At 35.9% G+C, this 52,823-nt stretch overlaps 4 protein-coding genes and 1 pseudogene across 9 annotated transcripts in view; all 5 read right to left on the bottom strand.

The window, feature by feature from the left end:
* Positions 1 to 1,196: 1,196 nt before the first annotated feature.
* On the bottom strand, positions 1,197 to 16,408 carry LOC142535696 (homeobox-DDT domain protein RLT2-like). Of its 4 annotated transcripts, none has more exons than XM_075641833.1 (18): positions 15,383 to 16,408; positions 14,734 to 15,222; positions 11,901 to 11,980; positions 10,858 to 11,274; positions 10,481 to 10,570; positions 10,178 to 10,342; positions 9,871 to 10,093; positions 9,336 to 9,436; positions 8,019 to 8,105; positions 7,766 to 7,918; positions 7,532 to 7,684; positions 6,528 to 6,737; positions 5,758 to 6,453; positions 5,125 to 5,667; positions 3,723 to 4,352; positions 3,514 to 3,618; positions 2,916 to 3,179; positions 1,197 to 2,148 (listed from the first exon to the last, which is right to left on the bottom strand). In XM_075641833.1, the coding sequence occupies exons 1-18, from the start codon at positions 15,516 to 15,518 to the stop codon at positions 1,387 to 1,389; spliced, it is 5,304 nt and encodes a 1,767-aa protein (XP_075497948.1). In that variant the 5' UTR covers positions 15,519 to 16,408; the 3' UTR covers positions 1,197 to 1,386. The 4 variants fall into 4 exon arrangements, with proteins under 4 accessions (XP_075497948.1, XP_075497951.1, XP_075497949.1 ...); XM_075641836.1 differs by having other exon boundaries at positions 10,858 to 11,262; XM_075641834.1 differs by having other exon boundaries at positions 11,901 to 11,971.
* A 1,809-nt stretch (positions 16,409 to 18,217) lies between these two features.
* LOC142535670 (prohibitin-1, mitochondrial-like) lies at positions 18,218 to 23,325 on the bottom strand. Of its 2 annotated transcripts, XM_075641831.1 has the most exons (6): positions 23,161 to 23,325; positions 22,671 to 22,857; positions 20,954 to 21,070; positions 19,619 to 19,789; positions 18,962 to 19,174; positions 18,218 to 18,655 (listed from the first exon to the last, which is right to left on the bottom strand). In XM_075641831.1, the coding sequence occupies exons 2-6, from the start codon at positions 22,845 to 22,847 to the stop codon at positions 18,479 to 18,481; spliced, it is 855 nt and encodes a 284-aa protein (XP_075497946.1). In that variant the 5' UTR covers positions 22,848 to 22,857; positions 23,161 to 23,325; the 3' UTR covers positions 18,218 to 18,478. The 2 variants fall into 2 exon arrangements, with proteins under 2 accessions (XP_075497946.1, XP_075497947.1); XM_075641832.1 differs by lacking the exon at positions 23,161 to 23,325 and having other exon boundaries at positions 22,671 to 22,876.
* A 9,931-nt stretch (positions 23,326 to 33,256) lies between these two features.
* Positions 33,257 to 34,311, bottom strand: LOC142535660 (fasciclin-like arabinogalactan protein 9). Its single transcript, XM_075641828.1, has one exon. It carries the CDS (start codon positions 34,180 to 34,182, stop codon positions 33,433 to 33,435), a length of 750 nt encoding a protein of 249 aa, XP_075497943.1. The 5' UTR covers positions 34,183 to 34,311; the 3' UTR covers positions 33,257 to 33,432.
* A 7,028-nt stretch (positions 34,312 to 41,339) lies between these two features.
* Positions 41,340 to 43,751, bottom strand: LOC142535656 (8-hydroxyquercetin 8-O-methyltransferase-like; annotated as a pseudogene).
* Positions 43,752 to 48,188: 4,437 nt separating this feature from the next.
* The window catches only part of LOC142535635 (uncharacterized), a 5,747-nt gene continuing 1,112 nt past the window's right edge, over positions 48,189 to 52,823 (bottom strand). The window contains exons 3-12 of one of the 2 annotated variants that reach the window (XM_075641826.1): positions 52,731 to 52,823; positions 52,014 to 52,424; positions 51,797 to 51,874; positions 51,274 to 51,581; positions 51,073 to 51,183; positions 50,510 to 50,991; positions 49,635 to 49,809; positions 48,875 to 49,114; positions 48,632 to 48,766; positions 48,189 to 48,403 (exon numbers count right to left, since the gene is read on the bottom strand). The exon at positions 52,731 to 52,823 is cut by the window's right edge and continues 75 nt beyond it. In XM_075641826.1, the coding sequence (XP_075497941.1) occupies positions 48,272 to 48,403; positions 48,632 to 48,766; positions 48,875 to 49,114; positions 49,635 to 49,809; positions 50,510 to 50,991; positions 51,073 to 51,183; positions 51,274 to 51,581; positions 51,797 to 51,874; positions 52,014 to 52,424; positions 52,731 to 52,823 (2,165 nt within the window). In that variant the 3' untranslated portion in view covers positions 48,189 to 48,271. The remainder of the gene's footprint in view (positions 48,404 to 48,631; positions 48,767 to 48,874; positions 49,115 to 49,634; positions 49,810 to 50,509; positions 50,992 to 51,072; positions 51,184 to 51,273; positions 51,582 to 51,796; positions 51,875 to 52,013; positions 52,425 to 52,730) is intronic. The other variant, XM_075641827.1, reaches the window with a different exon arrangement.

The following is a 52,823-nucleotide window of genomic DNA, read 5'->3' as shown; positions in this document are numbered from 1 at the left end:
ATGACAGCTTATATAAGAAGAGCTTGAAGTATGCCAGAAAGACACAACAACGAGATACATAAATCGTCAAGCCTTCAATAGTACGATTATTACAAGCCTGCATACTTAAAGAATCTGATCGCAATCAAAGATCATATACTTCATCGCTCATCAAGCACGCACTCAACAGAAAGATATCCGATCATTCAAAGATCATATTTGTGATACTAAAACAGATTGTTTTATTACATCAGTAACATTTGGTTATTAGATTAATAGTGGTGTCTGATTAACCGAGGGTTCTTAAAATCCAGAAGTGTAAAGTGATTACTAAGAGTTCCAAAACAGGCAGTGTGATAAATCCTGATTGGAGTGGGTTGTTGCAAAGAGTTTTGTAAAACCAAATCTTTTAGTGAAATCCTTTCTACAGAGGAAGAAGGGGTAACGTAGGAGTCTTATCTCCGAACATCCATAAAAATCCAGTGTCTTTACTGATTTGACTGCGAACCGGTTGAAACTATCATTAGAAATATTGAGCCGTTTTCCGCACTTTTCAAATGGTTCATATTTCTAACTATTTGAGAAAAACTTTCAACCGCCTAAAAATGGTTGAAAACAAATTTTAAAAGCAAATATTTTCAAAGAGTTTATTTACCTCATCTAAACTCTTTCTTGATCCTAACACTATGTCATGACGATCAATTTTAGCCATTCTCCTCAAAAAATTTCTCCTCAAAATTACAAGTAAATGGTTAATATAGTTCGCAAATTTGCGTGATTACATTGTTAAACATATGTACATAATTTTTTAAAATATTGTAAAATTTCAACAAAGATATTGGAAACTCAATTACATGATTTTGAGAAGAAATACCAAAATTGACGAGTGTGGCATAGATACAGAATATCAACGAAAAATATATAACTAAAATGCAACAACTTAATATATACATACTAAAATTGAAATTATATATATATATATATATATATATATATATATATACATATAAATGTGATGAAACTAAAATACGCCAAACATTGAGCACATTTTATTTATTCAACTTTTTTCAGCGTCATTTTTTATGGAAGGGAGCTTATGAGGCGTCGCGACACCACAAATATCACCGAATCAGCACATATTGCCATCTAAGACGAAAAGTATTTTGTCGGCCCAAGCAGTTAAATTTTACAGAAGCATTATTAATGAACAGACAAGGTTAAAAGCAGTAATTCATTGGATTTCCAAAGTACACTACACAATTTACCGATTCCTCCGTTGCACAATAGCAAATTCAATAAATACTGTCCCGGAGGAGTTGAATGTTCATACTATACAGAAAAATTAATAAATTCTGCATATCTCCTTCTTGCAACAGTCAAAATACAATCTGTGGAGGCTTTCATAAATTAGAAACTATAATCAGATGACGAAGATGAACCTCTACTCCTATCCACGTTCCCAACTTGCTCTGCACCCCTTGATTGGTTTTCCTCGTCATTGTATTGTTCATCGAACTCTCCATCAATGTTATAGTCTGACGGTTCAAAATCTTCAACGTCGTCGTCATCTTCATCGTCATTCATGTTGTCTCTATTGCCAATGTCAACATGTTGATCATCTTCCACATCCACTCCATAATCAACACTTCCCACGTCAGGAAGATCCACCAAAATACCGTTATACTCATCTGCAGATGCCTGAACATTTAAATAGTCAAAATCCGATTGTTCGGAACTGCTACCATTCTCACCACCCACAGCTTCAATGGGTGTTTCTTCCAAATCCCATTCCTCTTTGCGAATACATGGGGTTTCGGAAACTTGATCCAAGGAAACACTCTTCTCACCAACATTCTCTCTCACTCTTCTAGCAGGTTTTTGCCTATTTCTGACAGAGCGACGGCCTTTTTTACATCCACTTGGCCGGCCTCTCCATCCTGTAAGTTCACTAAAATTTTCACTCCTTCCTATGGTAACATGGCACTGGTCACCACGACAATAGTAGGTCTTTCTCTGTGATTTTCCACTCGTGCGACTTGGACCTCTTGGACGTCCTCGACCTCGTTTCAAGCTGGTATGTCCACTTACCAGATCAAGCCAATAATCATGTTGCAAATATCCAGCTCGTGATACATTATCTATCGAACTCCCCACTCTTGAAGGAAATTTCTAAGCAAGTAAAAATTATTCAAATACCAAAATAAAATCTTTAAAATGCATGGATCAATAATAGTAAATAAAGGGTGTTCAAAGATTTTAACTCAGTATCAATTCCCCATAAAATAGTTAGTCTAGCCCGAACGAAAAAGTGAAATATCAACTATCAATCAGATAAAGAGTGCTAGATGACTTTATCCATCCGACAACTGAATGACTGAGCTGGGCAACGTTGAACATCAAATGCCGTGATATAAATGTGCGTTCAAAATTAGATATGAATAAAATAGCCTTTCTAGCTTACATTTTTTCACAGGGGGAGGCCGGGAGCGGAGCAAACCATAAGAGTCAAGCTAAACATAGCAAACTGATTTGTGCTTTTCGTCGGACTTTAGTTCATGATTTACCATGGTCAGCCTCAGAAGTAATTTGCCACATAGTTTGGATATACAAGATTTTGTGTAACCACCACTTAATCAAGATGTTCAAACAGGTTTTCACGGTAATTGGCTTTTTCAATATAAAAACTAGAAGTCCCAGCAACGTACAAGCTCAAGGGCATAAAACATTAGATTAGAGGCCCCGAGCGAAGGAAAGCTCAAGGGCATAGAATATTATAATTAGAGGGCATAAAATATTAGAATTAGAGGCCCCGACCGAAGGAAAACTGAAAAACCTCCCCTCCAAGCGAAAAAAATGGAGCAAAATATTGCCCAACAACTATGCATGGACAACTTACAAATTGCTTTAAATTATCTCCATAAAATAAAAATGCTTACAGTATAATACCCAGCTCCATTATCCTCCAGACAAGCTTCTTTTTGTTGGGGTGTGTAATAAATGGATGAATCAAGTTCCATGAGCCTTAAAGCTACAGCAGGCGTCGTATGCGGTATCCATGAAAGTACAGAAATTGCACCAGGTCTGGAGAAACTATCAGCTGAATGTTCTATATGGTTAGAGGAACTCAATAATTCACAGGTAGCCTCGTTCGACGCTGACAAAAAGCTCCTTTCAATGCTATTTTCCAGTAAAGTCAGAGTCTGAACATATCCAGCAAAGGGCAAAAAAACAATAAGATAAGGAGAAAAGGGGAATAATAATCAAAGTTCATTTCAGTAATAAACTCAAAAAAAAATAAATCAAAAAATGGCAGATAAATGTAGAACCAATCAAGATAAGGTTAAACAACAGTTGGTGAAAAAAGTATAACTCGTTGAAATCGAGAATTTTCTCCCTTCAACATCTTAATCAAGAGATTACGAAGGATAAGAATTTTATCTCATTGCCACCAGTACCTATATACAGGTTAAGGAGGGAAATACAGTTTACAAGATCTTCCCCACATGCACACACCAAAAGGAGAGAGAGAGAGACCTCAAGAAGCTCGGCCGGTGATGATGACAAATGCAACTTCATACCCCATAATTTTCGGTTCTCATCTGACCAAACAGATTTAAAAGCCTCTGGTGGAATCGAGGCCTGCAGAGCAAGAATTTGTTACCATGATCAACAAGCAAGGATCTCCAAGGAAATTGATGGATGAAAGGATCAAAAGTAAGAATTTTCATCTGCCGTATTCTAACCTCAATTGTTGTTAATAGAGCTTTCAGCAATCTAATCTGCAGGGGAAAAGATAGTTTGTGCAGGACCCTTCCAAATCCTTCAATTGGTTTCCTTTTGCAATCAGTTATATGCTCAAGAAAATTGAAAGTTCTCTCAGAAACACTGCACGTCCCGTGACAGGAAGGACACTGGGTATCATCACAAGAAAACAACTCATGGCAGTGCTTGCAAATATCCGACAGTTGTTGACGCCTCAATCTTCCATATCTATGGGCAGCTAAAAGTTTGGAGTTAAGGCATTCGTCCATCATCCACTTCTCAAAATCATAATAACTTTCTATCATATCATTTTCCTTTTCTCTGTTTTTCCCAAACTCAATGGGAAATTGTAACTCATTCCCCGGTGAATTAGAATATGATGCAAATTCAAATCTCTTAGAGCTATCCGTACTGGGATAGCAATCAAGCTTAGGCCTCATTTGCAAAATTTCTTCATTGACCCCATCAGAAACATGCTTAACAGAAGTTGCGCGTGATAAGTTGGTTCTAGCAGTTGCTTTAAAAGATGATTCAACTTTTAGTAACATTGAATGCAAATGACACTCTCTAGTTCCCCGGACATCCAAAGATGACAATAGAGCATTGAAGTCCTGCATGTAAGGTTAAAGCACTTCAATAGCCAAATCTTTCACAAATTTTCGATGTATCATATATGTAGAATGACGTAAATGAAATCACATGCACTTGAACTGCCATACAAACAAATATACAAATCGTTACTTAAAATTCTTCAACACAATATTAATTAGAATCTACTTGGATAATTTAGCCAGAATTCTAAACAAAATAAAAGAAAACAAGAGAACTTGTCATTGAGTTCCACGAACTAAAAACAGAAGTAAAATTTATGCTGAAGATAGGACCTTAAGTTTGCAGCATTCTGAAGAAAGATACCGCATAACAAAGGTAACAAGATGGTTTTTTTCTCTAGATAAAGAAAACAAACAGAGAAAGTCAAAAACTTTAACCATTACATTGATGCCGATAACTTTGATGGGGCTAATCATTCAGAAAGTTCATTGTCAGCATAAAAATGTTTACATCAACCTGTCAAACCGGAAGTAAGATGAGGATACTATGATTTTCAAATGAGAGAACTGGGAATCTTGCAAGTTTTCACTAAATGTATGAGACAAGAAAAAGAGAGAATAATTTATGTTGGGCTTGAAAATTGCAAGAAATAAAAGAACGCAAAATAAATAAATAGATAAATATTTATACATATGTACATATATATGTATATATAGGAGTTGGAGATAGACCAATAAATTAATCAACTAAAGGAAGGATATTCACAAGGCACTTTCACAGGCCACTAGTATACCTGAAAAGCAAACAGTTCAAAGAAATAAATAGAAATACCTCTTCAGAATCAATAAGTCTCCAGACACCATTAAAGAACTCAACAAATATTCGGCCAGAGCAGGGATCATTTGGAGATGGAGATGTTCTCAACTGCCAATATCGATTAAATCTACGATCCAGTCCAAGAGGCAATGACCTATATACGTACATTTCCTCTGCACGGTGACTAATGAAAGCTTTTAATTCTTTACGTGACTTTTCAGCTGCATATACAGATTGCTGAAGCAGCAACGCATCAGAAAACATAGGATATTCTTGGGTCGAGGCATCATTACAAGAATTTTGCTCATTCTGTTGATCATTTAAGTCCACCAGCAAGAATTTACGGTTCGAAGATGACATCTCATTTCTCATATCAATATCACCCAGAGGACTTTTCCTGTCCTCAACAGCAGATTGGGAGTATATTTGATCAGCTCTGTTAACTACAAATGACGAATGTTGCAATCTCAAAACTTGTTCGTCTTTTACACGACGCTTATCAAGCTGAGCCTCCGCCCACATCTGCTTCTTTAATGCATTTGCCGATTCCAGGCGTTCCTGAAAAGTTCACTTAATTAGAAACAAGAAAACAATATGAAAAAAAATAATACATGAGTAAGAGTAAGTTCCATAAAGAATTGAGAGTACCTCCAATGCAAAGCGAATAGCATTTCCCTCATTCACTACACCAACCAAAGCAATAAGGGCATTCAATCGCTCTTCAATGCTCAGATCAGTATACTCCCCTTCAGTAAGTCCTTGAACCCACGATTCTAGAGAATCATATTCATCAATTACAGCTGTATCTTGATCAGAAATAGAATTGGGATGAGCCGTAGTAACATCATATAAAGATCCTTCATTACATTTTATATCACCAAAACAATGAGAAAGAACAGAATCGCCTTGTATAATTCCATGTGACACCGAGGGGGTAACCCTTAACACACTTAAGCTTTCCTTCCCATGGTGAGATAAATTTTTATTTCTAAGATTCAACTTTTCACTAGAATAAGAATTTTCCTTTAGTTTTAACTCGGAGTCCAAATCATCCGCATCGGGATCTTCCGCAACTTCACTGTCAGAGTCTTGATCTTGTTCAGCATCCTCCTTTTCAACATCTTCTGCATCGTCTCCCTCGGTAATTCCATTTTGATACACCCGAATTTTCTCCCTGGCTGCAGCAAGTATAGACTCTGCGTCAACAGGATCTTTCCTGTAAGGTGATCGTACACAATATGTTGATGGAGCTGTTCTCTCGAAGAGCTTTGTATCCCTTGACAAAGCAGCAGAAATAGACGCTTCGGGTGTTTTACTCGTTGTGAGATCTCGAAGACCTGATTTCTTTATCCAAATGATAAAGCTTCTTAGAAACGCAGCAGGAACTATTGATGCTTGGAATGCTCAATGAATGTTACCTGAATTTTGTTTGCGACCTCCAATATTGAAAGACCCTTACTACCCACCAATGAAAGAATGTGAAATGCAGCAAATTTGACAGTTCCAGGGGTCAAACGATGCCTAGACCTTCGAGGTTTTGAAAGCCCTCTTTCTTGCATGAGGGCAACAGCATTCTCCGCAGCTAATCCACTTCGTAAATTGGATATGATTTCAGAACCATCATCAACCTGGGCTTGCATACAATTAAGAAAAATATGAACCATATAAATTTAGAAACTCTTATGAAGGAATCAAGGAGCTAACATCTTTTTATTATTGTTCGCTACAGACATACTCAAGATTAGATGGGCATTTTATAAGTCATTATTTTGCATTTATACCATGGGAATAACACTACAACAAATTGAAATTTATTGAAACTATACAAAACCGCCAATAAAAGGATTTATGTAATTAAAACTGCACTTAGAAAATGTTCAATTGTGTAAAATTTGCAAACATCTGAATTAAGACGGAAGGAAAAAAATTTAATGCTTGGAAACTTTTATGTGTCAACACCTTTTGAAGAGACAAAGATATCACCATTAACTGATGGGCAAAACAAAAATTTAGTAAGTCAATATAGCAAATACCACGAATAAGATAATGAAAGGGAAGAAACAATATAACAGGAAAATACAATGGACTTAGATTACCACACGAAATTTCAAGTCTAGATTAAGTAATATATCACCATGAATAATAAGAAATGAAGTCTAGCAGAACATAAATACTCCAAAAATTCAATAATACTTTGAATCACAACATAATTGCTGGGTGTATCACACACAACTACTTGCATAGTATATGCAAGATTAAAGACAGACAGACACAAGCGCATACACACCTATGAATATATAAGTGCATGTACTATGTTCACAAGCATGATCGTAGGTATATGAATTAATTCAATAAGATAAAATACAAATAAAACTCACAGAAATCCACCCAATAAGCTTTAGAAAACTGAAAACATACGTGCCTCATTTGCATCATGGGCATATCCAGGTTCCACCTTCCGCTTTAATTTTGGCCCAAAACCAGCAGACAGAGCAAATTGCCTTAACACTTCAGGCCAAGTGAGAGGAGATAGGTGACGCTGCCAGCTAAGCAAATCAAACCCCCAAGCATAAGCCTGCTCAGAAGACATGAAATTAAGTAACAGTGGATTACAATTAGTTGAAAGGACAGACACAAGCATTAACATGCTACCTACCCCTTCAACAATCTGTAGGTGTCCTCCCCCAGGATTAATAGCAGAACTTTGATTCGTCGCCGATGCAGTGGCTGGTGTTCTTGCAACATCCTCAATATCTTTCACAATGGATCTCAGAAGGGCTACATGAATTTCTCCTAGCAGCCGTGAATCCTGCATCATTGGATCAAGCTTGTTAGTTCCACGAATCCGAAAAACATAAAGCTGATTGCCCCATAACAAAAATTTGCAACTAGGGACCTTGAAAACTCACAAAGTCATAAAATGCTTGGGTGAACTCATCCAAAGTGAAAGGCCATAGACCAAGAACATCAGCAAACGTAATTAAGAATCTCCAAACCTACAAATTTGCACACTCAGAACCGCCAGATACTGTAAACACGTAACATGACCGCCAAAGTCCATCGTAGGCGATTAGCTCGTGAAATTTGATCACCCCATTAGATGGGGATCGCACAACAATCTATTAAATTGCACAATAAGACATCTTGATGCAATCAACCAAAAAAGAAATGTTCTTGATCTCCACAAAAGCACATGACAAAATTGAGTTTTTTCCCTAAAAGTAATTGGTGATTCCTTGAAGTAAGAGCTATCAGAAATTAAAAAAAAATCCTTTTATCACAAGTAAAGACTACGAAAATAGTGACAGAACTAACAGAGGAGCTCAGTCACTTGTTCTGCATAGGAGAAAACAATAAACATCCAAATCATGGGTTTTAAACTCTTAGGAAGTAATATGCTAAGTAAGAATTCGACAGTTTGTATCCCAAAAAAGGAGCAAGGCAAGACATAAATCAAAAGTTTTCAATCATATGTTGGGTATTATGAACATATATCAGCCAACAGTCTGCAATCAGTAATCACAGAAAGAAATTTTCGATCATATGTTAAAGCACTATAAGCATTCATCATCCATTAGTTGTTCAATCAGACATTCATAAAGAAACCAAAGACCAAGTCACAAGTACGTGTCAATGCACATGTAGGTAAGGCAGGTTAGGACGCATGCATCATAAAATTCTGACTAATTTTAATGCTTGTGTGCATTGACACAATACATTTAAACGATATTATAAACAGCAGGATTGATGTGGGTAAAGTAAAAGAACCAACATAGTTGTTAGAAGTGGAAAGTGCAAAACATATCGTAGAGCCTGGGTGCAAGATAAGGCACACCCTTTATTTAAGCGAAGTGCATGAAATAACGATATGGTAGAATCTAAATACTTTAAGAAAATTTTATTAAGGACAACAAAACAAAATTCATTTGTATATAAACAAAAATTAATGCTTTTTATCTCGTATTTCATCGTGGATTTACTCTCTCTTTACTGTAGGCAAGTATAAAAGGGTTTTGAGCCTTTAAAACGCACAAAGACTTGGGCTTTCCGTATAAAAACCTTTTCCTCTTACTATCAGAGAGAGAAAGAAAGACTGAAGAAGGTCTGCGCCTTACCTTATATCAAGGTGCAAAGACAGAACCTCGATGAGCCTTGAGCATAAGCCCTTGTGGGCTTTTAGTAACTATGACATAGAGCAAAAGATCCATTTGGGAGAGTAAACTCACCATAATAAGATTGCCAACATTCTCATCGGAATCAGTCCAAGGCTGGACTCCAAATGGCTTCTTCAAGTGTACGGACTTAGGTGGGAATCCAGGGAGTTTATCTACAGAACGAAAATTCACCATGTATTTTAAATAATAAATTGCATCAGTAGCCGAAAAGATATTCAGGAAGAACATGGTCTTAGCTTAGAGTGAATTTACCAAATCCTAGACATGGTTAGTATGAAATCATCTTCCTAATCCAAGTAACAATCAACAAGGAAATAATGCATTTTGATGGGCTCAAACTTTGTTTGGAAAAAAAATTCGCAACAGATTTGTCATTTGTTTCAACTTTTTTTTTTTTGGGAAAGATCTCTAATTTTCTATCCATATGTTTCAATCAACAAATTAGTTCAAAAGCAACTACTTCAACACACAAATATAACACAAGTACACAACCATACTTTTTTTCTCAACTTTCTTTGATCACTATTTTTTCATATAATCATAAAGCCATACCATTCAATAACATTTGAGGTATATCACAAATTACCTTTCAACGAGTCAAGGTTCTGTAAAGTATCGTCGTCAAGAGCCAAAATCGAAGGCAAACCCTTACTTGACGCAGCAAGCTCCATGAGTTCCAGGCGTTCATCCTCAATCAAATCCATCGATTCCTTAGCAATTCTTCGAGCAGCGGCTCTATTGTTGGCAGCTTTGAACCTCACTGCTTCCTTCTCCCGGCGTAATTCCTCTTTAAGCCTCATCTTCTCCGCCTAACAAGAAAAAACCATTATGTTAAGAACCTTTCAACTCAAGTAATAAAAAATGAAAGCACATAAATAAGTATAACAACTGACTCTGATATACTCCTTTTGCAAAAATTTCTCCCTTCGTTCCATTTCGCGCCTTTGCTCCCTCTGGTGTCTCTCTTCTTCACGCTGCTTTTCACGCAACACTCTTTCCTCTTCCTTCCGTCTTTCACGATCCTTCCTTTCGATTTCTTTCCTCATTTGCTCCTCTCTCTAAAAAATATGAAAGATAACCTTAACCACAAAGAAAATTGGGGTCTAATTTTGGGACAATTGCCTCCATGAAAATTAAAAAATTGAAAAAAAAAACACATTACAAAAATGAAGGGACATGTCAATACTAAATCAGACCTTTCTCCTTAAAATGTTTTGTTTCTCTAGCTCTTTCCGTATTCTTTTATCATGTGCTTGAACTTCCTTAGCAATTCTAGCCTCTTCAGTCTGCAAAATGTTAATTAACACATAAGGAATTTCTACAAATAGAGCAACGTTCCTGCAAGTAAAAGACATCATTGATACAATTAATTTCATCAACTGGCAACTATATGACTGATTTAGCCTGCCAGAGAACAGAGGCTAATGTAGAGTATGAAAACAATGTCCTGAAATACAGAAACATAGATACGTGTGATCAAAGAACAATTATCTCTAGCACCAAATGTTAAACCACAACATGAACCCCACATGGGTTTGAAAAGCTGAAGCAAATTTAAGAAGAAAATACGCACCTTGTGTTTCCTCTCCATCTTCATTTCATCGTGAATGGTGACCCTATCTGGTGTCACAATTTGATTATCCAACCCAGTTTTTGGATGAACATAATGAGCATCAATGTGGACATCCGCGAAGGGTGCTATTCGAGGAACGATGTCCACATCTCCAGAAGCAGGAGACAGGTGGAGACTGTGCCTTCCTTGCCGTGGTAAAAGACTAAAACTTGGCATATGAGCCTGAAGTCCATATCCAGAGTGTACTTGCTCATTGTTATGCATACTAGATTTCCCAGTGGGTAATGGAACTCGAGCATTCCTTATATCAGAAGGTGAACCATAAAAATGAGGCGGCAGAGCCTTTTCATAGACATCATTTCTTGCATGTGATTTTTCAGGGAGAAACTGGTATTCATGGAGAGCCTGTGAAGAACCCTGAAAGGCTACATATTAATTTCCCAACCAATCCAGATTTGATCCTTACTGACAGTATTACACGTTAATAAAAATTATGCAACCAAAATAGACAGTGCCAGAATTGAAGTAGATGATCATAGCTGTGAAATTTTGGAACTAATCGAGCTTTTATGCATGGGTTGTCTATAAAAATCTGACGAGGAAAATAGTTTTATACTTAAGTTACAGAGCATTAGGAGTAAAAGGACAGACAAAATAAAATTTGTCCTAAAGTGGCTAGCATTGTTTTCTATTTCAATCATTTTGCAAGTTTTAATACAGAGTGCTTTGAGTTCAAATTCAGTCAACAATAAGCAATTACTAAGGGAGCCGATAATACCTTGGTGGAATAGCATCCATGATGTTAATGCGTGCTATTCACAAGTAAATGATATTAAATTCCATAGAAGACGAGAAGGAAGTATATTCAATCAAAATTCACCAGACTTTGTCCAAGCAGAATCATAATTCAAAGAACTTTTTATGCAAGCACACACTCAATTTGTTTATAACTCAAGACTCCAGCCTAGAAAAAGACAAATCCTATACTGTTAACCGACTTAGTTGTCCAATTCAAACAACTTAAATCTTGAATTCTCTCATACCTTGATTGGCATAATATCCAGCCTCTCATTTAATTGGAGATCACATGGCCACCCAGCTGGTTTATGTTGTCCTGATGGAACTGTTAGATGTCAACACTTACAAGCTAGTCGAGTGAGAGAATTTAAGGAAATAACAAGCAAAATACACAATGTTATACTATTTACACAAAAATTTAAATAAAAATAAAGCACATAAGCATGGGAAGCAAGTCATGTTTTCTTGCCATTAAGAGGAAATTCATGAGAAAAAGGATCTTTTTACGTCTTCATTCCAGATATCAACTGTACATAGTCAACCCATTTATTACTATGCACAATTCAATCCATCATCCAACATTTCCACTCCTTATTAGGACTTTCATTTTCCGTGGGATATAAGGGATGAGGAGGTGAGTTAACTATATTGCTAGGATCCCATAGATAGGGTCAGCTTGATCGAAGTAACGGAAGCCAATAGGGAGGGGGTTTGGGATCTTTCTTTGAGTCTTTCTTTTCAGATATTAGTTATCCCTTTTTTCCTCTTTATCAAACCATTTGGAAAACGCCTATTCTATCCAAGGTGCAAGTATTCTCACTGGATTCCAGTGTTTGAAAGTTTACCAATGTCAAAGATGTTGCAAAAAAGGTTTCCTACTTGTTCTCTTTGTCCAAGTTTGTGTGTTATGTCAGCAAGAAGTGGAGACCCTGGACCATTTGCCATTCGTTGTCCATTTTTGCGCTCTCTTGGTTTAAAGCATTGGTGGAGTTAGGCTTGATTTGGGTATCTCCATGATCAACTTGAGATTCATTCGCAGCATATCTTGGTCGTGATCGAGGAAGAAAGTGCATAATTTTTTTGGTTGAGATGGTTCATCGTCTAAGTTGATCCGTGTGGATGAAGAACATTATGATGATTTTTTAAGACCAAGAAGACCCATCGAGGAATGTTGATAAGATTAAATTCAGGGTTTCATGCTAGAGTTTGAAAAATATATAGTTCAGATCGTTCGGTCTCAGATTTGTATAGGAATTGGGGTCTTTTGTTATATTAATTTATTATGACTACGGATCTCACTTCTTTTTGCTTGGACTTTTGGTTTGCTTTTTGTAATTAATATCTTTAATTAATATAATATCATTTCTTATCCAAAAAAATATCAAGATTTGGGTTTATCCATAAAATCATTTAAAAAAACCAATTCGAGCTTAACTATTCCCAGTTTGCACATTAACCTTATGTCACTCTCCTTTTTAATATGTTTCTATGCACCACTTATTGACCTCTCCAATAACATAGAATTGTTAGGTAAATATTATTTCATTAAACTCATGCGCTGCAATTTACTTCACTTCAACAACATTGGAATCTCTACGAAACTGGAATGCTCTCCCCATAAAAATTCCAACCACTCTTCACCACAGAACAACATCCAAAAGTGAAAACGCTGAAACGAGTAGAGGTCCATGCTTCATGGATGAGCACAAAGAAATACTATGATGTTTTAGAAATATAAAACTAACACAATACACGATATCAAACATCCAGTTGGTTAGTAAAAATGTCAAATATTATTAAGTAAAAAATGTAGAATTCCTAGCTTTGCACAAGTTGATTTTTCAACTGGCAATTTTAATCACAACCTCAGCCAAGGCATAAACCACAATTACGTTGAAGTTCAGCAAAAAAAAAAAAGAGAAATTACCGCAATACACTGCCTTATTACTAAATAACAAGGAAACCTCAAATATTCAATTATTGAAGTAACATAGGTGTAAGTTGTAAGCTAGCTAATATCAGAGTTCTAAAAAGAGCTAAAAAACGTGAATTATGCGGGATTAATCGTGAAACATGATGAAAAAGCTTTGCTTTGGGCTAAGGTGTGAAAAATGCGGTCAACCCTTTGGACAACCATATTAAGCGTGTCAAAAATGCAAAAGGCACGAAAAAACGGACAAAAAAAGAAAAAGCAACTTTTTTTAGATAAGATTTTAAATTAATTTTTAGTTTTTTTTTACAAATTTTATTTAAATAATAAGTATTTAATAATATAAAAATTTTAACCAAAAAAAATTAAAAGGCATCAAAATAAAATTTGTCCTTAACTCTTCTTTTACTTGCAACTAAGATACGACACTTGACCCAGCAGTGACCAGCAAAAGTTTGTGCATTTAATCTTAAAATTTGTGTATTCAAGTATTATTAAATCTATTAATTAACTTAATATAATTAAAATTATAATAAAAACAAAAATATTTTTTCATGCTTAATCTCATACTAAAACAGCGTGAGTTTGTAAAGCTTGAAGCTTGATATCGACGCTTCGCGCTTTTTAGAATCTTGCCTAATAATACAACGCAAGGGCATCTTAGACAACTAACATGGCTTTTCCTCATCATTGAAATCATCTTGAATACCTTCCACAAACTTCACACAATCAAAGCCTGCTCATGTCTACTTGCAAGCAACAAATGCCCCATGTTAGGGTACTTTCTCGAACTATGACATTTGAGACAGTGCTCACAAAATAATTAAATAACTATCTCAAAGTTCCTGACCGCAACAAGATCGATTCAATTATTAATGTTAAAGAATCAATTACACAGAAAACGTCACAAACATCATGGTCTAATTTATGATGATTATAAAAAGAGAAAACTAATTTATTTGGATTGATACTCAAAACAACCCAATCATACTCCCACATTGATAAAAATACTTTTGATATAAAACTTCAGCAATATAGCACTGATGAGTTCTCAAGATGGTAAATGTACACAGCCAGCTCAGGCGGTTCATATCATCATTTGGAATATTTCCAAGACAAATAAAAAAATTCATCTCGAAGAAACTTACCAATTGGAGCACCAAATGCACCTGGAGGTAAAGGGTCAAACTCCATGCCCAAAATCGGGCCATTCTCCCTCAGCGGCTCCCCCAACTGTGCCTCCACAAATGCGATGGCTCTCTGCTCAGACACAGCAAGAGGAGCCTCATAAAACCTCCTCATGAGAGGTAATGCTGTCGAAATCCTTGGCACAGCAGTCCCAACCTTATGAACTACTCTCTGCTGCCGCTGGAAAGAATCCACATTCCCAAACAAACTTAGTCCTGATGAAAACTCCTCCTTTGTCAAATCAGCATTAATTGCTTTCAGTTCATCTGCGCATCCACCCGAGGTTGCTCGAACTACAGAAGGGGAGACTGTCTTCCTTGGACGCTTTTCTGTGGCGGGTTTACGGTCTTTTAACCTTCGATGGCAGAACCACATCTGCAGTTGTCTATCAGAGAGGCCTAATTTAACAGAAAGCTCTGTTCTCAATGCCTCGGATGGGTATGATTCCGCTACAAGCCAAAACACAGGTACTTTTATAAATTTCAGCCATAAAGTAGCTCCGACAACTATGAATTCACTGATGAAAGGCACACAATCTCTCTCTAAATAATTTGAAATTAAAACTTTTAAAATTTTAAAATGTGAGAAACATACTAAAAAGAATCTCACCAGCATAAGTTTTCTCAAGAATCTCCAACTGAGAAGGAGTCTTCATTTTACGTTTGACCTTTGGCTCCCCCTCCATGTCCTTCTTCTCCACATCATCACTCACACCAACGCCGCCTCCGGCACTAACAAACTCCATTTCACTCAAGTTACTAAAAAATTTAATCAACCCAAAAAACTAGGGCACCAACAGATCAAGATTTCACAAAGAACCCTCCAGCGTACAACAAATAAACAAGAATTTCTCAGCAACCCTCCTCCAAAAAATGCTTACACGGAAAATTTCCGGGAAAAAAGGAAATATTCACTCATTACTCTATCCAGGAAACCAAGAAAAAAAAGGAAACGAAGACTGAGGAAAGAACATCCGTTTCTCTCTCTAGAAACTCTATCGGTATTGGAACACAGCAAAACTTGAGTGAAAAAAGATATGTGGTGAGATTTAGAGAACACCAGTAAATAATAAATAATTAATACTGCAGCTGCAGATCATATCAAAAACAAAAATAATAACCATCATTATTATTCAACTACATACTACTCACTCGTATTAAAAGTTCTGATTACTTCGTTTGTGGTGCGAAGAAAAAGGAAACGAGAAAAGAAAAGGGTGCCGATAAGAACTGAAATTGAAAGCAAGAAAAACAAGTACAAATAAACGAACCCAAAAACCAAAACAATAATTCCCTTTCTTTTTCTAATAAAAATAATCCTGCCACCCATCATTTCTTTCGTTCCTCTTTCTATAATTTTATCGTCGTTGAAATTTTGGGGGTTAATGCTATCGAATGTGATGCAATCAAGTCTCTGTGTGCGTGTTTTTTTTATGGGTACAAATATAAAAACAAAAGCAATTGTGTGAACTGTGTTGGCTATGTAAGAGCACATTCAATAAAGAATGTGGAGTAAATAGTGCGTCAGAAAAAAAGGGTTGTGATTTTTTTTTGAGGGGTTTGAAAATGGAACGCTTTGATTCACAAATTATTTTGTGGGTTTGTGGTTTTGGGTTTCTTTCTCCCTTTCTCTCTCTTCTACTTTCCCTATCTTCTTCTATTTATCATTTAATGACGTGTGTATATACACACACACATATATATATGCAAAGCTTGTGACTTAATTAGATTTTTGGTCCATCTCAGACTGCGTCCAAGCTCGAGCCTCGTTCTATAGTCAAGTTTATTGGGTTGAAATCAGTATTTAAGTCTAATTACACTTATCTATTTTTTTACTTTTACTCTTTTCAATCTTGATTATTTTTCCGTCGGAGTGCTGACGTGTTTAATGTCTAATGTTACGTCAATAATTTTCGATGACACTTTTTTTTTTTGTGTCATTGCATCATTTCTATGTGTTGTGTAAGTAATCTTATGAAAAATGACTTGAGATCGAAAGTATTTTGTTTATTAATTTGAAAGTCCGACTATCAAAGCATCACCCACAAAAATTGTTCTTAAATATTTTGCATAAGCAAAGGAGAGAAACCCAAAAAATAAAGACATCAATTTTTAAAAAAACACTGAAGTAAATGTTGAATTCCAAGATCAATGGTTTTTTTCTTCTACTTTGCAGTCAAATATGATGACGCCTGCGAAGAAATGCAAACAGTTGTCGCCTTGTCCGTTACGGAGGTAAAAGCCCGAATATAAGGGACTAATTACTTTTTGTAAGTTAATTTTTTAAAAAATAAAAAAAAGAGTAATTTGTGATGAATTTAAAAATTAAAATGGTAGAATTTTATATCGGATGATAATATAATTTAATTGGAAATGGTTTTCATAATATGTACAAGTAGATCCTTGTAAAACGTATACATAAGATTTATAATTTATTAAATTCATTCACATGAATAATAAATATGAAAAAATGAGAAAACCAGATGCGTGTAACAAATGAAGCGCGATTAATATATATATATATATATATATATATATATATATAAGAAATTGAAGTCACTAAAAACAATGAACAAAACAATCTTTAAAAATAGGATGTGCTAGCTAGTGATATTGAGATAATCAAACAAAATCGTAACAAATGGAAAAATTTGTGTGAGACGATTTCACTGTCGTATTTTGTGAGACGGATCTCTTATTTGGGTCATCCATGAAAATTTTTTACTTTTTATGCTAAGAGTATTACTTTTTATTGTGAATATCGGTAGGGTTAACTCGTCTCACAGATAAAGATTCAGTGAGACCGTCTCACAAGAGACATACTCACAAAAAAATTGAAAGATGGTAGAAAATCATATTCATATAAACTAATTATATTGTCATATTTATCATATCTAAATATTCTCTATACCTATAAATAGTCACTCATGTAATTCATTTGTGATTATTTATTTTCTTCACAAAAATTATTGTTAGACAGCCTTATGTGTCAATTTCGTGAGATAGATCTTTTGTTTAAATCACACATAAAAAACATATATTTTTCTGTCAAAATTATTACTTTTTTATTATAAATATATATAAAATTGACCGATTTTACGAACAAGAACATATAAAACCATCTCAAAAATAACTTACTCTTTTTTCTTCCTTTTGAATATTGTCAATTATCACCCCTTTGTGGCGCATGGGGACTGTCAGGTATGCTTTAGCAATTTCAAATTTGCCACATATGGCATGGGTTAAATTTATTCGTATTTAATGTATTGAGGAATCAAATTTGTAGGTGATAATAAATGGATGATCAAATTTGTTTTAGTGGCAAATTTTAAAGACTAATGGATTTAATTATCACATGATAATTTAATATTAAAGGCTTAATAACATTTAAGCGCCCTAATGCCAACCAAAATTGCCAGTTAGACAGAAATATCAACCAAAGAAATGACGAATGAAGGCCGAACAAATAATAGGGTCCCATAAACCTGAGATGAAAACTTCGTAACATTGTTTTAAAACAGACATTGAGACGAATCAAAAGGATATAAGACAAGTTTATTAATTGGTCATCACCAGTTCTTCCACTTTCACTGCATGATAAACATATATCTTAAGTCATTCCTAACTCCAAAAAGACAGATTCGCAAGTTTACCTGGGCAGATGAATCTAAACTCGGAAGCGAGAAAAAGTTCTACACACTTGCAATTACTTGTTCAGATCATGAAGGTTCAGCAGCAACTCATCAGAGTTCAAGTATACCCTATTGGTTGAAGATGCTAGGGTATGTGAAATTTCTTTAGATGCTTCAATTCTTCTAAGCGTTATAAATGCCGGATTGTTGGCAATGGCTTGACCAATCAGCTGGGCACTTGCAGCCTCTCCCTGGTAATTACGTGAGAAAAGTTTGCGATATTTAAGTTGAATTTTACTGGTTCAGGCAGAAAATAGTGACAAACAACTACAAATATTGTTCAAGGAACTGGTTAGCTTGAAATCACGGGATACCATAATGTCATCGAACAAGCAGCAAACGGAACAGATGTGAGTTGTTGTTGTTGTTGTTGTTGTGTGTGCGTGTGTGTTTTTTTTTTTCAGTTTCCTGGAAATGTGATTTTACTGATGAAAGAATTAAAGTCTAATATAAACGAGCAAGGGTCCATAAACTAATATGCGTGGTATAGTTTTTACCTGTGCTCGAATGATAGCACTTCGTTTGTCCTGCTCAGCCTTATCAACAACAAACTTGGCCCTCTCAGCCTCTTGTGCAGCTACTTGTTTGGCTTCAATTGCAGCAGTGAATTCCTTTCCAAAGGTTAGGCTAGTAATGGACACATCATCCAATGCCATGTTGAAGTTGGCTGCTCTTTCAGTCAATATTTTTCGTATTTCTCTACTAACATTCTGCGTAACATAAAATTACTCCCAAATTCTCATTCCATTTATTTCAGAAATTACAAATCATAGCACAAGTTCAATCCCGCGTCATGCAAAGTATGATTGGAAAGCGCACTAAACTTCTCAAATACTTCATACAAGTCCAACTTTAGCCACAGCACTTACATCAGATCCCAGTCAGAGTCTCTCTACATAAAAATGCATACAGTTTGCTTCACTCCATATGCTACAACAAATGTCTTGTGAATGAGTTCATAAATCATTAACATATTTAAATTGCAACTAGATTTCTTAAGAAATTTGCAAGTACTTAAAATATTCAAATTCCCACATAGAGGATGCATAATGTTCAAACAACCGTTCATATACATAAAACCAACAACCATATAATGCATCCTTTCCCAATTCAAAAGGCAAAGAAAAACATTTATCATTGGCCTAGCCACATACCTCTCTCTGGGTGATAAGCTGGCTAGCATTGTATTGGGCAACTACAGTTTTGAGAGTCTCATGGATAATTGAAGGCAGGACCCTCTCATTATAGTTCTCACCAAGGGTTCGATAAATGGTGGGTAACTGGTCCGGCAAAGGACGAGTGAGAACCCGAAGACCAATTTTTACCTGCAATAATAATTAGATGCCCCTGTTAATTAAGAAAAGGTACATTGTGATCCTAATTAATGGCGCAAAAAGAACTCTTTTGAAAGATTTCAGAACAAATTCTGTAAGGTATGTCTATCAATTATAACACTTCAGCTGAAATGACAAACATACTAAAAATTAGGGTAAAAAATAAGTGGAAGATCGACAATAAGAAACAAGGAATGTGGAAACATAATGGTTTAGATAATAGTCAGAGTTAATGTTTTCATAACCGAACAGGTGATCGAACCGCTATACCTTAAAAAAACGGTTCAATTTGTCGGACCGGGCCAACCGGCTGGTCGGACCGAAAAACTGTTATATCATATAAAATAATAATATAATATAATAAATAATATATTTTAAATTCTAAAGATCTTAAATCTATATATAAATAATAATAATAAATTTTTTTTACCAAATTTTAAAATATAAACAACATAAATATAATCAACTATAATTATATCTATATTTTTTTACACAAAAATTTAAATCAAAATAAGCTCTAATACTAGCAAAATGTTATTTTTAACAAAGTTCAAAATACAAATAACCATATATATAGTAAAATAAAATTTAAAATATAAGAAATAATTTTTTTAAAACAATATTATAAAATAATCAAATTTAAAAAAATTAAAAAAGGAGGGAACTGATCGGACCAGTTTTTAACCAATTCACCGATCAGTCAGACCGGTTCTTGACTAGCTTTTACCATTTCTGACATGTTTGACCAAAAAAACGATTATCAGACTTGGTCCGGTCTGGTTTTAAAACACTAGTCAGAGGTAATAAAACAAAAAAAAGAAAGAAGAAGAATAAGAGGAATATCGATATTTAAGAAACCCACGGAATATGAAACATAATGATATAGATAATAGTCAGAGGTAATAAAACGAAGAAAAAAGGATGAAGAAAATAGCAAAAAATAAAAATTGAATTAATTTACTTAGGCCATTACTACTGTTTAACTTCAGAAAAAAGAGCTTGCACACAGCAAAAGTACGGATATTGCAGGCTTTGCAACCTACTCTGAAAATGCTGATTGCACAGATTTCTTTCCATCAATGAGGGTCATAATTATGTTGTGATTTGTTTAATATGTGTGTATGTGTGGAGGGAGAGGGAGAGGGAGAGGTTCACCATCTGAAGGTCACGACTGCCTGAAGTGCTCTCCACTAGATGTGGTCGTGCTCGAACATCATATATGGTTGGCCTTTCAAACCATGGGATTATCAAGTGTGTCCCTTCTGGATACACCTGTTATTTGAGATAAAAATGACTAATACATCATCATTTCATGCAACATACATGAAAGAATGCATATTTGAGCTTTGGTAACCGCAATAGGTAAAATCACAGATGCTCTGAGTCATTCAACAGTGGTACAATAATATAAACTAGAACATATAACTAATTTTAGGGATTTTTTTAGCAGTGGAATTAAATAATATCTTTCTAATCCTAATTTATGCATGACATTAACATGTTGAAAATTGAGATCCCAGTTGCAAACATTAGCTTTTATAAGTTTATTCAAAGTGTTTTAACAATTCATCTTGGTAAATATTCAGAAAAAATCATGGTAACTGCATCACAACACGACCAACAGATACTCATCACACTTAATGACGCAGTCCATTATGACCCAACTCAGCAAATAAATTACAACACACTTCCATTTTATTCACTGATTGATAAGCTAATAAAATGTGCATAATATATGTAGCCAAAGTAGATAAACTTAACAAATTATGAAATCTCCAGAAAACAAGAAACACCAAGAGATAGAATGTATAACGGTCAGTCAGCCATTGAATAATCACCTGTTATACGTAGAAATCCCAAGAAACAGTACCTTTAGTTCCATTGAAAAGAATGGACATGCAATTTAAACTAAGTTTTTGTCTTAATATAGAATACAGACGATTATTGTCTAAAAATGCTTCTTACACAAAACTTGTCCATTTCAACATGGTTCCGAGCTCATGGATTGACAGCAGATAAATGTAACACACTGAATGGTAGCTAGAAAAAGAATGTCTACAATGGACCTCATCCCTTTTAAACCAATCAAAAGAGAAATCAGAAATTTAGTAGCCTGGTGAACATTAAAGGCATTCTTCTATCATAAATTAGTTGATAAACATTTTAATCACCAATCTCATGGCAGGACACGCAAGCTGTAAACACCCTAGTTAAGCATGTATCATCCCGGAGAACGCACAAGAACATTCTCAACCCTAGTAGCTTTTATAAATTGTGATGTCCTACAGCAATATCGAGAAGTAAACTGCGTAAAATGTCAATTCTTTTTTATATGCGAGCATCGGATTCTCATAAAATTTAGTAATGAAATTTAAAGTTCTTTCAATAGGCGAGAAGCAGTTGTCACCAGTTTGATCTGTCCAACTACACGTGATGGACTTGAATTGGATTAATGAATGAAGTCTAACTCAAATTTTTCCGTGCAGGCATCAAGTCAGCATTAGATGCAAGCTTGAAGCAGCAAAGGAGAAAGATTGGGTGATGGTTAGCTAGACAGAGGCAAATTCAAGATCACAACCATAACTGCTATGCCCATTTCTACAGTGCCACAAATACACCCTGCCCCACCCGCAAACAAGCTCAAGATAGTGCACAAATCATAATTCAACAGAGCAAAAACCTTTACCCAATAGCCCTCGGCCCACATGTTTGGTTTCTATGGCTAAAATTTTTAAAAATTGTAAAATAATTACTGAAATATACATTTAGGCAAACCACTATTCCAAACGGAAATTCAATCTGCGAAAATTAGGCACATTATTCCACAAATTTACTGAAATGTCATGTCAATCCCAAAGATTCAAGGGCAAACCTTCTCTTTGACCCCAATGATACGGTTGAAAACAATGGCTCGGTGACCTCCATCAACATTGTAGAGACTGTTTGCCACTCCATAGACGCCAATCCCCGCAACAACTCCAAGTTTGATCAAGGCAGAGATAGCACCTCCTCCAGGCATCTTTGGAACCTTAACGTTGCTAAAATTCATCTTCTGAACCCTGAATTATTTCACGAACAGATCCCTCAGCGAATAAACAACGTATGATACTCATAAATAGAGATCGATCAATCAGCAAAATGGAGAAAAACCAAAAAAATATATAATATAAACAATTCAGCCATAAGAATACTCTATTTCCCACACCCCCATCCCAAAACATATCTCCCTTAAAAGGAGAAAACAAAACCAAAAAAGTTTGGAAAAAGAAAGAAAGCACAATCGATTTGAATTTAAAAACGCAGTGAATAAGCAGGTTGAACATAGAGCGTAGAGAGAGGAATCGAGACACGAATCTGCTTACCTCGACAGATAAAATGGAGAAAAGGATGACCAACAATCGAGAAAACAAAAACGAAGAAAGGCGAGAAGGGTTTGTAACTTGTAAGAGAGAACTTGAGGAAGGGGTTAAGGTTTAGGCCACGGGTTTTGCCATATTTTGGGTTTTGGTGTTTTGCGCTGTGTTGAATTTAAAATTTTCATTTAAGTACCAAATGGATAAAAAAATCCGGGTGAGCAAAATATAGGTTGAATCGAAATAATCGATTGGTTAAACCAATATAGATTTATTTATGTTAAAAAAATTATAAAGCTTTGGGCTTGACTTTTAAAAACCAACCTTTTCTCAAGTTTCATTTCAGCTTTGGGCTTGACTTTTAAAAACCAACCTTTTCTCAAGTTTCATTTCACCTTTAAGTAGGTTTATTGTGAGACGATCTCACGAATATTTATCTATGAGACGGATCAATCTTACCGATATTCACAATAAAGTAATACTCTTAGCATAAAAAATAATATTTTTTCATTGATGACCCAAATAAGATATCTGTCTCACAAAATACGACCTGTGAGACCGTCTCTGTGGGGACCCGGACGCTAATCAAGTTCGTAATCGTCATTGGGATAATTTAATCAATTATACTAAATAGGGTCTAATTTTTTTTTTAAATGCGGAACGTAATGGAAATCATACTCATACTATTATACATATCAGTATAAAATAAGGTACAAGTCCTGTACAACATATAATCAATATAGACTAAGGTTCAACAACTAGCTATCAAGTGTTCAAACCCTATCTACAGCAACATCAAAGTTTGTGGTCTCCACTCTAATCATGATCTCTCGTCATCTCCTCGACCCTGATCCTGTCCCACCTGTTGTCATGCATACATACAAACACGACAACAGCCGGATAATTCCGGTGAGAATATAATCCCAGTATAAATCAATGAATATGCAATCATATAATCAATATAAAGCATGAAACAGATATCAGATATATACATCAAAGTCTGAAACATAATTAATATCAAACTATCAATTATCCTCGTGACTCCACAACTCAGACTAGACTCAATCCTAGTCTAGGGATCCCGGTTTCCAGATGTTGGTATTCCTATATCGACCAACAGTAATAGAATAAACTCTTATTCTATCCACGTCGATATAACCAAACATCCAGTGTCTTGACCTATCCGTCACAGACTGTGGCCCTATCGCCAATACACTATCTTGTGACATCGTGCAATGTGCCCGTGGCGATCCCACCACTATCAGGCACTTCTGCCACAAGATCACTCGTCTAATATTCGTCTAATACATGCTTCCTATAAATCCATAGAACAGCATATAAAATCAAATCAATGCATATAACAACAATAAGTATGTGATTTAGGGAAACTCAAGTATATCCTACTTGAGTCGATCTCCCAATATCACATTGACTTATACTTTTCGTTCGTAGTCTCGGTCTGAAGCAATATCAGTTTTGAATTCAAGACTGTCTCTATAAATCTGAAACGACATATCGAGAATAATAATATCAATATTCCATTCTCAATTCAACACTGAATCTGATTAATCTGAACTAATTCAAATCAACGGCATAACGGCACAATCTCAGTATCCCCGTTAATACCATATCAACAGACATCAATTACAAATCATAACTCATATCCGATACAATTTGTGATTCATTCATAATCCAAATCTGTCCGATTTCAGATCCATATAATCAGAAATTCATAACAATCCCATAATCAGTCTCTTTTTCAATCTGACTTCGATTCTACGATGTCTAACATGTCCAGAACATCATATATGAATTACATCAAATTCCTACAACATCATATTTTCAAATGATACCAGAAATCAGTAAAACTTACGTCCGGTTGTAGCTGTCGATACGAGGATCACATAACTGTATCCGGATTCAATTTCTGATATACGGTTGTAACAAAATCACAAATCTAAGATCACAAGAATTTGAGGAAATCTTCTCTAGAATCTCGGTTGTTGCTCTGAATTCGTGAATTGCAATTTACAAGTTTATATATCACATGCATGTCCAAGGGCAAGACAAGTGTCCTCAAACCCAATAATTGCACTTTAGTCCCTCAACTTTTCACTATTTGCAAATCGGATCCCGCTCAATCTTTTAATTCAATTTCAATCCTATGGAATTGTAAAACCATGGAATATGACTCAACATTCCAAAATTCATCAATTAAATAATCTTGGATTAAAATGATAAAATCTCAGGCCTTACAATTCTCCCCCTCTGAGACATGATTTCGTCCTCGAAATCTCAAGCAATCATATCACAGGCAATCAAATCAGAAATAACAGAAACTGAAATAAATACTCACATTAGAGAAATAAGTCTGGGAATTCCTGTCTCATGTCTGATTCAGTCTCCCAAGTAGCTTCTTCAGTGCCATGACGACTCCACTGAACTTTTACAAGTGGAATAGTCTTTGTTCTGAGCTTCTTTCCTTTTCGATCAATAATCTGAACTAGTTTCTCAACATAGCTCAGTGTCTCATCAAGCTCGACCTCGTCTGGCTGAATAACATGGGAATCGTCAGGGAGATACTTCCGCAACATCGATACATGAAAGACATCATGTATCCCAGATAGAGAAGGCGGTAATGCGAGTCGATAGGCACGATCTCCTATCTTCTCGAGAATCTCATACGGCCCTACATAACGTGGAGACAGCTTCCCTCTCTTGCCAAATCTGACAACTCCTCTGAAAGGTGAAATCTTCAGAAATACTCGGTCTCCAGCCTCAAATACCAACGGTCTTCGTCGAACATTGACATATTTGGCCTGTCTATCCTGCGCTGTCCTCATTCTTTTCTGAATCAGTTTTACCTTCTCTGTCATCTCTCTGATCATATCAGGTCCAATCTCAGGAACCTCAGAGATATCATCCCAATAAAGAGGGGATCGGCACTTCTTTCCGTACAACGCTTCAAAAGGTGTCATCTCAATACTCGTCTGATAGCTATTATTGTACGAAAATTCACAGAGAGGCAATGCATCCTGCCAACTAGTGCTAAAATCAAGCACTACAGCTCTCAGCATATCTCCTAATGTCTGAATCGTCCGTTCTGACTGTCCGTCAGTCTGTGGATGATATGCGGTACTCAGATGTAACTTCGTACCGAGAGCTTGCTGCAGTCTCTGCCAGAAGTGCGAAGTAAACCGAGGATCACGGTCTGAAACAATCGACTTCGGCACTCCGTGCAATCTAACAACTTCTTTGACATAAATCTCAGCCATTTGATCATAGCGGTACGTCATCTTGTATGGAATAAAGCATGCCGATTTGGTCAGTCTATCAATCACCACCCAAATCGCATCAGAACCTTTGGAGGAACGCGGTAACTGCGTCACAAAATCCATGGAAATGTGATTACATTTCCATTCAGAATAGACAAACTCTGTAACAGTCCTCCGGGTTTCTTTCTTTCCGCTTTCACCTGTTGGCAATTCAGATATCTGGAAACAAATTCTGCAATGTCAGTCTTCATCTGTTTCCACCAAAACTGTCCTTTCAGATCGTTATACATTTTTCTGCCACCAGGATGAATGCTAAATCGACTGTTATGCGCTTCTGTCAATATCTGCTGTCTCAACTCTGAAACATTCGGCACAACAAGACGATTATTCACATACATTACATCATCATGTACCTGAAACTCTGATCGATGACCTGATCTGACCATCTCAATCGATTTCTGTACTTTCTGATCAACTTTCTGAGCTGCTTTAATCCTCAAAATCAGCTCTGGTTCAGCTTGCACAGTATATAATCTCATCGGTTTACAATCTGTCTCAAATACCAATCCAGACAAACAGCAATCCTCTATCAAATGTGAAACACCAATAGTCGACAAGGACAAAGAACATACCTTTCGACTCAGTGCATCAGCCGCTGCATTGGACTTTCCAGGATAGTATTTGATTTCACAATCAAAATCCTTCAGCAAATCAAGCCATCTCCTCTGTCTCATATTCAACTCTGACTGTGAAAACAGATATTTCAAGCTTTTGTGATCAGAATATATCTCAAATTTATCACCGTAGAGGTAGTGTCGCCATATCTTCAAGGCAAACACGATAGCAGTCCAATTCAAGATCATGAATCGGGTATCGAGTCTCATGTGGCTTCAACTGTCTCGAAGCATAAGCAATCACATGCCCTCGCTGCATCAGAATACAACCCAAACCTCTGTGAGAAGCATCACAATAAACAACAAATCCACCAGTACCTGAGGGGAATAGTCAATATCGGTGCACTGGTCAATCTCTTCTTCAACTCCAGAAAACTGGACTCACAGTCTTCTGACCAAACAAATGGAGCATTCTTCTGAGTCAACTGAGTAATCGGTTTAGCAATGCTCGAGAAATCTTTAATAAATCGACGATAATATCCTGCCAAACCCATAAAACTGCGAATCTCTGGCACTGATGTCGGTCTCGGCCAAGAAATCACAGTCTCAACCTTGCTGGGATCAACTTATATACCATCTCCGGATATGATATGACCCAGAAATACTACATGTCTCAACCAGAACTCACATTTTGACAGTTTAGCATACAATTTCTCAGTTCTCAGAATTTTCAACACAGTTCTCAAATGTTCTGCATGCTCAATCATATTCTTTGAATAAATCAACATATCATCAATGAATATGATAACAAACTCATCAAGATATCTTTGAAAGACACGGTTCATCAACCCCATAAATACAGCCGGTGCATTCGTCAAACCAAATGGCATGACAATAAATTCATAAGTGTCCATACCTGGTTCTGAATGCTGTCTTCGAGATATCAGAATCCCTGACTCTCAGATGATGATATCCAGATCTCATATCGATCTTGGAATAAATAGAAGAACCCTGCAACTGGTCAAACAAGTAATCTATACGAGGCAATGGATATTTATTCTTTACCGTTGCTTTGTTCAGTTGCCGGTAATCAATGCAGAGTCTCATTGAACCGTCTTTCTTCCTCACAAACAACACGGGAGCACCCCAAGGAGATACATTCGGTCGGATGTATCCCTTGGCCAATAAATCCTCCAACTGATCATTCAACTCTTTCAGTTCAATCGGTGCCATCCTGTACGGAGCTCTAGAAATCGGAACTGTACCTGGCATCAACTCAATGCTGAAGTCTATCTCTCGAATCGGAGGCAATCCAGGAATCTCGTCTGGGAAGACATCAGCAAACTCACACACCACTGGCAAGTCCGCCAATGATGGACTCGACTTCAGTAAATCAACTGAATATACGAGGAATCCTTCCGCTCCTTTTCCGCAATAATCGAGTCATAGATAATACGGATATCAAAGGAATTCTGGCTCGAGAACCCTTACCGTAAAATTTCCACTCCTCAGCCATCTCAGGTCTGAATCTCACAATCTTGTGGAAACAATCAACTGTAGCTCTGTACTTGGTCAACATATCAATTCCGATAATACAGTCAAAATCAGACAACCCAAGCACAATACAGTCTAACTCAACCTCATGCCCGTCATATCGTAGTATACAAGATCTAACAGAAGTCACTGATACAAGATCTTTTCCCAACGGAGAATAAACAGATACTACAGTAGACAATGACTCAATAGGCAATGAATGCATCAAAGCAAATCTCTCAGAAATAAATGTATGTGATGCACCAGTATCAATCAATACATAAGCAGGGTAACCAGAAATAGAACAGTTACCTGCAACGACATCATCAGGTGCATCCTGTGCCTGCCCCTCAGTCAAAGCAAAAACTCTGGCCTGCTGTCTCGGAGGCTGGCTTACTATCTGGCTTCCTCCTGGCCTCTGCTGTGACTAGGTAGACGGTGCTGGTTGGAAAGAATGGACAGCAGATGGTCGTCTCCCGATCTGAGCCACTGATCCAGATGACTTTGCTGCCTGGGATCCCTGTGCACCTCTCTGGGGACATACTCGGGCAAAATGTCCCTGCTGTCGACATATACGACAAGAGCCAAACACTTATCGGCACTGCTCTGTGGAATGCTTCTCTCCACAAGTGCTGCAATATGGTCCTGTATAACTTTGGCTCTGACCAGTCTGTCTCGAGCCACTGGAACTGGAAGAACTGTCGCCAGACTTCTTAAACTGTCTTCCTCTGGCTTTCAGATAGTCCTTCTTTCCACCACTGCTGCTGGCACTCTCAAATCTGGGAGGGGGTTGCTGTGGTATCGGTGCTGGGACAACATACGAAGCTCCTCTCTGCCTAATCAGGCCGGCTTCTGCTCCCTTTGATCTGTTCAGGGCGTCAGCAAAGTTGTTTGGTCGCCCGGTGTTCACCAAGGTAAATATTTCAGGATTCAGGCCATTGATGAACTGATCAGCCACCGCTTCTTCATTCTCGGCCACATGTGGAGCAAATCTCAGTAATGTAGAGAATTTGGACACATACTCCTCAATATTCAGCTGTCCCTGTCTCAAATTCGCAAACTCGGCCACCTTGTCCTTCCTGTATGAAACTGGAAAGAACTGCTGATAAAATTCGGCCTTAAACACATTCCAGGTAATAGTCGTACCTCTATGCTCCAATGCCTTCTTCGTTGTAATCCACCAGTTCTTTGCAACGTCATGCAACTAGTGCCCTATCAGTTTCACTCTTCGCTCATCTGTATAGTCCAATGAGTCAAACATCATCTCTACGTCATCTAGCAAACTCTCACAATTCACTGCAGTCTCAGTACCCTTCAAAGTCAGTGGATGGAATGACTGAAATCTCTTCAGAAGTGTTTCCATCGGAGTTGCTGTGACATCCATCGGAGGATTTGAAGTACTACCCTGTTCTGGTATTCTTCTGGGAGGCATATCTGATTATCAAAAAGATTAGTAATCCCAAACAATAATTTTGTTTCAGTCCTCCTCCGATCATCTTACTGCTGATTCAAAACTCATTAATACACATTACCATATCAATTCAGATAAATCAAGTAACATGTATTAAAGCAGTAACGCATGCTAGCATATCAAAAGCAAGGAAAGATAACTCAATCTACCCCGCTCACTAGCTTCTATCTCAATCTGAAGGATCTATCAGCTCTGATACCACCTGTTGTGGGGACCCGGACGCTAATCAAGTTCGTAATCGTCATTGGGATAATTTAATCAATTATACTAAATAGGATCTAAATTTTTTTTTTAAATGCGGAACGTAATGGAAATCATACTCATACTATTATACATATCAGTATAAAATAAGGTACAAGTCCTGTACAACATATAATCAATATAGACTAAGGTTCAACAACTAGCTATCAAGTGTTCAAACCCTATCTACAACAACATCAAAGTCTGTGGTCTCCACTCTAATCATGATCTCTCGTCATCTCCTCGACCCTGATCCTGTCCCACCTGTTGTCATGCATACATACAAACACGACAACAGCCGGATAATTCCGGTGAGAATATAATCCCAGTATAAATCAATGAATATGCAATCATATAATCAATATAAAGCATGAAACAGATATCAGATATATACATCAAAGTCTGAAACATAATTAATATCAAACTATCAATTATCCTCGTGACTCCACAACTCAGACTAGACTCAATCCTAGTCTAGGGATCCCGATTTCCAGATGTTGGTATTCCTATATCGACCAACAGTAATAGAATAAACTCTTATTCTATCCACGTCGATATAACCAAACATCCAGTGTCTTGACCTATCCGTCACAGACTGTGGCTCCTATCGCCAATACACTATCTTGTGACATCGTGCAATGTGCCCGTGGCGATCCCACCACTATCAGGCACTTCTGCCACAAGATCACTCGTCTAATATTCGTCTAATACATGCTTCCTATAAATCCATAGAACAGCATATAAAATCAAATCAATGCATATAACAACAATAAGTATGTGATTTAGGGAAACTCAAGTATATCCTACTTGAGTCGATCTCCCAATATCACATTGACTTATACCTTTCGTTCGTAGTCTCGGTCTGAAGCAATATCAGTTTTGAATTCAAGACTGTCTCTGTAAATCTGAAACGACATATCGAGAATAATAATATCAATATTCCATTCTCAATTCAACACTGAATCTGATTAATCTGAACTAATTCAAATCAACGGCATAACGGCACAATCTCAGTATCCTCGTTAATACCATATCAACAGACATCAATTACAAATCATAACTCATATCCTATACAATCTGTGATTCATTCATAATCCAAATCTGTCCGATTTCAGATCCATATAATCAGAAATTCATAACAATCTCATAATCAGTCTGTTTTTCAATCTGACTTCGATTCTACGATGTATAACATGTCCAGAACATCATATATGAATTACATCAAATTCCTACAACATCATATTTTCAAATGATACCAGAAATCAGTAAAACTTACGTCCGGTTGTAGCTGTCGATACGAGGATCACATAACTGTATCCGGATTCAATTTCTGATATACGGTTGTAACAAAATCACAAATCTAAGATCACAAGAATTTGAGGAAACCTTCTCTGGAATCTCGGTTGTTGCTCTGAATTCGTGAATTGCAATTTACAAGTTTATATATCACATGCATGTCCAAGGGCAAGACAAGTGTCCTCAAACCCAATAATTGCACTTTAGTTCCTCAACTTTTCACTATTTGCAAATCGGCCCCCGCTCAATCTTTTAATTCAATTTCAATCCTATGGAATTGTAAAACCATGGAATATGACTCAACATTCCAAAATTCATCAATTAAATAATCTCGGATTAAAATGATAAAATCTCAGGCCTTGCAGTCTCACACAAGTTCTTGCCTTCAAATTTTTAAATAACATATTTTTTATCGATTAGGTTTCAATGGCTAAACTCAATCAGTTCGAACAATAAAAAAAGATTTTGTTTCTTGGGTTTGTTAATTTCGATTCAGTCGGTTCGATTATAACAAATTTCACACCCTTATAAAAAATAGTGGTTCATTTAGATGGTACATGCAAAAGACATTTGGTAAAAACTTGTGTGAGACGATCTCACTGGTCGTATTTTGTGAGATGGATATCTTATTTGGGTCATTCATGAAAAAATATTAGTTTTTATGTTAAGAATATTACTTTTTATTGTGAATATCGGTAGGGTTAACCAATCTCACAGATAAAGATTCATGAGAACGTCTTACAATAGACTTCCTCTAGGATTAAACTAACCCTTGCCATTAATTCCCCAAACACTAGTAAATTGATAAAATTAAAACTTTGCCCGAAAAACTTGCCTCCTTAAATATGTATCGTAGGGATGAAAAAACAAAATAAAACAAGGAATTTTTAGAAAAATTAAATTAATTTCTACACTCCCATATGTGTGTTGCAATAATCTTAAATACATCAATCATTTGGTGAAAGATTCATGGAAAACAATTGTATGCTATTAAATGATTCCATTGAAATATAATAATGGGAAATTTTTTTATGTTAATGTATGAATAACAATTTGTTTATGTAGAAAATTATTTGGAAAAGAGAATTTGGAATTTGACAAAATTAATTAGTTAGTATTATTAAAATCTTTATAATGTAGTATATAATATGTAATAATATAAATGTATATGATATATTTAAATATATAACTAAAACGTAACACAATAAATTTACATCAAGGATTTTATATATAAGTTGGTGGCTTTGATTTACTAAAATCAAATTGGTGGTTGAAAAGCAATTAATATTAAAAAATTTAAAAAATTGGTAGAGATAAGAACACCACATGCAAGACATTTGTCAGCATGTGCTTTCTATACTCTTACCCATAGTTACCATAGAGTAATGTGCCAACACTCGTCTCAAGTAGGGGCCAAGCCAGGAATATTAAGTTACTCGGGTTAGAATTTTAAACTCTAACATTCTTTAATATTTTAAATTGATATACTCGAACTAATATCAAATTTATTCAAAATTATACAAAAATTTACATTAAATTTTTTTTAAAAAAAATTTGGACCATTTAGCCCGGGACTCTCAACTACTCTAGATATCGAACAAAATATTTTAAATTAAAAATAAAAAAAATAAGCAAATGGAACATTTATTTAATTAATTAATTAGAAATAAAAGGCATGAACGAAGAAAATCATAAATAAAGTATTTAAAGTAGTCCCAATGCAGGTACAAATTAAATCAATGCAAGAACTTCAATTAATTACACCAAACCCTCGAACATTAAAGAAAAAAGAGAAAAAAAAGGTTCAAATTTTAATAACCAAAACAAATGCCATGCCAAGAGTTTCATCAGCTTATATCAGTATCCACATGGACAAGAACCAAATCCCAGAAGCTAAACCCAATCCAAATCCCATCTTCCCTGCACCACTACCATTATCAGCTGGTGTAGCTGGCGCTGCAGAAGAAGTACCATTTCCGGCGGCACCACCGCCTGTCTTTGGCGCTGGAGAAGCAGCCGGAGGATTGGGTTCAGTAAACTCTACGGGCAGTAAAACCTTGTCCACTTGGTAAACCGCCAAAGGACAGTCTTTTCTCACCGTATTGTATATCTGAACTTCGACGATCCCCGTGGACACGTTCAACTGATTGGCTTGGCCGGTGAAGTTGAGCCCGAAAGGACGGTTGTCCTGCCCGGTGGCCAGGGTCCTCACAGGGTTGCTGATTGTTTGTAAGTTCTGCAAAGTGTAGCACTTTGGAAGAATATGGTAGAGCACGAGCTGCACCTGTTGTCGATCGCTAAGGTTGTTTAAGGTTCCTGTGGGGAGGTTTTGGAATGCGTTGTCCGTGGGGGCGAAGACGGTCATCCCCTCTTTGGAATTGTTTACTTGGTTGTTGATTTGGTTGCCCGCCGAAGTTTCGTTCAAGAGGCGAGCAAAGATGTCGTATTGGCCAGCCTTTTTGAGGATCGCGAAGATGTCGATCGGCTCCGGGGCGGTGGGGGCTGGGGCAGACTGAGCGTAGGCGGCAGGGATGAAAAGGAGGGAGGCTAGGAGCGTAGTGAGAGAGAGGGCGAGGAGAGAGGAAGCCGACGGAGCCGCCATTGTGGTGGTAATGGCTAGCTGTGACTCGGGAGGGGAGATAATGCGGTATTGGGGTGGATGGGATATGGGGTATATATGGGATAAAGATGCAGCTGATATCCGGATCCTCGTGATAATTTAATGTTTTAACTAACGTATTCAAGTCAAATAGTTGGTAACCTATATATATATATATATATATATATATATTGAGGTGGGTCAAATTAGGGGTTTAAAAAATAATATAATTTTAAAAAGCATGTAATAAAATATTGTAAATCTGAAAGTGTCGTGAAAATATAACCATCCGTAAAATAAAAGTCTGGATTCAATTTTTTTTAAAAAAGTAAATAATATCACTTATTCATTACAGTCGGTCACAGTCCTCCTGCCTATAAAAAAAATAAATAATATCATTATAAAAAATACATTATAAAACAATATTAATTTAATAATAATAAAATAATTAACTCCTGACAATTCTCGATAACAAAAAAATTATGAACACAACGTCGGATCGAGAAAAATTATAGCTAACAAAAAAAGTCATGGAGCGAAGAAAAATATAAATTGTTGTGCATGAGAAATGCTGAAAATTTGCGCAGAAGGAATGTCGAAGACTTGGTGCAATTTATAGGCGAGAGGATCTGTCACAGATTCATTGAGTCTGTGGCGGATTCATTGAGTCCGTGGCAGGTTGCCACAAATTCTGAATCTGTGACAGGCTGCCACGGATTCAATGAATCCGTGATATTATTTATTTTTTTAAAAAAAAATTGAATACAGACTTTTATTTTACAGATTGTTATATTTTCACAACACTTTCAAATTTGCAATATTTTATTACATACTTTTTAAAATTAAATTATTTTTTCAAAAAAACCCACAAATTGGTTTCTTGGTATTCGTTAAAAAATTTAATTTATGTAACGAATTTTTTAAAGAAACTTACTAAATATAAGAAATGCAAACTTTGATTTCTAATTTTTTTAAGATGAGTAGTTACATATATAATTCTATATATATATATTATACACACACACATATATATATATATATATAATATAGTTTTGATACTTACTGTGCAAATATATTATGTACACTTATGTGAGCATTGATGAGGTGACATTTAAATATTGAACATAGAAAAATTATACATCTTATATATGTGAGTGTCACCTTATCGATGCTTATATAAATATACACGATGGAAGTGAATCATATCAAAACTAATATATAATCTATTAAATCAATAATTATATATATATATATATATATATATATATTATATTTGTTACAGTATGAGAGTTCATTTTTTAATAGTTTATACTTTTAAGGTGATTAAATATCGGTTTTAATTACAACTTTTTTAAATAATTAAAGAAACAGAAAATTATATATTTTATGTGATTAATTTATTAGAATATGTATTTTAGAATCTAGACTCTTTAGCTTCTTCTTCTTTTATCATTATTATTACAATGTAAAGAAAACACATTTTTTCATTAACAAAATAAAATACAAAAATTTCTCTCAAATTCCAACTAATTGTTTTATTAGCCGCGGGAATCTGATAATCGGAAACTAACTGTGTTCCAGCCAATAATCGAAAAAATAGTCGTTATCTACATTATTGGACAAGTAGCTGTTTGGGAATGTCATATAATTGCATGACACTCATGCATGTCTTGTATTTTAGCATATTCAACTTACACAATTTTCCTCCTTTCTCACTCTCCATAATATTTTTAAAAATATTTCCGTTGTGCCAGTTCAATCACACACACATATACATACAAACACATATATTATAATTTATATGTATATATATAATATTAATATTAAGAGTTCAGACGGTATTGTGATCTATATCTGTAAGATGAGTCAACTCGATTCATATTTATCATGGAAAAATAAGACTTTTGACATAAAAATTCAATATTTTTAATGAATTGGATCGAATCAAATTTATAAGATTTACATGCGAGACGACGTCACGAGTTTTTGTGATAGTTTTGTGATATATATTAGAGAGAGTAATTTTTGAAAGATACGTGGGAGGTTAGACTTTGCTGGAATGAGCTGGCTCAGATTTGAACTATATATGACAGGTCGCAGAATATTACTAATAATAATTTTAGCTAAGCAGAACATGCAAATGATGCAATGAATTAGCGGATAAATTATGCAAATTAATTACTTCACCTGTTTATTTTTTTATTTAAAAAAACAATATTGAAGATAATATATTTTGCAGTCAGCACAATTCACGTCGACTTACATCTTAACCACTCATGAAAATCTACTTTGACTACCAAGTAATATATTTAAACCACGAGTTATTATTATTATTATTATTATTATTATTATATAATGTCATTAAAAACGTCGTGTCTGTATCATTTCGATTCCCGTATGTCAAATGCGTTGGTATTTAATTATTGAATTTGGTTTGATAATTATTATCCAAGGGACAACAAGTTTAAAAAGATTCAAAATAATCTAACATATTAGTACACATGGAATATTATTTGTTGGGTGCAATAATTGTCACTACTTGGTAGAGCGATCGAACCGTGGTGCTTGAGCTGCTGTGCGGTTTAAAAGATTTGAGTTGCACCTTACTACCAGCTATAGCTTTTGGTAAAACGGCAAGCGCTCGGTCCTACAATTGGTATCAGAGCCAAGGTCACGGATTCGATTCCCATTGATTGCAAGGAGTGCAATTATTGGGAGGAAGATTGTTGGGTGAAATAATTGTCCTTGTTTGGTAGAGCGATCGAACCGTGGTGCTTGAGCTGCTGTGCGGTTTAAAAGATTTGAGTTGCACCATTACCACCATCTATAGCTTTTGGTAAAGCGGCAAGCGCTCGGTCCTACATTATTTAATGTAAAAACCCTTAAATTCTTGAAAAGTAGGAAAGAATTAGCAAGTCTAGATCTGAGATGCAACGTATCGTGATTAATACGAACTAACAAATCAAAGTATGTTAGAAGTATTTAATTTTAAGCTAATTACAAGCTGGCACACACATGGAATATGGCCTACAAGCATGTTAGAATTATCTTGTGAATTTGACACCCACACCCCGTAGGCTGTCTCATTCATTTGTTTATTTGGTTGGTCTCCCACATGAAAACTGCTTGTAATGTATATCCTAATTGAAGAAGATTGTGTTTGGATCTAGTGATGGTAACATTCCATCAAACCATCTATGTCGGTGAGAAATTCTTGAAGATGACATTGAATAACAATTAGTCGATGTCATTATTAAATGTTGTTTCTTTAAGAAGATCTTTCTACATCTTTGGTACTTCGTGCTATCCAACATATAGAGAAGAAGAAATATGTTAGAGAAAAAATGTTAATAACAATAATGACAATATAAATATTTACGAATATATATTTATAAGAAGAACAAAAAATGTTGCAGGCTCTGACGAGTTGAACGAATAGGTGACGAGGCTTATGGAAAACACAGTTTCCTTAAAACATATTCTTCATCTAACGATGGTGCTTTAGAGTCGTATAGATGTTTGTCTCCCAAGTTACAAAAGGTAATACAGGTAGCAAATAAGCACAAAATGATACTCCGACAAATAGAAAATATACTTGGTCTTCCGATTAGGCCCCGTGATATTGTTGACTTGGGACATTGTATCTCACACCTTGAGTTATCGGATGTGAACCATGTGGGTTGTTTCTTTACTTGGTCTACTTTGGCGATTTCTTCTAAGCTTGATCGGGTAATGGTTAACCACCATTGGACACAATCGAATCTTGATGTGTTTGTGGACTTCTTGGCTCCGAGGTGTTTCTCTGACCATGCTCGTAGTGTTGTAAGCATTTTTCGTGATAGTGTTTGTCGTGCCACTCCTTTCAAATTCTTTAATATGTGGACTATAAATCCGGACTATCACGGTCTTGTGGGTGATAATTGGTTCTATGGGGTGGGGGCACGGCACAGTTTGTATTGAAAAAGAAATTGATGCGCATGAAGCGAGTTCTCCAACAACTCAATGGTGAGCATTTTAGTCATATTTCGAGCCGTGCAATGCGGGCGAATGATGAGCTTATTGATGCTCAAAATCGGGCACTTAGTGGAGGCTTTGTAAATGATGGTATTGTGGAGTTGAGGAAAAGAGCAGAGTTTCTTCTTGAGGCGGATAGATCATTTCTGTCCCAAAAAGTGAAGTGTGAGTACTTGAAATACGATGATAGATGTTCCAAATTCTTTCATGGTATGATCAAGCATAACATCAAGAGGAATAAGGTTGTGGCTTTGACTCTTGGTGATGGTACTGTCTCGTTGGATCAGGATATGATTGCAGGGGAGTTTCTAGACTTCTACCGCAACCTCTTAGGTGTTGGCATGAAGAGGACAGACATTGATGCGAATGTGGTCTCTCTTGGACCGTTGGTGGGTGACGATTGTGTGGCTGGGTTGATTGTGCAGGTTCATAGGGAGGAGATCCGTACTGCTTTGTTTCGTATTGCTGATGACAAAGCTCCGGGTCCTGATGGTTTTGGTTCTGGTTTCTTCAAAAAATCGTGGGATATTGTGGGTGATGATGTGGTTTTAGCTGTGGGAGAGTTCTTTCGGTCTGGTAGACTGTTGAAGCAGTGGAATCATGCTTCCATTGCTCTTGTTCCTAAATCTGACCACGCTACTACAGTCACTGACTTCAGGCCGATATCTTGTTGCACAGTATTTTACAAGATTATTGCCAAGATCTTGGCAAACAGATTGAGGGCAGTGATTTCTCCGCTTATCAGTTAGGCTCATGGTGCATTTGTCCCGAGTAGATCTATTGTTGAGAACATCCACTTGGCTCAGGAGATGCTGAGACATTATGCTAGGAAGCGCACTTCTGCTAGATGCATTATGAAGATTGATTTGCAGAAATCCTATGACACAGTCCACTGGGAGTTCCTTCGTGATGCCCTTCGGCTCTTGAACTTCCCTCCCATGTTTATTTCATGGATCATGGAGTGTGTTTGTACTACATCATTCTCTATCTCCTTTAACGGCCAGCTTCATGGGTTCTTTAAAGGTGCTAGAGGATTGAGGCAGGGGGACCCTTTATCCCCTTTTCTTTTTGTCATTTTTATGGAGATTCTTTTCAGGTCTCTTCTTTAGGCTTCTCTGTCGCCGGATTTCAATTTCCACCCCAGGTGCGCTCTCTCGCATATTTCTCATCTGGTATATGCTGATGACTTACTGATTCTGTATCGGGGTGGTGTGATGATTGTGAGGATTTTGTTGGAGTGTATGGATAGTTTTGGGAGGATGGCTGGCTTGAGAGCCAATGTGTTGAAATCCAATATCTATGGCGGGGGTTAAAGAACCTGATAAGGGTGAGATATTGAGGATGTGTGGCTTTCGTCAGGGTTCTTTCCCTTTTCTTTACTTGGGTATTCCTTTGGCTGCGGCGAGGTTTAGGGAGTTAGATTATAGTGTAAAAAATCACAGCGTGGCCGAGACACACTCTTTCCTATGCGGGGAAGTTGGAGTTGATTCGTTTGGTGATACAAGGTGTTGAGTGCTATTGGCTTTCGGTCTTGCCTATCACATGTGGGGTGATTGACAAGATTAATTCGGTTTGTAGGAGCTTTATGTGGACGAGCAATCATCCTCCTATTGCATGGAGTAAGATTTGTTCGCCAGTTGAGGATGGGGGTTTGGGTATTCGAGATCTTCGAGCTTGGAACAAGGCGCTTCTCACTAAGACCTTGTGGAATATTCACATTAAGAAGGATACGTTGTGGGTTCGGTGGGTGCATCATTATTACTGGAATGATGTCATGGATTGGAGGTGGAGGAAGGATGATATTGTTCTCATTAAGAAGCTCGTGGAGATCCGTGATGAGCTTTTGGCTCGTGAGGGGAGTTGGGATGCGGTGGTGGCTAGATTGTCGATTTGGTTTGATACGACGTGGGGTGTGTCGGAGGCCTACAGGAGTTTCTTACCAGGTGCAGGTAGATGGCCGTGGAAACCATTTATATGGAGACCATACATCTTACTCAAACACCGTTTCGCCCTTTGGATTTTTGCTCATGGGAAATGCTTGACAAAAGACAGACAGCCGTATATCCTAGACAAGTCTTGTGGTCTTTATGGTACTGTAAATGAAACTGCACAACATGTTTTCTTTGAGTGTACAGCTTCTACACAGCTTTGGGTTAGATTGTGGGAGTGGTTGGAAGTTCAGTGTATGGCGCGTTCTATGACAGGTTTACTTCGTCTTCTCTGCAGGAGATTTAGAGGTACTACAATGCGTGCACGGAGGTGCCACTCGGGGATAGCTGCATTGGTTTATCACATTTGGACTGCTCGTAACATGGCACTTTTTGACGATAAGAGGCCGGATGTGGAAGCTATCTTTCGGAAGATTTTGATTCATGTTCATCGAATGCTGGCTGCTGGATGATGTTCATATTTTGTCTCTCAGTATTTGGATTTCATTCTTCGGATGTATCTATTTTCTTGATATAACTATTTTCTTCGATTATAGTTTTTGAACACAGATTTTGTGATCCTTGTGTATGCCGCCCAGTGTATTTTGTATTTTCTTTATTTACCATCTATGATATGTGTTCATATAAAAAAAAGTGGGAAACGTTTGCACATATCAAAAAAATTTGGGTAGAGCTAAAATCATATCATTGACTAGATTTGACGAGTTTTTGGGTTTTATATTACTTTTCAAATTTTAGTTCTCTACATTCTCTAAAATACTTATTAAAAATTTTTATCTAATAAATATTTTGTATTTTTTGAAAATATTTATTTATTTTTTAAATTTTGATAGACAAATAATATATGATTTTTAATATCTTTTCTATTCTTTTTTAGTAACAATTTCACTCAATCAATATATCAAATACAATGATAAATAATTCAATTTGAAGGCATGGTTATTATATTTATTTGAATATAAACTCAAATGGAAAAAAATTATATAATAATAAAATATATTCATTATATCAAAAATTTTAAGTAATTATTTAAACGGTCATACTTACTAATTTTGTAAGTATTTTAATACTCCGCACCGTGAGATACTAGTTATAACTAAAACTAACTTCTATTGGTAAATAATTTATTTTTTTATATTATATTTTTTTTATTTTTAGCGCCGACTGACAAAAAATAATTACAATGAGATTAAAAAAACCAATACTAATAAACAACTATACGAGATGAGTTTTTCTTAACGATAATACAATGAATTATTTTTCAATCATAGATAATATTATTAAATTATGGAAAAATCTCAATTAACGATCTCACTCCTCAGCAACCAGCTGCCAAAAAGAGCTTCTCTCCATTGCTTCTCCTTTCTCTCTTTTCCAGTGATCATAGTCATCATCAACATATCAAAGAATAACTGCGTTTCAGTGGCTTCGTGCTCTTTCATCATCTCATCCTCTGTCTCATCCTCGGCCACAACCATATCAACTATTATCACTTTTCCTCCATTTTCTTTCTTGGGAATTGCTTCTTTCCATTTCAGCAATATTTTAATGCACTCTTCATCACTCCAATCGTGCAATATCCACTGCATCATCATATCAATTAATTAGTTGGTTTTTAATTTACAATCTGAGGGTTGCTTCAAAAAAGAAAAATGGTTTACTTGCATGATATGTTGAACAAGATGTTTTTTTTAAGTGGAGATAAATTTTTTTGGGTCAACTTGTACAATTTTTGGTTTTAATTCATTAATTTGTCAGAATTTGGTTATGGTGCACTAAATTTTAATTCCTACCGTTACTAACGTGAAACAAAACACTTCAACAGTTTGAAACCGAAATTTGAACATTTAGTGGACCAAAACTTAAAATGAACAAATTTATATTTTTAAGAGATAAGAAGGATTCCAACAACTCAACCAAGGTCATTATTTACTATATAATAATCGAGTATTTGTGAGGCTTGGGGAAGATGAGGGCGGGGGTGATTGTCGGTGCAATGAGGTTGCATGGACAATGAGCGGCTCCTGACATCTTCTAGGCTAAGGGAACATGAATGAACATATCTCAAACCGGAAGGAGGGGGATTCCAAAAACTATACAGGTATGATACTATGCAGTTGAGGATTTGATAGGTAGTACTCATATCAAGAAGATGCGTCTTCTTTTCGTGAGCTCATCACATAAAAACTCCAAATTTAAATGTGCTTGACTTGGGGCAATTTTAGGATGGGTGACCCCCTGGGAAGTTTTCGATGGTGCATGTGAGTGAGGACATAAGCACGCTGAAAAGACTCGTCTAGGTACTACTCATATCAAGAAGATGCATCTTCTTTTTCGGGATTTCATCAAATAAAAACTCAAAAGTTAAGCGTAATTGACTTGAGGCAATTCTAGGTTGGTGACCTCCTGGAAAGTTCCTAGGATGCATGCGAGTGATGATATAAGTATGTTGGAAATACTCGATTTAGTACAGGGGAGACAGTCATCGAATTCAAGACATTATAGTATTTGTATATATTCAACATTCCTCGAGACTCTGAACCCCTGAATGCTAGTAAATGTTCAACTCGATTAGCTTGCATAGGACAAAAGTGAATCGCTTCCCCGAGAACTTGGTCACATGCATTGCAAATAGTCAGGCTTTCCAAATAGTAAGTTAATGAACAAAAAAGTTCTTTTTTGTTTTTTAGGATTCGGGGTGTAATAATCTATCGAGTATGTTAAGATTTGGGTGGATTTATCAAGTAGATATACAATAGTTTTTACATAAATCAGTTGGAAACCATACCTTGAGGAATACAGCCTCAGCAGGAGGAACAAAATCAAACAACGACATGAGGAAGATCCAGCACAATACATTTCAACCCAGGGAACGCATCACCAATAACCTTAGCCAGGGTCCCTGTGCCTCCCCCAACGTCTACAATAGATTTTAAACCTTCAAAGACATGCTTGCAATCTCTAGTAATAATGCTAGCCACAAAATGTGCATCACTAGCCATTCCTTCATTAAAAAACCGATTCATCCGCGGCTCGTGCGCTGCAAGCTCCCAAAACGCCTCGCCATTAGCATTGGCGAACGGCGTGGGAGTGTCGTTTTGAAACCAGTCTCCCACATGATGCCATGAATCTATTAGAAGCGGGTCGAGTTGGGATAGTGCAAATGGTGCTACGCTCGAGGGATCATCTTTCAAGAGGAGACGAGAGGCCGGTGTTAGCCAGTAACCCTCTTTTTCTTCCTTGTAGGGGATAGAGACCTTGACGAAGAACTTCGAATGGATTAAAATGCGCATGAGACGATCCACACCGTGGGATTTTTGTCTGTTGATCGGGAGTGCATGGATTAATTCAGTGAGGGTGATTGGTTTGCCATGTTTGTGGACAATATCAAATAAGCCAAGTTGAATTGCACGTTTCAGAGACATGGAGTTTATGAAATTGAAAATTTGATTCCACACATGACCATGAGCATCAAGGAGTTGCTCAGACGAAGACGCCTTGTCAGGGAAGGCCATTTCTTGATAATGGAAATCAAAACTTGATGACTTTATCCAAGATTGTATACAGAATCGGAGCCAAAGAAGATTATGTTCTTTTATACCCGCGGCTGGCCGGAAAAAGACAAGATAGGATGATACAAGCATATATAATCCATGTATCATTGATGATTTTTTGCATGCATGCATGTCGTGTGATCCATGGTTGCATATTAATATAAATATTCAAAATTTATGGATTTTAATTCAATCTTATTTTATAATTCGAGAGTTTAATTAGTGGTTGGGGAAAATTAAGGTCGCTTGTATAGAATTAACGATCTACTAAGTACTAAGCCATTAATGAAAATAAGGTATCGTTTAGTGCTATGGACGAACGAATGAAAATAATATATGCAAGCATATATTAAAATTATGCTGAAATCTGAAATAAAAAAACCTAAAATGCTAAAAATTTACTGAAACGACTAAACTAGGATTGTTTGAAGTGGAAAATCTTGTAGAATCATTTGATCGTGTGGCACTCAACACATACACATTATTTGAGCTAAAATAAATTCACACCAAAAAATTTTTTTGGGTGCAAATAGCCTAACTATTTTTGGTGTAAATAGCCTAACTATCTTTCGTTCGGTTTCCAGTTATATCATTTGTCCATCCCTTGTTTATCTCATTATAGAATTAATAATATTTGGTTTATTTTAGCAATTGGCGTGATGGGATGCATGCCAAATAGCACGCAAGTGGCTACACAAGTCGCGGCCAACCGATAACATTTGTCGCGATGTTCATTGAAAAATCTTCAAAACGATGAAATTGATAGATAAATGTGTTATTTTTGGTATTATATTTGACGTTCAGTTTCATAAGTATAATTTTATATAATAAATATTTCCCTTTAATACACATAAAATTAATGATGGTCTCAAGTTTACGAGAGGAAGAGATTATTTTCCTAACTACAATTTTAAATTCATCATTGCTTTAAGAAGAAGATCGATCAAAGTTATTATATTTGATATTTTTGGTTGTAATTTGAAAGAACAAAATGACAGCCATCACCATAAAAGCCACCAACCTAACTATTAGTTAAAGAAGACAGCTTCGTAACCCAAAAAGTAATATTTAGACTTGTCTGTCAATATCATCCGGTGATAAGATATACTTAACTAAGATTAGATTAACTAATTTATTTATTTTTATTATGGAATTGCATGCCTTAATAATTATGAAGAAAAATCACTTAATTGGATGAATACTCCTATGTATATATTTTTAATTATAATCCTTTCGAACCCTTTCGCCTATAACATCAACTTGGAAGGAAGGAAGAAAACAATCGTATTGAATTATGTTAGGCAAAGCGGCGATTTTGCTACCCCGTAACAAATAGTTTGATCCACTTAATTAATTATTGTTTTTTTATTTTGATTTTTTTTTTTTTAAGATTTTGCTAGTTGTGTCATATATATTTGTGTGTGTGTGTGTGAAAATAATCGACCTTGACCCACACTGGCCAAACATTTTGTGAGATTCATTTGGACATCGTGTCTTGCATATATATATATAGAGAGAGAGAGATCCTTCACTCAAAAGTGTTCTAAATTCAGTATCGATCCTCTTTGCATGAATTTTCATTTTGGATGGCTTCTTATTAGGGGTGGGCATAGTTTGTTTAAAACCGAAATAACCGACCGAACCTAAAAAATTCGGTCTAAATGGTTCGGTTTTTCGGCTGATTACGGTTTCAAAATTAAAGAAATTTGGTTTTTCTGTTCGGTTTACGGTTTTGATTCTCAGAAAACCGAAATAACTGAACCGGCCATATTATATTTAATCATGGAGCTTTTTGTATAATGGGCTAATAAATGGGTCTTAGTCATGTGACAAGTCCAATATTGACAATTGAAATTTCAAATTTTTATTGAAGCTCATATTGTTAAATGTATTGAGATTTGAGATGCAAAATCTATATGCATTTTGGAGTTGAAAATTGGAATTTAATGACTGTGTATCCTTTTATTGAAGAGCTACTGTTTGAAATTGTATTTCAAATTGTTATTGAAGCTTAGATTGTTAAGTCATAAATGTATTGTAATCGTATATGTTCTACTCATCTACTATCATTTTTTCTTTTATATGTATTGCATCCATCAAGCTATCAAGTGATGTATAATTTTATTTCTTAACAAAATATTATAAAAACGTATATAATCGACCATATAACAGAACTGTATTACAAAAAAACGGACCGAACTGTAATAAAATGGTTTGGTTTTGGACCAGATATATTCAAAACCGAAAACCGAAAAAACTGAACCATTATAGAGAAAAACCGGACCGAACCGACCGACGCCCACCCCTACTTCTTATCCAAATGGCACGTCCCGAGACGTGGGTTAGTCGAGACTGACGTTGTTTTACAATCACACATTTGAAAACAACAAGTTTCGTAGTACATGATAAATCAAAAATAATTTATTACTCATAATCAATCATAAAATTGCCTTTACAAAGTAGATTCTTAAAACGATAAAAATATGCGGAAGCGCTTACAACTTACTAAGTGAAAAATAAAATAAACTTCTTGATTATTCTTAATATAAGCCTCAAAACTGGTCTTTTTCATCTTCCTCGATTTACTCGTCTGACTTATTTGGGGAGGGTAGAGTAAGAGGTGAGTGATATAGTCGTCACTCAACAAGTGGGGGTCGTTCGAGCACATACATAACAAATACATATGAATTTCGAAAACCACATATCATATCATGCATAATATGTTTCTCATAACATGTTATCATCATAATCATAAGCATAATTTTGACCAAGACATTGAGATTCTTCTACTTTCCATTGTTTACTGTGATATCAGTCCCTAATTTTTACTCCTCTAAGGGTGTGAGGCCGTATAACGGTTACAATCCCACCGTGTAAGGGCCATAAACATATTATACATATTGAAATTCTCAACCATATCCAGTTGAATCATCACAGTACCCAAAACATAAAACATATGATAATCGTATCAAGAATTGGTAGAAGAAGAATTGCACTCGATCGTAATTTTTGAAAAAAAATGAAATAATTCATAACCGAAATAATACTTTTAAAACGAGCTCAGTTACCTTAGATCTAGAAGAAAATGTGAAAAACTCGAAAATCATAGAAGAATCATGCAACTGGTACTTCCAAAACACAGCAGCACTTCGCCTGAAAAATCAGTCATTTTGAAAAATTTTTTGCGACTTATTGCACCGTTGGATCGGGCTCAAACTTGGACGTACGTTCACAATACGTCAAATAAATTATGAACGGTGAAGATCGGGTTTGGAAGTTATTTTAACCTATTCATGGACGAAAAACTATAGATATGTTGTCTCTGCCTAGAATTTGAGCAGTTTTCTTACGAAGTTTTCATGCGAATGCAAAAAATGAAAAACTAACAGTTGGGTTTGGCTGAAATTTGGATATGTTATTTAAAACATATGAAAACATATTCTGAATGGTGGAAATTGGATTCCAAGCACTCGAGTGACAGAAATAATTTTTCCGAACTTGGACAGAATTTTGATGACTGCAGCAGAATTTGGAGAGCATAATTTCGAAAATTCTGGGGAGAGTTTAGAGAGAATTTCGAAAATTTTGAGTTTATGAATAGTGTGAAATTTCGAATGGTATATGGTGGTATTTATAGGGTTCAGGTGAAAAGCTTACTATAATTCGATTGATATCCTTCCATAATTTGGAGATTATCCTTCCATAAATTTTGAGATACTCTTTCCATAAATATTGAGATGTTTTAATCATGAGAAAGATGGATCCATGCAGTATGCAGCGCCAAAAGCAACATGTAGTGTTTCAAAATTTTCTGCCCCGGGTGTTTTAATATGCTTTAAGAAAAAGTTTTCCAAGAAAATGTTTTGTGAATTTGATGCACTTGGATTGATGGATTTGATTATGCATACGACTAATTGGTTTCAAATTACCCCTATTGTGGGTAACTATGAAATCCACTACAATTATCGATAAAATTGCATGACTTGACATAAAGTGAATTTGAAATTCAATTCAATTTTATTCATTCAAACAAGTCAGCGAATTTGAATTACATCGTATCAATTTCATTAATCCAAGTATAAGCCGAGGCTTTTAGTAATTTTTACAATATCATGTGTAATTTAATTTCCGGACTAAGTTTTCAAGTTTTATGATGCAGTTGGCTATAATCTAGAGTTTTGACAAATCATATGTTATTTCCAACTAACCGACATATTGCATCACCCACCTTACGACTCTGCTCACGCATATAAGCTTCCATAGCAGACGGAGATGTCTTAGAGATTGCAATGGCCAATGTAAACATCCCATTCAGAGAAAAGTAAGCTCTCAGGAGTCTCACTTATTTGTCAAGTTTGACCACTTCACCCGTTCCACATTTAGAATGTTTAGATATATGTGAGTTTGCTTCGTGCTTCAAGATAAATCAAATCATCGTCGGGCAGCAATTTTTCTAATCAAGTTGTAATTTTTGTATTCCACATTTGGCATGTCTACGAATTGCTGTTGTCTCATAGTATGTATATTCATATATTTTTTAAAAAAATTAAGAATATTAATAATATAAATGATAAACTATGGTTCCTTATTTATTATTTGAGTTACAACACCGAGAGCAATAGTCCTTCCTAATACTCGAAGAGATGCTCTTCCCAAAGCTCTACATTTACTATATTCTTCCGCACACATGGTCTCTTGCAAAACCACCTGAAATTAGGAAAGAACGAACGCACTTCAGCTTGTTACCAAATATCATTTATCAACAATTTTCAACCAGAGAAACCAAATATAAGAAAATTAAAACAGACGAACAAAACCACAAAGTTAGTAACCATTAGAAGCAATCTGGGTTGAAATTTTATTTTTTTCAGTATTTTGATCTTGAAAACAATAATGGGAACTAGGAGGGGGAGAATCCAGGAATCATGTACTAACCTCTACCACAGCGTTCTGCTTAGCTAATAAACATCTTGGAAGCTTCTTTGTAATCTTTCCAGTTTTGGGATCAAGAAGAGACGATAACTTAACAACTCTAGCAGCCCCTTTTGCATGGTGTATGTGAATTTCCAACTGCATATATATCCATCAAAAATGCAAAAATTACCCCCATAAAGTACAAACAGTCAGAAACCTCTACACACTATATTCATGTTATTAAACCTGAGAGCCGATTAGTACCTGAGAGCCGATTAGTATTGGAGTGGATATGTCCAGCACAAAAATCTTTAGTTCCAAGTGGTTTGCGACTGGAACTGGGAAGTCGGGGTGGCACAAAACACCTCCATTCGTGAGATGATTGCCCTCGATACCTTGCAAATTTACAGTCACATTGTCACCAGCTTTTGCAATGTCGCAAACCTGGGAATCCCGTTCCAAAGATCTGATGGTCGCTATTTCTCGTGAAGGCATAATCAGTACCTGAAACCAAAGAAGACTGTAACACAAGCAGATATTGCACTTTTCAGGAAGCAAAACGATGTATATAATTTTAATTACACTTATGCAAGTTAAATAACCAAAAACATGAACAGAAAATTGATCCTATCTGAAAAACCTTCTCAAACTTGAATCCGTCCTAAATTCCATACAAAATGCAAGCATCCATTTCGCAGATTCCACTGAAAATGATGCATCTAATAAAATGCTTTTGTTTTACTAATGAAGTTAGCGATTTCATCAGCTGATTTGTTGAATCTATACAGATATAATATTAACCATTAATACACTAGATGGAGCAGCTGTCACAACACAAGTGAACTGATCGGTCATTAAAATAGAGACAGTAAGATTTATAACCTCCATTCACTAAATGGAGCTGTTCGGGAATTCTTAGACCCTCCAACTTGAAAGGAACTAGTTCTGAAACGGAGCATAAAATGACTTTTGAACTTTGCTATAAGTTTGTAAGTATGAAGTAAAGAGCTACAGTATCTTGTACCTTTAAACCAGATCGAATAGCTCCAGACTCCAATTTCCCACATGCAGAAACCTGGCCTGGTGATTGTGATAGTGATTTCATAACCTCACATATAGGCATTAAAGGTGGCTTGGAGTAATCTCTTGCTGGAAGTTGCAGAGAATCTATTGCATCCAACAAAAAATTCCCCTTAAACCTGTAATGCAGTAATTTCAAAATGGGTTAGTATGACAATAAATAGATGCAAAAAGCTGAGGTAGTTTTTCCATACAATTGTGAAAATAATGAAACGGAGAACAATGTGTGCAGACATGTCCAATCATTGCTTTATAAACAGCAATCTACCGCATCATCTTTAACTTCTTTCCTCATCCACACACAGCTATAAAAGCAGATGCATGGTATAAAGGATCGAGTGCTCATGACATCACCTCATTACAAGGACACACAATACATAAAAAGTTTACTTCTCATGTGAGATGGATACTATATATAGAGCATGGAGTGCTAATGACATCACCACTTACAAGGATACAAAACATATAAAGTACTTTTAGTTTGCATAATTGACAGTAACGTATCACATGCTGATAATAAAATTTGCACATAACTTAAATGCCAGGTTAAATGCAATTTGGGATTCAATCAGGCATGCTATGTCATGCGTCCAACATATACATGATGATCAAAGTGTGAAGGAAATTTAAGTTAATTAATAAACAAAAAACTGGCAAAAACATCGGTTCAGCCCTAAATTCTCAAGTACGGTACTATGAAAAGTAGGAGGTGCCAAAATATATGCTCCCTATTGAATATATATAATAATAATAATAATAATAACAGCAACGAACAAAGAAAAAGAAACATAAGAGAAAGCTGTGACTCAGGTTACTAACCAAGACGACATCAGATCAGATGGATTTAGCAAGTTTTGATTTTCCATGGCACTCACTGGAATCCATGATATGAAGGAATCTTTAAAACCACAAGAGCGGAGAACTGTTCCGAGTTTCTGCTTTACCACATCAAATCTTTCCTTGGAGTAGTTCACAACATCCATTTTGTTAACAGCGACTATAATTTGATTGACTCCAAAGCTTCTAATTAGCTGTGCGTGCTCTCTTGTTTGCCCCCCAACAGCATCTACACCTGCTTCAAATGAACCCATTGAAGCATCTACTACCAGAATGGCGGCATCTGCCTGGCTTGCTCCAGATATCATGTTTGGAACAAAATCTCTATGTCCAGGTGAGTCCAGCAGTACAACACGAAATCTTCTAGAAGTGAAAAAGGCTACACCCACAGTCATAGTTATACCCCTTTCCCTTTCTTCAACACTTTCATCCAATGCCCATGCAAATGCAAATGACCCTTTCCTCTGTTCAAATAACAATCGCATATATTCAGAAAACCAATCTAAAAGCATGAAAATAAGCAAGTAAAAAAGTTGTGACAATACCTGTTGTTTAGCTTCCATCTCATTTTTGTGCATCTCCTTCCGTGATATTTTTCCCAAAAGATGAAGCAACCTTCCCGAAAGTGTTGATTTTCCAGAATCAACATGACCAACCTAAGCATTTATGAAGAAATTATAAACAAAGAATGCGTGCATATTACATAATTAATTAAATATCATATCAGAATTTGTACCATAACTTACAATTGCAAGATTAAGTTGACTCAATCCATCATCTACGTTGTCAGGACTCATCCATTTCTCCAGTTTATATCGTGGAATTGATGTTGCCTTATGATCACTGGTAAATTTGGTGTTTCCAGATTTGGAAGGTAAAGAGACATTGTTTGAAGAGACATTGTTTGCAGAATCATCAGAAATAACAAGTTTGTTTCCACTGCATGAAGCCAATTCTTTCTCTTCAACTCCAGTGTGTTTCTTTCTTGACACTAAAGACGAAGAGGAGTTGTGCCCTTTAGCAGCCACCTCTGATTCAACTACCATCTTTGTCCCTTTTTCAAGAAAGATGATATAGTGACGCGTTAATGTTTGCAAGTAAAAGGTATGTTAATGATAAAGCAACCAAATAACACAAATAAACATAAACCAGAAGACAAAAAATTCGAGTTATTCCTTACCCTGAAGTACTATTAAAATTTATGTTCTATAAAACAAAGTAAAGACAGACTTTAAACTGCAAAAGAGTGGGATTCAATTTCAGTACTACCTTTGGAATACAATTTCAGTGACCGCAAACCATTTGATACTAAATCATCTGGAGACGGGGAATCAAACTTGAAAGGGGCTGCAATCAACAAGCGTAAAGTCAAATAACAAAGATCATGGTCACAAAGTTCAGTAAAAACACTTGTTAAATTGTCTTGAAAAATATTTTTATGACTTTTTGTCTCATGATCATTGGTTAACTTCAAACTAGTTCTGACCTGAAGTAACTTTGTGAAATTTTTGAGAGCTAAAAGCCCTATTGAGTTCGAGAAAATCAGCACGGTTATTTCCATTCTCGCATGAAGTAAAGATAATCTTCGGTGGGAATACATTTTCCTGTTCTTCAAAGAGTGCAGAATTTATGGGTGTCTGTTTCCGCGATGATGCAAAAAGAGACCTGGCCATTATTGATGCTCCAGAGCTAAAAGCCCTATTGAGTTCAAGAAAATCAGCATGGATATTTCCATTCTCGCAGGAAGTAGAGATAATCTTCGGTGGGAATACATTTCCCTGTGCGTCAAAGAGTGCAGAATTTATGGGTGTCTGTTTCCGCGATGATGCAAAAAGAGACCTGGCCATTATTGATGCTCCAGAAACTTTGCATGTGCCACAAACTGCATGGAAAAGATCTATTCCAAAAAACATGAAGAAAATGAAACACAACCAATGTAAATTGGAGAAAGGCAAAAGTGTAAAAAATGCAGGATATCAAAGCAGATGAAACCGGGAAAGAATTCATTAAACAAAGGGAAGTGGTACATCCCTGGAAGAGCTCAAACTAAGACAAAATATGCCTTTGAGATGCAAATGAGAAAACCAAGCGCATGAAAAGGGAGAATAAGCCCAGAAGCAACAAAGTTTGTTGTTCTATTTTCGGACACGTATCAACATAATTATATCACACAACCAAAAGTGATGTTATAAATATATTATACCTGCAGTGGCCTTCCTTCTGGTATTATCTTTGAGCAAGAGGTTGCGTAAAACTCCACAGATGTCACATGAAGACATAGACATACTATCTTCAT

Source organism: Primulina tabacum, chromosome 2 (genome assembly GCF_025594145.1).
Source record: "Primulina tabacum isolate GXHZ01 chromosome 2, ASM2559414v2, whole genome shotgun sequence".
Taxonomy (NCBI): Eukaryota; Viridiplantae; Streptophyta; class Magnoliopsida; order Lamiales; family Gesneriaceae; genus Primulina; species Primulina tabacum.
Note: the sequence above shows the minus strand (reverse complement) of the source record. Positions and strands in the feature narration are given on the sequence as shown.

Excerpts from the sequence above, each read along its gene's own strand:
- LOC142535696 (XM_075641833.1), bottom strand. The coding sequence starts at position 15,518 with ATGGAGTTTGTTAGTGCCGGAGGCGGCGTTGGTGTGAGTGATGATGTG. Across the intron at positions 15,223-15,382 it reads TCTTGAGAAAACTTATGCTG|CGGAATCATACCCATCCGAG; the intron begins GTGAGATTCTTT and ends TTTGGCTTGTAG. Across the intron at positions 7,685-7,765 it reads ACCTACAGATTGTTGAAGGG|GCTTATGCTTGGGGGTTTGA; the intron begins GTAGGTAGCATG and ends TCTTCTGAGCAG.
- LOC142535670 (XM_075641831.1), bottom strand. The coding sequence starts at position 22,847 with ATGAATTTTAGCAACGTTAAGGTTCCAAAGATGCCTGGAGGAGGTGCT. Across the intron at positions 21,071-22,670 it reads TCATTGGGGTCAAAGAGAAG|GTGTATCCAGAAGGGACACA; the intron begins GTTTGCCCTTGA and ends CTCAAATAACAG. Across the intron at positions 18,656-18,961 it reads GTGCTATCATTCGAGCACAG|GGAGAGGCTGCAAGTGCCCA; the intron begins GTAAAAACTATA and ends CGTAATTACCAG.
- LOC142535660 (XM_075641828.1), bottom strand. The coding sequence starts at position 34,182 with ATGGCGGCTCCGTCGGCTTCCTCTCTCCTCGCCCTCTCTCTCACTACG.